The sequence below is a fragment of the Oryx dammah genome, unplaced genomic scaffold (assembly GCF_014754425.2).
Source record: "Oryx dammah isolate SB20612 unplaced genomic scaffold, SCBI_Odam_1.1 HiC_scaffold_13, whole genome shotgun sequence".
Classification (NCBI taxonomy): Eukaryota; Metazoa; Chordata; class Mammalia; order Artiodactyla; family Bovidae; genus Oryx; species Oryx dammah.
The window spans coordinates 22,312,994-22,385,082 of record NW_024070197.1 but is presented as its reverse complement, the minus strand read 5'-3'; the positions used below and the strand labels follow the sequence as shown (position 1 = coordinate 22,385,082).

Sequence of the window (72,089 nt, the reverse complement as noted above, 5' to 3'; positions counted from 1 at the left end):
TTCAGGGTTGATTTCCTTTAGAATTGACTGGTTTGAGCTCTTTGAGGTCCAAGGGACTCTCAAGAGTCTTCTCCAACACACAGTTCCAAAGCATCAATTCTTTGGTGCTCAGCTTTCTTTATGGTCCGACTCTCACATCCATACATGACCGCTGGAAAAACCGTAACTTTGATTATACAGATCTTTGTCAGCAAAGTGATGTCTCTGCTTTTTAATACACTGCCTAGGTTTGTCATAGCTTTTCTTCCAAGGAGCAAGTGTCCTTTAATTTCATGGCTGCAGAATCATGGCTGCAAATTACTTCAAAGCAAAACATTAAACACACACAGGCCAAACTGCATACCTCAAGCAGCCATTGGTTTGAGGCTGCCATTGGTTTAGCTCCCTTAAGTGTGTTGACATCCCTTGACCAAGTCCAGACAGAATTAGGGGCAGCCATGACTCCCAGTCCAGGGGGGACGAGGACCCACAGATTGACGAGACCCACATATAGCCAACTCAGCCAAGACTTCCCGACCCCAAATCTGTTCCCTGGAGGTGACACCTGCTATAGATTTAACTCACTGAACTCCTGCCCATGAAACCCTATCCAGACTTTTTAAATCAAATCACCATGGCACCACACAACACCTACTAATTCATATGCATTTTGCACAAATAATTCTTACTTGATGAATAGAGCGTCAGACTTACAATTCAGCCACAGTGTGGTAAATTACACTGGCCAGATTAACTGTATAAAGAACATGTCTCAAAACAATGATTTCAGTTCAAGCTAAGGAGGAACAAGTGCCCTTTCTTTCATTTCTAAATTACATTTTCAATCATAAATATTGAAAATTATGTTTCTGATCACTGCTGTCGCCTTGTGAGTAGTGGCACATGAGCCCCACAGACACACGGATTGTTACAAAAGGAAAGCAAGGGCCATTAGAACACCCAAACCACTTTGAGTTTTAAAGGATTTGTTCCCCCAGCCCACAAGATTATAAAAACATGGCACCCTTTGGAGTTTCAGGAGGCAGAGAATGACAGTTCTTTTTGCACACTGGTTGTTAAATATATGAAATTATTACTCTGGGTGTATTTTACCACCTTTTATGTATGAGCTAGTTCAAGTGTTTCACAGGTAACTAGGGTAAAGCCATTACCCAACTCAAAGGACATGAATTTGAGCAAACTCTGGGAGATAGTGAAGGACAGGGGAGCCTGGTGTGCTGCAGCCCATGAGGTCACAAACAGTCAGACATGACTTAATGATTGAACAACAACAGCCAGAGATGTAGGCAGGCAAATAGCCTCCCTTCTGCATTGTAGACCCTTAAAACATCTGAGCTATAAGCAAAGGAGCATTTGAATATAAAATATGGTCTAGAAAGCTCATCTTCCCCTCAAATAAGAGCAACAGGCAAAGCTCTAAGGATGGAGAAAATCTTCAAAAGGAAAAAGAATGAGATGTTATGGCTGCATGGCTAGGAGAGTGGTAGGGAAGAATCAGAGCTGGCCACTTGATTCTAGCTTGGTGAAACGAAGGCTACAAAAGCCTCTGCTAGAAACACATGATTAGGGAATAGTCAGCTTGAAATATTATAGCTGGTTTAGTTCACCAGGTATTTAGAAATTAACAGGAAAATAAAGAGTTTGCTTGCAAAGAAGAAATTACCCACCTCAACCAATGACGTCTATCCTCCAAGACATATACGCTGGTGCCATCAGGTATAGCCAGAACTAGGTTTAACTCTTCTCTAGGTCCACATACATGTCAGTATGTAGAGGAGCCCTCAATAGAATCTATCAGTCTCTCCACCCAGCTCTGTTGCATCAAGGAGTTACTGGCCACCCTACTTGTGCTGGATCATGCCAAACCAAGGCAAACTGGGACACCACTAAGTTGCACATGGAATGTCTCCTATTGTAAAGTTATAGCCTGTAATATATTCTTTGCAATCCTGCATTGCAGAAACTTCATCACATTAAATGTATATTCCTATCATTTTTGAAGGATAAAGTTTTTTGAAGCATAAAGCTTTATAGACCCCGACATAGTGGTCTTTGTATGGAGCAATCTGTGCCCTGCCATACTCCCTTGGCACTTATATTCTAGTACATGCACCAAGGGTGTTCTGCTGCAAGCATGTGCCAGGGAGTTAATGACAATGGCAGGCAGCAATTGGGGAATTAACACCCTAACCATCTCTCCGCTCACCTGGAACATCTCGGAGGCTTGTTTTAACACTCTCTCAGAGTTCCCAACTGATAGAGCCTCAACTGCCCAGGACAGAAACCTGTTTTGACACACCCTGAATTGTCTTCCCTCACTTCTTCCCCAGGCCAGATGGGATCAGGACCTCGAGATTTCCTCCATGCGTCAGGAGGAGGAGAAATAGAAGCAATAGTGTTCCAGAACAATGTTTGACCAAACTATCTGGGCACTATGGCCCACCCAAGTGGATACACAAAATTAACCATCGTACCTCCCTCAGGGAATGGCAACCCACTCCAGTATTCTTCTCGGGAAACCCCGTGGGCAGAGGGGCCTGGCGGGTGACCGTCTACGTGGTCACAAGAGCCGGACATGACAGAGCAGCTAAGCCACCACTTCCATCTCCCTCGCTCACCCCTTCTTTCCAGTGTGTCCTAAGATCGCCACTCAGATAAACGGCTTGCACTCCGGTTCTTGAAACGGGATCTGTTTCTGGGGAAACCCAACTTAAAGACATTGTGCCTGCGGCAAACTACAGCTCAGAAAATAAATGCAAGTTTATACATTTCCACTCCTCTTTCAAAACCCCAGTGGCCCATGAAAGAGCTCAGCCCACAGTTTGGGAACCACTGTATCACAGATGCTAGAGGGTTTTTTTGTTTGGTTGGTTGGTTTGGGGGAGTTTTTTTTATTGAAGTACAGCTGACTTACAATGTTGTATTGTTTCTGAAGTACAGCAAAGTGATCCAGTTATATATAAAATGTTGCAGAAAATCCCAAACGAACTTTTTGGCCAATCTTATATTCTCAGATACACACACACACACACACATACACACACACACACATTCTTTTCCATTGTCAGTTATTACTAGACACTGAATATAGTTCCCTATACTATACAGGAGAAATTTGTTGTTCGTTTAATTTATGTATACTAGTGTGTGTCTCTTAATTTGAAACTCCTAATATATCCCTACCCTCCCCTTCCTTTCTGTAATCATAAGTTCCTTTTCTATGGTTGTTTCTGCTTTATAAATAAGTTCATCTGTACCATTTTTTTGAGAGCCCACATATGAGTGGTATCATATGAAAATTGTCTGACTTACTTACTATGATCATCTCTAGGTCCATCCAGGTTGTGCAGGTGGCAATATTTCATTCTTTTCTATGGTTGAGTTAATATATACCACATCTTCTTGGCCTATTCATCTGTTGATGAACACTTGGGTAGCTTCCATGTCTTGTGCTGTGCTGAGTGCTGTGCTTAGTCACTCAGTCGTGACCAACTCTTTGCGACCCTATGGATGGTAGCCCTCTCTTCTGTCCATGGGGATTCTCTAGGCAAGAATACTAGAGTGGGTTGCCATGCCCTCCTCCAGGAGATCTTCGCAAACCAGGGGTTGAACCCAGGTCTCCCACATTGCAGGCGGATTCTTTACCATCTGAGCCACCAGGGAAACCCCTGTATTAGCTATTGTAAATAATGTGCTATGAACATTGGGCTGCATGTATCTCTTTGAACTAGTTTTCACCTTTTCCAGATACATGCCCACAGTGCTGGAGTTTAATGCCTAAAAAAGGTCCCCATGATCTCTGAGGCCATGTAAACACAGATGTTTCCATAGACATTGATCATGATTTTAGAAAGACTGCAACATCCGTAAAAATGACTCCCACGTTAGGACTGACTGGGCTATCCAAGAAGTCCCTCTCCAGTCCTGTGCATGCCCACCTCCAGGGAGCTAGCCACTTCCTGAAAGGGTAGAAACCCATCTCAGAAATGCATCACAGTGTGGAAGGCAGCAGCGTTTCCATTTCAAAACAAATCCCTTCCTCCGAGGGCTTAGAATATATTCACAAAAGAAAATACATTTTTTGACATTCCTAAAAATGCACGATCATATCCTATGTGGCAAGACAAGACCAAGTGACTCATTGAAGTCATAATCACTGCAAACTGATTGTATTGTTGTCTTTGAATGAGAATCACCAGAGGACTCAAGCTCCGTTGTCTCAAGAACCCTAGGCAGTCATTTGCCGCATCACGAGACCCAAATCATGTGAAGCTGAAGATCATCTCCTCCTCTTTGTATTTCATTAGCAGAGATCAGGTTAATAAAAAGTTTAAAAGTTGACTGCCTTCCCCCAGAGATTTATTTAGACCTCCTCCACAGCGATGAACCGGGAATGGCAGCAGACACTCATTTCTCCAGAGCTCGCTCTGTCATCTCCCTCTGTGGTCCCTGAAGTCTGCCAATTAAAGACCTCCTGGATGACATTCCGCTGCCGAAGTTATGCACACATAAATCACGGTAATAAGAGAAGATTGTTATGTTAACCTTCGTCATGCAACCCTTTTCCTTTTGTGAGAAATACGGAAAACATTCATCCGTCTGGCACAAAGGAAGCGATTTCCCAGCAAATGCCTGGGAGACTCGCCTGATGCTGCCCCTTCCTTGTGGTTACGGAGGCGGTGCCTGGGGCACCAGCAGGCATTACTCAACTCAAAACGCCAAGCAACGAGGCCATAAACCAGGCGGCATTACGTCACAGACAGGATGCTCTGAAATAAATGGGGAGCTGGTTCTATCCAGAGGAACATTTTTCCATGTTTAACCAAGCAAAGCTGGCGACACTACTGAGCACACAGTCTCAAAGGTCAATTCTTAAGGAGCCTGGTTCTGGGGAGAGTTGTCGATTGCTTTCTGCAGCTGTGGGTGTAGCCCCCCCAGGTGACTGGAGTTTCGCTCTCAGTATGAGGGGCTGGTGTGCAGCAACTGTGAATTCCACTTTGATGGGAACAATTACATCCTCGGCTGAGCCCCCGGGAGCAGGCAACGGTGGCACCTGTGGACCTAAGAATCGAGGTGCCCACCCTGGTAAGATCCCTTACCTGCATTGCAAATCTTCATGGGCTGGTCTCGGGATTCCCCAGTCAGCTCTGAAAACAACAACAACAACAAAAGAGAATTCTTTATTAACAACAGAGTAGATATTAATGATGTGTTAATGACTATACCTACATGTTCACTTTAGAAGCTGATATTATTTGAATGATTTGAAAAATAAACATCTAGGCATGAACTGGGTTGCTTCTGTCTATAATATGGCTTCATTTTATTAGCTAACCCCCTAGTGGCACTAATGGTAAAGACCTCACCTCCCAATGCAGAAGACATAAGAGATGTGGGTTTGATCCCTGGGTCAGAAAGATCCCCTGGAGGAGGGCACGGCAACCCACTCCAGTATTCTTGCCTGGAGAATCCCATGGACAGAGGAGCCTGGCTGGCTACAATCCATAGGGTCTCAAAGAGTTGGACCTGACTATAGCAACTTGGCACACATGCATGTAAGGCTAGGTTTGTCTCTAGCTCGTGACTGGGGTACCTGCTACCCAGATGTAGCCCCTCCTCAGAAGCTGCCTCACTTGGGATGTACCAGTCGGGGCTCCAGCCTGGGTCAAAAGCCCCCTCTTTTCATTTCTCTGATTCTCAGAGCTGCTACCCAAGCACCTCCCGCCTGTGTGGAGCAAGTTCACAGCTGAAAAAGGTCCTGATTCTTTCCTCTCAAGTGATGTTTTTCCAAAGCAATTAAATTTTTCTAAAAGTGAAATAAAATGGTGTGTGTTAAAGGGGTTGGTGGGGAAGGGATGGAACAGAATTTCCGCTACCACAATTTCACAATCAGAAAGAAACTTCCCTCTGATTCTCTCCAGAGCAACCCACATGCTCTGTAAATTGTCCCAAAATAACCCATTGCATCTGATGCTATTGAATTCTTGGCACCTGGCGATGTTGTTATCTCATTCTCTTATCTTCTGCTATTCTTTTCTTTGGAAATGTAGAATGAGATGCTTTTTTTATTTAATCTGGGGTGGCCAGCCTTCCTGGTTTACCTGAGATGAAGGGTTTCCAGAGTGTGGGACTTTCAGGGCTATAACCAGGGAAAAGTCCCAGGCCTACAGTTGAGTCGCTTGCCTCTATTACGCAAAGCATTCTGCTCTCGTGTAAGCCTCCCAATACACGACAAATTAAACACAGCTGCACCGCTTTGTGGTGGCAGATATAGCAGACCGTCCACCAGGCTGTGGAATATGGGTCCTGCTTGGGAATCCGAGGAAAGTCAGTCGCTATTGAGAAGTAAGCCACCCTATACTGGAAGGAGAAAATTGAGGTTTTTGATGCTGCTGCTGACTCTTAGAAGCTTCCCAGGTAGCACTAGCGGTAAAGAACTCACCTACCAATGCAAGAGACTTAAGAGACGTGGGTTTGATCGTTGGGTCAGAAAGATCCCCTGGAAGAGGGCATGGCAACCCACTCCAGTATTCTTGCCTGGAGAATCCCAGGGACAGGGGAGCCTGGTGGGCTCAGTCCACGGGGTCACAAAGAGTCGGACACGACTGAAGTGACTGAGCACCATGCACTAACTCTAAAGCAGGACACGATGAGGGCCTGAGGGAGAAGAATCAAAAACAACGAACAGCGGAGCACATAGTCCCCCACAGAGCTCGTGCGAATGGCTCCAAACCAGCAGTTCACACAATTTTCACCAGTTAGCACAGCCCCCAACAGAAACAGTTCCCCTGAGTTTCCCACATGAAATAACATCCTCTCCCCAGCATATGTTGCCCAAGGACTGTCCCGTCACAGACCTGCTATTTTTAATCAAAATATATAGGAACAACTAACAGTATAGGAAGACAAATATCATACAATATCACTTATATGTGGAATCTTTAAAAAAATGATGTAAATAAACTTACAAAGCACGAAACAGACTCACAGACTTAGAGAATGAATTTATCGTTATGGGGAAGAGGGGAGGGCTAGATTGGGAGTTCAGGATGGACATGTACACACTGCTATATTTAAAATAGATAACCAACAAGGACCTACTGTAGAGCACAGGGAATTCTGCTCCAGATTCTGTAATAACCTAAATGGGAAAAGAATTTGGAAAAGAATGCCAGTGGGATTGGCTTAGTCACTAAGTCACGTCTGACTCTTGTGACCTCATGGGCTGTAGCCTGCCAGGCGCCTCTGTCCGTGGGGTTCTCCAGGCAAGAATACTGGAGTGGGTTACCATTCCCTTCTCCAGGGGATCTTCCCAACCCAGGGATCAAACCCAGGTGTCCTGCATCGGCAGGCAGTCTCCCGCACTGCAGGCGGACTCTTTACCAATTGAGCAACCGAGCCACCAGGGAAGCCTGAACACATGAATGTGTACAGATGAATCGCTTTGCCGTTCACCTGAAACTAACACAACATTGTTAATCTACACTTTAATATAAAGTAAAAAAAAAAAAATTTAAGTATAGAACCAGTATACCTGGTCAATTACAGGCAAAAAAAAGGAAATTCAATTAGGATTTTGTCATCTAAATAGACTCTGACACTTTTCAGTGTTTTAAACCCCCGAGTATCAAAAGCACCATCACACTGACCAGTGGGTTGCAGCATGGAAACTGGCCATAAGATTGAAACACATTCCCACCTGCTCACCTGGGCTGTTGAGGGGGAACCTGGGACTCCTCCAGGGGGCATTATGTGTGTGAGCTGGTCTCTGAAGTCCTTGGCTAAAACCACGGTTGGATTTTTTTTCTTTATGCGTTATATTATATTAGCTGGACACCTGAATTCTTCCACAAATCCCAGATCCAAGTTAGACGTGTCACATCTTAAAGGGTGAGGCTGGCAGACAGAGGATAATGTTAGTGATAGGGAGGCAGAGGAGACACGTGTGAGTGCTTCCGTGTCACTGAGTGCTTCTCATGTCACAGCCGTAGGAAGCTGCCAGTTTTGTGGGTCCAGCTTTTGTGTCATTCATCCTAATACATTGTCTCCTAGAAGCCTCACAATAGGTGCACTGATTTTACCCTCTTTTCGTATGAGATCACTGAGGTGCGAGGATGCAATTCCAGTCCGTGGGCGATCCCAGCTTGTCCCAGGTCTAATTTCAGACACTGTACTCTCACCCATGACCCTTAAGGGCCCATCTTTGACCCGATTCCCCAACCCTTTGATCCTCTCCCTGGCTCTCCCCAATCTGCGAACTTCTGATGATGAAGGGTGAGCAAACATGACTGACCAGGTGTAGACTGACCAGGTGTTGCCCAGTAAATGGTCACATGCAGGCGGCCACATGGATGGGGGCAGAGTGGACTGACCGCCCTGCCTTGGACAGCTGTGCCTTCACCCGACTCTGGCGGGAAGCTCGAGTTCATGGACCCTCCCAGTGGACTCTCCCGGAAGAAACAGGCAGGGCCCCTCGGGGAGCCACTTGTCCCATGAGGCGATGCCTGGGAAGGACACAATGTGATCTCCACGCCTCTCCCTGCCTCAGGCCACCAGGGCTGATGACCCAAACATCAACGTCCCTGCCCAATGCTTCACTGAGGAAAGCCCGGTGCCCACCACAAATCTCGCCCCTACTGGGAGGTCAACACATAAGCTGTCTTCTCCTTACGCCCTAAGTTTATTTCACAGTTTGGACCTTGCCTGTTCAGTCTTGGAAATATCTCAAATATGTATATACTGTGTTCTGAAGAGCTTCCACAGACACTGTTTATTAGTCACTTTGATCTAATTCATCACACAGAAAAATCTCAAACAAGTACCGAGAGTCCTTTCAAGGGGCGGGGGCGAATACATGTTGAGACAATAAAAGTCTGCCTAAGCCCTCAATTCCCAGAGCTCAGCCGTTGGTGCCATGAGTTCAAAAATGTAATTAAAAGGAGACCGTCGATTTCACTCACCATTGTCAAAAGGCCGCGTCACCCCCTGGAGGAGAGGCGCGCTTTAGTCAATTTCCCCGTCCATGCCAAAGTTTGCGGAGAGATCCTTCACTTTATAAATCAACTCACAGCTTAGAACATCCTGGCAGCCCCTTCAAGGAACCGAAGGGAATGACAGGCAAAGAGAGGATAACCATCATAGCTTGACTGGATACAGGTGTTTGCGTTTACAGACGAACCGCAAACGCCTGGATCTCTGACAGGCGTTGACGCTATCAGCGCATCGCAGCTATTATTGGCTCCGGTCGCCAAGGGCTGGGGGGCCTCTCCCTTAGCAACATCTCTGAGGCTGATAACATTTGGCTGAACTTTTCAGATCTTAACCTCCCTTCTGACTTTCTGCAGTCAAACCCGCCTAAACTGATCAGAAGAAGAGACACGCAGTGGGAAGACAAGTAAAATATTATTGACTGGACTGTTTCATGTCTATTAGGAAGAAAGAGCAGAGAGCGGAGGGAGAACCTTACAGCTTGACAGGCTTCAAGATAATCAGGGGAGGAATCAGGGCTGCACAGTAACCCTCGGTGAGGTTGGAAAGCACGGGCTCACCAGAGGTCATTGTTCTGTGTGGGAAACAAACAGGGTGCTGGGCAAACAAGCGCAAGATTGCATTCCTCCGCCGGACCCTGCTCCTCTCCAGAGGCACCCCAACTCCTACGCCAGAGCACAGGCTTGATATCAGGGAAGAGGTCTCACCCTGAAGGCTTTTTTTTTTTTTTTTTCCCGGCCTCAGGCACATCCCAGCACCTTTGTTCAAGGCTGAGGCAGGACCTGCAAACACAGGCTATGCTGCCCTTGAAGAACTTGGCCCTGACAATTGGTATTCTCAATTTGTTTCACTTCCCTGCTCCTTGCCCAGGGGGGCCAGGACTGACCTCTTGACCTCTCCAAGTTCCAGTCTTCAGCAGTCTGTGTGTGTGTGTGTGTGTGTGTGTGTGTGTGTGTGTGTGTGTTGGAGGGCTGGTGGCTGGAAGGGCCCGGCTTGCTCTGAATGATCCTGAGGTCAGTCACCACAGCCTTCCACAACCCCACAAAGGGGTCATTTGATGCAAAACATGCTCCCTAGTGCCCCCCAACCCACTGGGAAGGACAATACCCCACTTGATAACCACACGTAAGGTCAAGTTTGCTGTCCAAAGCAGAAGCCAGGGTCTCAGACACCTCAGACAGAGTTGGCCCTCTGTCAATCTCCAGCCCCACACCCCCTGTTACTCACCCCTTTTTTATGCAGGTGAGAACACCAGCAGACAGACACAGAGACCTCAGACACCCTTCTAGCGCTCCCCACTGTCCTGTGGGTCTGCTCATCATGGAGCCATCTCTCCTCCAGAGACAGGGCCTGTTTTCCCCTGCCACGTTTCTACTTTGCATCTTGGCAGCCTTGATCTGTACAAATAGTTGGCTACTGGTTGGCCACATACACTGTCCTCCCAATCCAGGGAACCATCTGCTGCTCTGGAACCACGTGACTTTGTCACTGGGAGTTTCTGGCCCTGCAGAAAGAGTGGGTGGGTGACATTTCAGCAAAACCCCAGGACAGGGTGACAGAGTTAGAATGACAGTACTAGAAGGAACTAAAAAGTCCACTTCTCCAATTCTTTAATCCCAAATACAGGGAAACTGAGGCACTAGGCAAGGCAAGGAAAAAACACTTGGGTTCATAAAAACCTGTCCCCACACACTTGCCTCAAGACATGCTCGGATATCTGTCCATCCAGGCTCAGCAGCTCCTGCTGCCACTCCCTTACTGCTCTGTATATCCACGTTGGTCTTTGATTTCCCTCCTAGGACCTGCCACAAAGCTTTCTAGAAGCCTGTTTCCATGACATGATGGTGATAATGATGATGACGATGACAGCAGCCATCAGGTATCAAGCATTGCACTACGCCAGGCCCTGACCTAAGGCCATCACATAGATCATTTCACTCAGTCCCCAACATGGTTCTACTTTGCATTATGGAGGCTCCAACTCCATCGTGGAAGAAGCACCATGATCGCAGGGGAAACCCAGAGAGGATGCGTATCTTGCTCAAGCTCACACAGGAGAGCCAGGAGCCAAGCCTGTTTCTCGACACAGCCACCCACCAGGGTTGTCCCAGGGTAGGTGGGTCTGTCCCCAGGATTCTCAGCATCCCCACGTCCGTGTCTCTGAACACAGCTACCTCACCTCTCAGTCTCCAGACACTCCAGGGGTTTGACTTCCTGAAGACCTCTGGGAAGTGGACCACAACTTTCCCCTCCTGTATCAGCCGCTTCCTGGCTGCTCCTCTTTCCCCTCAGCCCAGAACCCACATAGGTTCATCGAACTGACTGCTCTCAGCTGCAGACTCAGTGTCCTCACCTGACCCATCTTTTCCCCACCACCAACCAAGTTCAAACCCTGCTCCATCCTTTTCCATATTCACCATGCAGTGTGAGGTCTGCCACCTACAGACTTAGAAACTTTTGTGGCCATACCTCCTTCCCATCTGTCTCAGCAAACCATCCTTCTGCTGAAGCCAAAACCTTCTCTCTCCTCTCCTCCAGTCTTTCCATCATCACTGGCTCAAGGCTCCTCCAGCCTAAACAAAAGACCCTAGGTCCTCACTTGCTCCCCTTCTGCTCAAGTCATCCATGACTTTCCTGCAGCCAGATCTAATGGGCACTTCTCAAACCTTATACTGGCGGACACTCCGCTGCATGTACCACTGGTGACCACTTCTGCCATCTTGAAACTCTCTCCCACCTTGACCACTGCTTTTCCTTCTATCTCCCTGACCACTCAGGCTCAGTTCCATCCGTGGCTTCTGCATTCCCAACCTGCTCCTTGATGTCGGTGTTCCTCAGGCTTCCACTAACGATCCTTATACCTTTAATTCCCACCCCAGGCTCCATTCAACCTGTTCCCTATAGACTTCAGACTTAGGTTATATCTGGCTGGACCGTTGCCTTCAACAAAAAAAAGATGTGTTCATGCTAAGCACCCAGTGTCGATTTTTTTCATGGTTATTAGGTAAGCTGGGATTACAGGTGGCTTCCTGGGGTGATTGACCACGGGGATAAAGTGTGCTGATGACAACCAGAGGTGAATTTCCAGCTCAAGGTCATTCTATTCCTCATGTTGAATTAACAGTTAGTTCCCCCAGCATGTGAAAGAGGTGAGAGTTGGTCTCAGCTCTGATAACCAGACTCTACCAAGGGTGAGACCTTGGGCTTTTGAAGAGGAATCAAGAGTCAGCCACCTTCTTCTCTCACCATACTGCACAGCCATGTCCATCTGTCCTTGTTCTAAGCTGATCTCCACTTGCACCCTTTCTGAACCCGAGTCTATGCTTCAGAGAGGAGTCACGTGTTGATGATGGATAGAGCCAGCCTCCAGCTCTTCTGGGCCCAGTGCTTCCAGGGCACAGGTAAGCCATGGTGTGGCTCTACCCTTGGTGCATAGGGCAGGCCCCATTCAAGTGCACTCCGCCCGGGAATAGGGTGGCCCCCTGTAGCTGTGTGATACCATGACTCTAGGAGAGGGTTGGGAGGTGGTCACAGGAAGAAGCACCCTCTTTAAACAGATCTGACATTGCTCTGACCTCAAAATTGCTGCCTCTGATGTACAAGGACCTGAAGGTGAAGCAGGTGATGGATAGCCATTTCTTCTTTCTGTCCCAAATCTTAGAACCTCCATGCCTGTGTACTAAGTCATGTCTGACTCTTGGGGACCCTGTGGACTGTAGCCCTCCAGGCTCCTCTGTCCATGAGATGCTCCAGGCAAGAATACTGGAGTAGGTTGCCATGCCCTCCTCCAGGGGATCTTCCCTACCCAGAGATTAAACGCACATCTCTTATGTCTCCTGCATTGGCAGGTGGGTTCTTCCTCTACCACGACCTGGGAAGCCTCTTAGAAGCTCCATCCAAGTCTGAAAACACAGGGTTTGGGGGAGGAAGTTTGAGGCAGGAGGCCTGCATTCAGCTTCCCCCTGTGTCATCCACATGCTGATGATTTTGGGAAACTGAGTTGATTCAAGCCTAAGGCCTCTGCCCTAAACCAAGGGCAGCGGTTATAGCCAGGGGTAGGGGTGGTATCTTCTCGGTCCCTTCCTGGGCCCTCCTCCTGTGTGTCCCTCTGCTGGCTCCCTGTCCCCAGCTGGCTCCTTCTCACCTTCCAGGTTCAGCAGTCACCTCCCCAGAGAGGACCTCCTGCCACCCATGATGGCATAGCACCAAATCTTGTCACTTTCTAACTGAAGGCTCTGTTTTATTTTCTGAAGAAGACATGAAGGGGCAATTTTTAAATTTTATTTATTTGTTGTATTTCTTAATTCCCTGGTGGTCTAGAAGTTCTCGATCTTAGTCTGAGGTAGAATGTGCCTGGCTCATAGTAGGTCCTCAGTAAAGAGTCACTGATTAGCAAATGAAGGGATGAAAAACTGGTGATTTGACCTGGCGTGCTGCAGTTCATGGGGTCGAAAAGAGTCGGACACGACTGAGCGACTGAACTGAACTGAACCCTAGGGTGGGGTGGCCTCAGGGCTTTCAAAGTCCCAGTTCTTATATCTCAGTGGTTCTGCTTCTCGTCCAAAGACTTCCTCAATGATATAATAGCTGGGAGTCCTCGGAGGTATGTATCCCCACTTTGGATTCAGGGTCCCTAAGACAGGGACGGGTCCCACAGTCACCCTGCACCCTTTCAGAAGAGCCCGTTCCTGGATCCAACCCCCCAGGCACTCCTGTGCACTATGTACCCTAGAGAAAATGAGAACTATTCCACATTAGATAGGATCCGACCTTCCCCATGCAAGAAGTGTCTGTTGACACCTTCTGAGAACAGAGTGCTCATGGGCAGTGGAGCGGGGACTTTTATCCTCCCAAAGCCACTCCAGAGGAGACCCAGGCACCCCTCCCCTCTCAAAATCCTTCTTCCCTTTGATCTCATGTGATTCTCCCCAAAATTGAGGGGCTTCCCTTGTGGCTCAGCTGGTGAAGAATCTGCCTGCAATGCAGGAGACCTGGGTTCGATCCCTGGGTTGGGAAGATCCTCTGGAGAAGGGAAAGGCTCCCCACTCTAGTACTCCGGCCTGGAGAACTCCATGGACTGTATTGTCCATGGGGTCACCAAGAGTTGGACAAGAGTGAGTAACTTTCACTTCACTTCACTTCACTTCAAACTTGTGAGTAAGCGAGATCTAACACGTTAATTTGTGTGTGCAACAAATCCTACTAGTGTCCAGGGTCATCAGCATTGTGTCTGGTGGTTCCGCAGCAATTACACCCAAACCTTGACTGTCTGTCCTCAGGGGCCCTGTTCATCCTTTCTCTCCACCTGGACTACAGCCCCCTGAGGGCTAAGTTGGGACATCTCCCCCAACTTATGTAAATAAGAGTTCACTAAAGAGCACCATAAATAGAGCTCACTCATACAGAGTGCTGGTAGACCAACAAACCATCCTGTTTGGCTGATATATAGATACAGCCAGGAAGAAAGAAATGACATAGGGGAAAAAATGAAAAAGTAGTTTGGGAGAGGGGAAGAGTCATATGTAGAAACAAAGAAAGATTAAGGGCAAAAATTCATTGAGATCTTTCAAAAATACAAAAACTATTCATGCTATGTGCAGGAGTGAGGGGCTATGAGTTGAAGGTTAAGCAGAGCTGTCCTCTTGGCCTGAACAGTCTAGTCTTATCATCCCTCTCTGCTATCTCTCCATGCTGTAAACCATAAGCAGCTCCATTCCAACAATTTCCAGGAACAAAAAGCAGTCCAACCCTAGAAAAATCACCCTCAGATGCAACGATGGTCATCAGAGCAGTGTCACCCCAAGTCCTGAGGAAATCCAGGCTGGAGGCAGCTCTGGTCCCTCAATGGAGGTTTACCAAATGCCCTTGGCAGACTTCCCTGTGCCAGGCAGATGGAAGGAAACTGCCTTACAATCCTTCTGCTGTCCTTATTGCTTCTTAGTCAAGCTCCACCTTGGCCTCTTGGAAAGCCAACTGTCTGAAGTCACAATAAAGAGCCCGTGTGCACGTATGCATGCCTTACCCCTGGGGCTTCCCAGGTGGCGCTAGTGGTAATGAAACCTGCCTGCCAATGGAGGAGACACAAGAGAGGTGGGTTTGATCCCTGGGTGCGGAAGATCACCTACAGTAGGAAATGGCAACCCACTCCAGTATTCTTTTTGTAATTATTATCTATTTATTTACTTTAATTGGAGGCTAATTACTTTACAATATTGTGGGGGTTTTGCCATACATTTTCACTCCAGTATTCTTGCCTGGAAAATCCCATGGACAGAGGAGCCTGGCGGGCTACAGTTATGGGGCTGCAAAGAGTCAGTTCAGACATGACTGAGCAACTGAGCACGAGCCTTACCCCTAATGGGTGGGCACAGGAGATGTCTGAGGTCCCCACTTGATATCACTCAGAAAGCTGAGGTAGGGACTTCCCTGGTGGTCCAGTGGTTAAGACTCTGTGCTCCCAATGCAGGGGTCCCAGGTTCAATCCCTGGTCAGGAAACTAGATCCCACAGGCCACACCTCAAAGTCCTGCATGCTGCAACTAAGACCCAGAGCAGCCAAATAATTTTTTTCAAAAAAGAAAGCTGAGGTAGGCTGTGTGATAATTGGACAGGGCTCCAAAGGTCCCCTGCCATTTCTGTGGACCACCCCAGAATTCAAGTCCAGAACAAGAGCCTAGAGGTCTCTGAAAGCCCCCCTGGGTACCCCCTTGGTCACTGAGAGCCTGCCCTTTTCTGCATGTTTCGAAGGGCTTTTCATTTACACAGACTCCTCCTTCATCAGCAAGTCTGAATTTATAAACAGTTACTCTTATTCAGGAAAGCAGAGATGAGCAGTTTTATGTAAAAGTTACATCTCCATTTAAGAAAAAATATATAATTCCACATTCTACTGTCCCTCCAACTTTATTCCCGTTTATGTAGATCTTAATACAGTTATATAGTCGCAGGGCTAACGTCCCCTTTGGATGGTAATGAGGTCCTCTCGAACCCTTTAGCTGCTATAAAGTATGCGGAAGTTAAATGCACAGATGGAAAAAAATTTGTCTCAATTTTATACTTCTGCAAAATGGTAATTTTGTACTTAAAATGTACAAGATGGATGTTCAGAAATATAGGCTGATAGCCTAAATTATATTTGGTCATAATTTATGTAGTACAGTCCCAAAGAGATACAAAAAGGCAGAGCATAATTTATCTGCTGGAATCAGTGATAGCTTTGCTAAAACTACCATTTAGTCCATCCCCCACAGTTTTGAGCGGCCTCCGTCCTCAGGGCTCACTCTATTTAAGTTCCCCATACTGCTGTTTGATCACATATTGTAGTCTATAATTTGCCTATCATCTGAAGCAAATTTAGGTCCCAGAAGTTATGATCTCTATGTAGCAACCACTTTATTTGGTAAATGCAAAATATTTATAGCAATATAAAAACCAGATGAAAATAAAATTCCTATAATCATTGGAACATACACACTTTATCATTGGGGCTCATAATGACCGTCAGAGAAGAACTAGCATGTTGCCTAATAAAATTACCTTTGGATGTGTACTTGAACTTGCTGATGCTCAAGAACCAGAGAATCATCTTCTCCAGCATACTTTTCATCCTGCCAATAGCAGGAAATGCCAAGCATGGGCTCTAGATAGGGTTACCCAAAAGGAAATTAGATGAAAGGCAATGGGCAGGTAAGTTGTTATGGCACCCTGCCTATGGAAAGGAATTTCCAAGTAGAAATAAATCAGTTGGTGAGGGCATTGATCTGGACAGGTTCACCCCCTTTAAACCAGGGACACTGACCAAATAATGAATGTTGACCATAACCCCATCTTTGAGCCAAGATCAGTGAACTTCTACATTGGGCTGTCTTTCAATGCCAGCCTTCTCACACCTCCAAATGTTTCTCTTTGTGTTTCCAAAATGTTCACGTGGGAGATGTTCAGGCTGGACCCTACAAAAGACCTGAGACACAGTCTATCAATAGCTCCTTTAAAAAGCAGCTAGCTCTTCAAAAGAGTGTGGAGAGAAGCAGAGAGAAGACAGACCTTGACTAGAATGGACATCTGGAAACCAGAGTGATGGCATCTGTGCAGTTAATAACAAAACACTTGTTGAGTGCCTGTGCTATAGATTCTATTCCTTATAACAACTCTGAAAGGTAGAGTTTGTCTTTCTTATGTGATCTATATGCAAATTAAGACCCAGAGAGGTTGGTCGGTCAATTAAGGGGCCTAGGTGGAAGTAACACCCAGGTCTGACACCATTCAAGATGGTGGTCTCACCTGCTGAATTTTTCCATGAGCCAACACAGGACACCAAGCTTTCCAAGACACCTCTGCAAGAATATTGCTTCTCTAGCCTCAGAATTGTCTCCACCCATCTCCCCCTCCTTCCATGCAGCCCTCAAGGTTGCCTTCAGCTGAGTGAAGATGAAATAGAGCCCCAGATACATCTCTCAGATAAAAACTTCAACTGAAGCCTCATATATTTCATAGATACTTAAGAGCTCATGGCTCTTTGAAGACGAGTGTTAGTATTAATCATTGTAGTTATTCAGATCATTTCCTCATTTTTAACATCACCCAAGCCCTCTCACCAAAAAGGCACCATTTCTGGGTCCTAGGGAGCCAGACCTTAAAGGATGCACTGGAATTCTCCGGATACTTACTTCCTTTTTCTTGCAACTTATTTCCAGTTCCAGCTACTTAAGTCTAAGAGAATATCCCGTTTTCAATTCTTTTTTACCCCCAAAATGCTTAAGCACACATTTCATAGAATTCTGCTTAAATCCAAGTGTAATTTTACAAGGTCTCTTTTAAACACTTTTTCCATACATCACACTGAAAAGAGGGAAAGAAAAAGACCCAAAAATGAATGCACAACCAAAATTAAAGAGGACGTAAGAAGGGCAAAGGAAATACCTTAGGCTAATTTATCCCCCGGTTCTATAATTGCTTCAAGATCAAATATAGGCTCTGAAAGCATTTGAGTGGGAAGAAACTCTTAACACACGAGAACTGTTCTGCAGTGGGAGAAACTGAGGTTCAGAAAAGAGACATAATAAACCAATAAGGAGAACAGTTATGTTGTGATTTGGGTCTTCCCAGGTAGCATGTGAACAATGAGTGTGTCCTTCAGTTCAGTTCAGTTCAGTTCAGTCGCTCAGTCATGCCCGACTCTTTGTGACCCCACGAATCACAGCACGCCAGGCCTCCCTGTCCATTACCAACTCCCGGAGTTCACTCAAACTCATGTCCATCGAGTTGATGATGCCATCCAGCCATCTCATCCTCTGTCATCCCCTTCTCCTCCTGCCCCCAATTCCTCCCAGCATCAGTCTTTTTCCAATGAGTCAACTCTTCGCATGAGGTGGCCAAAGTATTGGAGTTTCAGCTTTAGCATTAGTCCTTCCAAGGAACACCCAGGACTGATCTCCTTTAGAATGGACTGGTTGGATCTCCTTGCAAATCCACACACATTTGCAAGGAGTGTGTCCTTACCCTGCTATATTTAAAATGGATAACCAACAAGGCCCTACTGTATAGCACAGGGAACTCTGCTCAACGTTACATGGCAGCCTAGATGGGAGGGGAGTCTGGGGGAGAATGGATACATGTATGTGTATGGCTGAGTCCCTTCACTGTTCACCTGAAACTATCACAACATTGTTAATCAACTATATTCCAATACAAAATAAAAAGGATTTTTTTTAAAATTGAGTGTGTTCTCAAAAGTCAATAACTATTGCACTTAGAGGTGATGTCAAGAATATGTGACTTACAGAATCATCCATGAATCACCAAGCCCTCCTCCAGCCTGGGAGAGAAAGACTTGAAAGCAAATCTGTGAGAGACTGATGGATTTCATTCATCTGTGGTCTGCCAATCCACCCTCCTCCCCACGCAGAAGCAGAAAGAGTAAGGGAGCAACACTGACTTTTGTCAGAAGCCTGCCTTGTGGGCATTTGGTTTGTGTTCTCTCTTTTGATCATAAATAATCTTGTGAGTGATTCCATTGCACAGGTACAGTACAGGCGCTCTACTATAAAGGCCAACTACTTTCACAAGGACACACACAAACAGATCACAATTCATATAGAAATGCTACTATAGAGGTTATTCCAGAGGGATAAACTACTAATGATACCTGGGTAGGGGTTTGGGAGACCACATTCAAGTTGAATCTTGTAGGATGGGATGGTATTTGTGATCATAGTTCAAAGAAGGGACAGAAGTACACAAGACCAGAGAAGAGGTGCTTTAGAACCCCACAGGAAGTGCTTCTCCAAGTGCTGAGCCAAAGAGCTGTGTTGTTCATCACCTTCTCAGAAGTCATTCAAACCAGCACCGCCTCCCCACCACTCTACAGTCAGGAGCTCTTGATATGCAATATTAGAGAGTGCCAGGATGGGAAAGGCACCGCATAAAATCAAATTCTCTTCTATTTTAAGTTGAGTGGTGCACCGGTTCAGCTTTAAAACCTAATTTCTTAAAAGTTTCAAAGGGGAAAAAAATGTCCCTTTGCAATTGGAATCGAGTCCACATAAATTAACAGGCCGGCTCTCCGTATCCATCTTTCAGAACTTGCCCTGATTGTTCATTTTAATCAAGCGGCCCACATTCTTTGACTTTTCATCCTTCACTGCCCAGAATGATGCACTGCAGCTACTGATGACACGCAAATGTTAATTTTGCTCAAGTTCAAACATCGTCCAAAAAGGGCCTATTTTAAAGACTGCTTGGCAAACACCAGCTGAAAATGAGGATGAACAGAATCAAACACCACCAAGAAACTCAGAGGAGAGAAAGCTCTGGTCCTCTGGAAACTCACAAGTTTTCATCTCTAAATCCTCCATCTCTCCCAGGTCGAGTAGAATCACTGATCTCTTGAGTCAGAAGGGAACTCAGACATCATCCCAGCCCTTCCAGAGGTCATTCAGAGTGGTCGTGGGGGAGCTAACAAACCCTTGGTAAAGGAGGCTTTAGTAAATTGTGAAACCCAAGCCTTTCAAGTCTTGCTGTCATTTACCAGGCTTCAGGAAGAGGAAGGCATGTCGCACACACAGACACACACACGTTTAACTAACAGGCTTATGTAGACCTCAGCCTCCCCTTCACCAATCACCTGCTACCTCGACCCTGTCTCTTCAGCATGGGAGGCCACCATTGCCTACGGAAGGACACAGAGTAACAGTTGCTCAGAGAGGCTGCAAAAGGAACTGCATGCTTGAGTGAGGAGCACCATCCCAGCTCTTCTCTAGAGCTTATCAAAATCCCAACCAAGTCCACAGGCGTCTGATCAAGCAAGATTCAGATTCACATTCAGAAGTCATTTAGTGAGCACCTACTTTGCCAGGAGGTCCCACAGTAGTTATCTATGGGTGTATTGTGTCATTTAATACAGCCACACATAAAGAAATTAACATGTATTACAATCAAAGCAGTTTCACATTAAAATAGATTGGAAAGAAATTGAAGGAACTGGGACCCACTTAAAAACTCTGAAAACTTGTATAGACTTTGTCCCTCTTCACTCCCCTAGGTCACTTTCCATTGGATTGTTGTGTTTTATTTTCTTCATATTTCCTCATCACTAAAATTAACTAAAACATCATCTGTTTGTCTCTGCCCTACACCAAGCACCATCAGAAAATAACCTTATCTGTATCAATCACTACTGTGTCCCCAGAATACTCAAAGGATATCTTTGAATGAATGAATGAGATAATTACAATCTTTTTTTCACCAGGATTTTCCAAAGCCAGATCATGACATACAAACCGCCCCCCCCACAGGAGAAAAGCCAGGGGTCTGAGGGTCCCCAAGACTTGGAGAGCCATGTCCCAGCAACATGGCCCTAGAGAATAAACTTAGCTGAATACTGTGGTCCAGGCATCTCGGTGCCCTTGCCCCTAGAACGCCAGCATCATGTAAACAAAGCATTGGCAGTGACGAGTCCCAGTTTCCGCAGCCCATCAGATGAAACTGCTCACCGTGGCCGCCCATCTTCTGCCAAGAAGAGGCGAGACACTTCCACTGCGACGTCAAAAAAAATGACTGCAGCTATTCCCTGAGCGATAACAGCCCATCTTGAAATGCGGGACATGTTTCCTTTGCCTTATAATAATTGCGTTCTGTCTTTTAACCCTCAAAGTGTTAAGTGTCGTCATTTCCTCTGGGGATGCAAAGATCTGGGGTTAACAACTTTCTCTTTTAAAAATTCATAAAGGTGCAAACAAACAGCAGCGCAGCCGATGGCTACACACGGGAAGAAGCCACGGGAGAAAGAGGGAGAAAAAACAACCACCACCACCTTCTCCCCCACAGGACACTTGGCAATTAACTCCAGCTATGTCAGCAATTTTTTTGAAAAATTTCCTAAACATGGAGAAGGCTTATCCTCACCCTATGAAAGACAAAACCACTGCAGTGACTCTCCCATGCATTACAATGTGTGTGTCTTACTTCTTAACCAAGCCGCTAATCACGCAAATTATTGCAACTAATTACATCTGAAGGTCTAATTAATTCTTTCAGTACCACATCATTTAGTACGCATTCACAACACAGCACCTGTTTTGAAAATCCTTGCAGTTAATTTGTTTATAAACAAACACTATTTGCATAAAATGTTTAATGAATGGTTTAACAGTTAGTACAATACTCCAGTTTTGTCTTAGTAGATTTGAGGTCATCAAAGGCCACGATAAATTAATTTTAAACTATACAAATTAATTTAAATAGAATGTGTGAATTTCTCATTAATAAAGAAAACATTTCCAACATGTTAATTAATATCTCTGTAACAGGCTAATTACTGCCTGCACAACAAGTACATCTTGTGAGCAAACCTTAAAGATTTGGGGGGCAAAGGGGGTGGGGACTATTTTAAAGCTGCAAGAAAAAGTGCAATTCCAAGAAAAACACCAGACCCAATTATTCTGAGGAATTTAGTGTTTAGAGCAGGCCAACCAGCCAAAGAAGTGATCCCCTCCCCTTGCTTTCTGGATAGAGCACATTTCAGTCATCAAGAAAGAGACAGTTAAAAAATGTTTCTATCATGACTCTGCAAAGATGGGTAGAAGATGCCTGCCTTCTGGTAGAAACATGCAATTAAGGAAAATATTAGTTCTTCTGAAAGGAAAAGATCTCTCTTGTGAATTTAGGGCATACTGGCTGTATGTGTACCCTAGTGGTAAATATGGATTTTATTAAATAAATCTGCATCTTAACACCAGAATCTGAGGCTCAGCCACCATCATTTCCCCTGTGGTAAACCATGGAAAGACATTTCATGTAGCAACTAAAGAGCAACAACATTATCGCTTGGCGTGGAACACAGCCCTTACCAGAGCCATCACTGAAATATGTTCACAACCCTAAAGTTTGTTTCTGATTTGCAAGCATTTTCACATTTGATAAGCACCTGTTGTAAATTTACATCCACTCAGGAAGTATTCTTACGATAGGAAGCTGAGCATTGTAAAGCATATTTATATTCTTACCCTTGTGCAGCGTTGCCGCTTCATGCTCAGGCTGATGAAATCACTGGCTATACAGGACCCAACGGGAAGTGCGGCACCACCTAATTCCCCTGGCATCATCCCTGAGGAACTGCAGGTCCCTTCCCTCCATTTTACTGGCACTGATCAACAAGCACTTGGGTTTTAAGTCCATTAATTTGAAGTGTGTGTGTGTGTGTGTGTGTGTGCACGTGCGCACATGTGTGTGTTTGTGGAGGCTATGGGGGTGGAATGACAAGCAAAGAGAAGCACAAATAGACTTCACACTTCCTTGAGACCTGCCATTACACTACAGAATCAAGAAACCGTCCCCAAATAAGTAGGAGCCTCAGGCCCTGAGCACCAGGGGAATGCAGGCACTCGCCAAGCCTCTGATGGAACCCAGATTTCCAACCTGGTGCCGCTGCCCACAGAAGGGAACCCACTGGCCACATTGGCCCTCGGTCCTGATGTTTCTTTAGAGGCCCATGAAGAGTGAAAACATCCCAGGCAACCCACTGCCAGGCTGCCCCGGGGAGGCCTGCGGGCTGTGAGAATCCCCTGGCTTGGCTCTTTTGGCAGATCGGTGGCAGCCAACATCCATGTCCCCAGGAGGGCCCCAGCTCTCCTGGCCCCATGGTTCCACCCAAAGCCACGTATTTCCCAGAGACCCCGGGCACTGATGGCTGACACAGCAGAAGAAAGATAGATTTCAGAAAAAGCAAGCAAGCCTGTGCTACTCTTTTAAAACTCTTCATTCTTTCCAAGTTTCCCACCAACAGCCCCACAATAAAAATTCAGTGCTTGAGAGACAAACATTTCAAGAGGACAGGCAGGGATGAGGAGAAACAAGCTCTTCGCCCTCAGGACACAGATGTAAGCTGCTTTACCTCTAAAATGCAATCAAACAAACCCCAAAGAGTCAGGGCAGTTACCACCTGGCACTCTGTGAGGGGGAGAGCTGGCACGGAGGTGGCGGGGGGTGCAGGGAGGAGAGACTATCACAGAACATCTTCCCATTCCAGAAAGAGCAGGAATGGGCACCTGGCTTTGCTGGAAAAGGTCAGAGAGCCTCGCAGCATGGATGGGACCAGGGAACCCTGACGGCCACGTGGTTCCTAACTTCTCTCCAAAGTCGGCGGCAGAAGGCGTCCAGACGACCCTCTCGCACAAGATCCTTCCCAGATCTGGAGCCTGGCCTTTTCCTCTCCCCATTAAAAATCACCAGCATTTCGCAAATAAAGGCGATCACCATGTGAAAAATTATCTTTTAAAATGGAGTTTAATTTGCATATAAGGAACGAGAGATTTATGACGAGCAGCATCGTCCAGTACTGCATCTGCCTAGCATCAGTCGTAATTTAGATTGTTTGTGACTGATCTTAAATTCTAAAGCTTGGAGAAGATGAAGTACTCTGTTGCTGTATTATTGTCAGGAGTCTAAGACTTACCAGAGATTTATTAGTAATCTTATCACAAACATGTCTCAAGTTTTTGCTTTTAATATGTGCCAAGCTCCTCTGAGGAATTTTCCTCGCTGCAATTATATTCCTCAATGCATGCATTCTGAAGCTGAGTTGATTTCCTTCCCAAAATAAAGCGACCTATCATTACACCACAGCAGCTCTTGTACATTTTTCCTCTGCTACTTAATAATCAATGTATTCATCATTAAAATCTGAGCCCTGAAGCAATGGTTTTTAGCATATTCTAATGACTAGCGACTTGCAAATTACAATGACCTTTCATGTACATTCTGTAAGCACCTTGTTCTAATGTGTACTGTATTTATAGTTTGCCAATACAAACTAGCCAAAGATTGGATAATTACTGTAATCTATTAGCTCGATTGCTTTCCCTGCTCATTTATAGCATGTGCCACGCAGGCCATTTTCAAAAGCTGGCCTATCTTTCATCTCCCGCAAGCTCAGAAAGTAAGGGATACTTCATCTTCACGATATACACACTTACTAACGTCTGAAGAGCGGCCCATCTCAACTCAAGGAGGTTTCAAAAATAAAGAATCTTCCTTCCTATTAGTGTCATAATGCTATTTGTGACTGACAAAAAACACCGCTCCGAGAGTGTAAACTTCCGTTGAAGAATGTCAAGGCCAGTTCCATTTTCTGCCCATTACTCTGACCTCCAAATAGCATTTAATAAGATCTGCTTGTTTTCCTCGCTTTGAAAGAAAAAGATAAAGGCACTTCCCCTAAACAAGAAACAATTTTTTCGCTATAAGTAAATGTTGTGAAGGAAGCATTAAACTTTTTTTTTTTTTAAGCACAGTGCTGTGACCGGGGAGCCGATAACAGCCATGTGTTGGAAGTTCCAGCTCAGGTCGCCCGCTGACCCTCGGTGACGGTCTATTTCAGGCAGTTATGGATAGATAACATTACAGACACTGGTAATTAAAACAACACTAATTTTGTCTCGGTGGCCACGCTTTGTTGTTAGAAGCCATCTATCATGGCCTTCACGCATCACACAATGAGAAGACATTTGTCTACGTATATTGTGCTTGGTCAACGGTTTTACGGATCTCCCCGTGTACCTGGACGCCCAGGCACTTTTAAAGACATAGTGCTTTCATTTCTCCTCTGGTGCTCTGATTAATAAAACATTTTGCATGCTTAGTCAAAACACACTGCATTTTTTTCCACCACATATATTCATGGGGGAAAAAACCATGTTAGTTCCCTTCCTTTTAGCAAGAAAATAACAACAACAACAAAGAAATTCTCATTTGGATTGGAAGAGAAAGAAAAAAATCAAAAATGGAAATATTTGCCTTCTCTGTAAAACAGAGAACAGCCTAATGGAGAGTACGATATTAAAATGCACGGGCAACACAAAGCATCTCCTTTAAGACGATACATATTTTTGACTATATATGCTGTTGATTCTTTCCCCCGCATCCATTTGTTTGATTTATGGACACTCTATTTCAACTTCCCCTTTTATTCCAACATCTACAGTTACATGAAGAGTGATGGCAAGTCAAATGTTTTCATATTTTGGTAATAAAAGCAAAAGAAAAGATCTAGTCCATAGGCATTCCTAGGAAATTAGGGGAGGCCGAAATGCACACTGACTGGTCTAGTTCTGTTGAAATAAACTAAAGGGAAACTGTAATGGTGTATTTCAAGGGATCTTGAACAAGTGGCACAAACAGGAGGAGCAACAGACAGGACCATTTAACTTCAAACTCCACAGAAGCGAACCAAAATGTAGATTTCCTCCAGCAAGCCTGGCTGGCTATTAGGTGGCCATCTTCATTCCTCAGCAGAAAAGCCACCCTCTCAAGACTCTTTAGGCTCCCCCAACTGCATGTCTCATCGAGTGTCTAGAAGGTGGGCGCTGTTAGAATGCTTCTCTCTAGGTACAGATGATCACAGACCCTTTTTCCCTTTTGGCTGCAGACACACATGCAGTTTCAAATATTAGCTGGAACTCCGGTGCCTAATTGCTCTCTGAGGGAAGGGATCGCAAACGCAAGTATGGATGACAAAGATGCAGGCAGGAATCCTGCATCAAAGCTGTTTGCAAAGTGACACAACTAGTTATGAAAAAGTACATTTTTATTCTAGTCTTACAATTTGCATTCCTCAGAAACCCCGTGGATTTTGAAATGTGACCACAGAAACGTTGGGGTAACTGACCGTTCCTAATACCTACAAGGGAAAGACACCTCAGTATTTTTCCAGCCAGTTTAATACATTCAAGCACTTCTGTCAATAAAAGTAACCCACTCATTTAAATGAGTTAATATTAGCACATCTTTCTTACCGTCTGCTATAAGCAGTCTAGCTGCTGCAGGTAAGCAAAAAAGGCCAAGACAATGTGAGTTTATCTGGTCCCACCTGCATTTCTACTCCTGATTCTGCTGAAACAAATGGGAAAGAAAAACTTACTGACTTTTGGCAAACTACAAAGGTTAACTCTATTCATCATGGAGGAAGGATGCTAAGTGCTTTCTGTCTGTCCATATATTTTCAAGATTTAGAAGGCACCTGGTCGTGTTCTCAGGATAAAGACAGCCGTGTTCATCTTTGGCATATGCAGAGTTTTTCTCGCAGCTTTCTCTTTGTATTGCTGGAATTATTGAAATCCTTTTTGGACTATAGAGTTCTGGAAACAAGGTTATTTTTCAGTGATATAAAAAGCCAAAGCTTTTCCTTCTTCGGATCTTTTGTGAAGTCTTTTAAGGTAAGTGAGAGGATGTGAAGGTGCCTTTACCGCTTGGAGGAGAAGCAGCTCACTCGCTGCAAAGGTAAGAATATAATCCTCATCACCCATATAGTGATAATACGTGCCTCTCCTGATATCGATAAAGCCTTCCTTGGAGAAGATTTCCAGAGACTTGGAAGCAAGTGAACGGTACACTCAGAGGAAATACAAGGTGAAAGAAACCAGGTGGCCTGGTTTTTCGATCTTAACTCTTAAAGCAACAGCTTCCAAAGTTCAGAGCCCAAACTGCCATCTGCTATGTGGCCTCATAGGGGAAGAGACAAGGAAGTTTGGAACCTGACGACCTCCCTGGTGGCCATCAGAGCCTTTCTCTGCAGCATCCATGTCCCACCTTTGCAACTCACCCACCAACCAATCTTATCACTTTCTCCAACTCATTTACATGAATTTACTTTTTTGCCTTAAGAGGTTGTTGTATGTTAAAACACACAGTGCAATTTTATCTCCATAATATCACAAAAGAAATATTATGTTAGTATAAAGTTTAAAAAAAATGCTTTCAGAATCTGCTGCTCGTCTAGCAGCAAAGCGCTGCTCAAAAGCACCACCCACAGGCGGGAGGGGTGTCAAGCCATTCTGGGAGTGATCGTTTTTGTTAATTTCAGCAATCCGAGTGTAAAAAATGACAGCGCCACGCAAGTTGACGGAGGCTTTTGATTGAAGTGACTGATTGCCTCAGCTGCACCTGCGGAAAATTGATGACAATGCTGTCTAAACCATTCATTAGGATTGGGAACTTCACGCCGATGAATGCTGGATTCATAAATTTGCTAGACATGTGTTGTAGATAATATGACAAAGCACTGTTTTCAAATGAACATTTCTTTGACCTAATTTTATCGAAATCATGCAAAGGAAAGAAAGAATACTTGTTCCCAAACTCTTTGGGAACAGCTGCAACTAAAACTGAGTCTCTCTCATTCTCTTTCTCTCTCTCTCTCTTTGTCTTTCAAATAAATTTCAGTGAAACATATTTGGAATATATTTTCTGGTTTGCTTTAAAATATTTGTTAGAATGACAAGGCATCTATTTTTACCTCTTACGGACAATGTTACTCTCTTGTTTCTCAGATGAAGAAAAATTATTTTAAGGTTTTTTTTCAAGATCCCAAATTTGCTAAATTGAGCACTCGCAGAAAATAGATGGTACTACTAATAATAACACCTTCACAGGCATCTTGGGAGGAACCATTTCAGTACCAATTGGACCTGCATTCTGTGAGAACTACACGGACTACAGGTTTCAAAGGAGGAGAAATCCCTTTGAAAATGGACTCTTCTGGTCAAAAAAGGTGAAACCAGGAAAAAATATGCCATCTGTACACATTTTATATAAGATCCTTGAAATGCTGTTGATTTTAACGTATTGAAACACTATCAATATTGAATGAAGCTTTTTCTGTGTGTCCAAAAAAAAAAGGTTACTAAGAGGGGAGAGAGCACGGAAAGCATGGTGCTCAGACCTGGCTTTGCTTAGCTGCACGCAGGAAGGAAAGGTGGTGGCTGAATCCATCTCCTAGAGCATTTCCCACTGGAGGTTTGACTTGTTAGGAAAGAGTTACATTTTTAGAAAAGAATACCTGATACTGAAGAATCTGAAATTCTTGCTGTAGAAATAGATCTGACTCCTACAACAAGGACCCTCTGTCTTGTACTTGGAATCCCCCCCAAAAAAACAAAATGAATATTTATTAACCTAAGAAGAACCTGGCGCAGGTCGGTCCCATGCATCCCAATCTGCCAAACTGCTTCTAAATCTCTTCTTCGGCATTTAAAAGAAATCTATTTTTATAAATTCTCATGAATTTAGGTTTTACTACGAGTAAGGTAATTTCTGATTAGGCATCTTGATTTTTTTTTTCCTTCTCTTTTTTCCTAACGCGTCCTTGCAAATATCAGGTGCTTATGTTAACCCCGCGCCTGGGTGGAGAAGCACCGCAGGTGTGAACAGCAAAGCTAATGGAGCTGAGTTCTGCCAAGCATTTTCTTACTGCTCTAGCAGTTACTCTGAACTGGGAAACATTATCCAGACAAATCCAAACAGGGCTCTTTAAGGATGCTCTGCCCAAGCTGCTGCAATACAAAATTACCAAATAGATATGCGAAAACCCCTGAATACAGAACATCCGAGTTGTCTTCTAATTGCTATGCTTCATTTTCTAATGGGGAAAATGTGTAAAACAAATAACAGGGGACGGGGAGCTCTGAACAGTAAAAGCAGAATATTCTTGTGTTTCAGTATATCATTTAACTCTCTAATTTAGCCAGATCTGGAAAGCCTAGAGCTCCAGCTGCCTCTTGACTATTCAGACCCCATGTGTCTGCTTCACATTCGGGGCAATATGTTTAAAACAATTTCTAGTTTGTCTTGGGTGACCTTCACAATGAGAATCCCAGGCCTGCAAAACGTCTGAGGTCAAACATGCATTGACCTCAACAGTCCACCAGCAAAGAGAGACACATGAGCCCTGGCTATACTGCCCAGTCCTGGGTACCGAGAAGAATAGTGATAGTTATCCTTGCCCTGGGAGATGTTACAATATGGTCAGGGGTGTGAGGGGGTGCATAGGGAGTGAGAAACGAGGAAGTATGGGTGTAAAATATGCATAAATTCTTGACAGGGCAAGTAAAGAAAACCCTGATGTCGTGACATCCCTGGCGGTCAGTGGTTAAGACTGAGCAGGGGGCACAGGATCCATCCCTGGTTGGGGAACTAAGATCCTGAATACTGCATGGGACAGCCTAAAAAGAAAAAAAAAATCTAATAAACTAGTTTTTGAGCAAGCTCTGGGAGTTGGTGATGGACAGGAAGTCTGACATGCTACAGTCCATGGGATCACAAATAGTCAGACATGACTGAACAACTGAACTGAACTACTTTTAAATGCTGTTAAAAGAAAAGATAAGAAAGAAAGAAAAGGGGAAACCCAGCTGCCCAGATCGCTCCAGTCTACTTTAGGTTGACTCACAGCTCTTGGAAGATGGGGACACGCAAACACAAACAGTAAAATCTTCGGAGGGAGGGGAAGCAGGGGCCTGTATGGCAGAGATATATATACATATAAGTCTCCAAGGACACATACAGACTAACCTGGGCCCGCCCTTTCCTCCTGAAATTAATTCCCCTCCAACCGTTCTGGCATGGTTCAGCCAAGCAAAGACAAGAAGGGTGGTCTGGGGTGGACTCATCCCCCGCCAACCCTGGCTCTGCCCTGGGCAGGCACCTGAACCTGTAATCCTTGATGGAGATAACCACTGCCCCCGCTCCACCTTCCATTCTGGCACTTTTTCAGGAAGCCTTTATTCTCAGCATGAGAAGAAGAGTTCTTTTCCTCCAAGATCTTTAGCTGAGAATCATTTTGTTCATCCTGTGTGTGCTGGTAATTCCCTTTCTCCAGTTCCTTTTGCTCAGAAAGCCTGTGTCATCAGCACAGTTTGGGAGTCCACACTTCTTCCAGCGAAAACTCCTTGGACATGGGGTTTTGTCTCTTTGCCGTGTGTGTCCCCTCAAATTCTACTCCAAATCCTCTTCTTTTGTAGCCTGAAAAGGGATGCTTTTTGAGCATGGTGGGAGACAGCTTCTGTCCTTACTGGGGTCTCAAATGCTGAATTCATCTTCACTTCCCCTTAAACACAAGGAACTAAGACCAAGGTTTTGTTTTGATTTTGTTTTTAAGACCAAAGATTTTAAACAAAGATTCCCAGAAAGGGGAGCCCAGCTTGAGCCAGATGCTCCTCTCAGGTGGCTACCATCTCAGCAAACATCTTTAGCTGTGGACTGGCATAATGAATGGTGCCTTGAAGTCCAATCACCTTGGCCAGGGAGCCAGGCCCTCACAGCAACAATAGCTGTAGTGAGGTGCAGGGAGGATCCTCTTGGAGAAAAGGAAAAGAAGTATAAGTGCCCAATTTCAGGATAGCGAGTTCTCCTTAGTAATGAAGGCTTCTGAAGCACCTACTCCCCCTCTGGCTCAGGTTGGACTAAAATCTTGAAGGTCCATAAGAAAACTGTGTTCCAGGGCTGAGCCTGACAGTTGTAATAGGCAGACAACACAGGGAGTGGGGAGAGGAGAGGGGAATGAAGGGGTTCCACAGGAAAAGTAATCTTAAAAATATCACCCAGCTTTCCTTCTTTAAGAAAGGAAATGGCTGAGAAGAGGCAGAGGCCAGGCTAGGACCTGGGCCCATGGGATCTCTCTGCACGCTTCTCCTCCCACGATTGAGCCTGCTGGACCACAATCACTGAGCTAAGTTAGCAACTTCTCATTCCAGACTTGAGAAGAAGATAGAGCTCCTTTCCCATCCATCTATCCATCCAGGCACCCAGTCAGTTACATGTGCTGGAGATACAAAGATGAGCATGACCCCAGCCCTGTCCTCCAAGAGCTCCTGGTCCAGCAGGAGACACTGACAAGAAGCAAGAGGCAGGATCTCTGAGCTGTGTCCCAGTGGCAGGGATGCCTTGCATGTAAATATCCTCACTCTTGCTGTATCTCCCCTTGTGCCAGGCCAGAACAGAGCTGATGGAGACCCCATCTGGGCATGCGTACACACACATCCTTGAGTGTATCTACACAGATCTCACCACCACCGGAAGGGAAAGAAAAAATTAACCATTGGGAACAACAGTGTTGTGAGACCCCAAACCTTAGCAGGCACCAATTTCAGAGGCAACAGCATCTTTAAATGCGGCAGGAATACACTCCTACCTGAGGCAGGTATGCAGAGCTGGCCTTCCACCCTGGCTTTGCAGATTGCAAGGAGGCTGCGCAGGAAACCTCTAATCAGCCTCTGTGGTCCTTCCCGAGGCTGGGAGGAGCTTGCTCTCAAAAGCGTGGTTGTGTCTGGGCTGAAAGAACATGGTCCCAGTGGAGAGTATGAAAGATCCCACCTCTGAGCCATGCGGCTGACACTCCTTAGCCCGGTTGTCACTTGTAACAAACCCCAGCTGGCCGCACAGCAAGGGGGGCAGGGCTGTCCAAGGCAGTGGCCGATGCGTCCCCAAGCAGACACCAGTGTTGTGTAAATACCTGCAGCAGCAGGAGAGCCAGTCAGATCTCCGGGGTGGGGAAGTCTGCCAGTGCAAGACGCAAGGAACACAGACTATGGGGGCCTGGGAGGGGTCAGCGCCATCTAAAGGGGCAGGGGGCCAGCCCTGATGGCTTGTTCTCTGTAGATGTGAGGACTTGAATTTTCCAGCCCTTTCAAGCATTCAAATGAAGCCAGAAATCCAGATGAATATGTGAAATCTCGGATTATGAAACATTGGCAATAAATTCGTATTTCTTTTTAATAATCTGAGAAGGAAGCAGAACACATCTATGGGTGGCTCATGCCGCCAAGATGCCCAATTTTGTGACCCTCCAAGGCTCCTGGGAGCTCACACAACCCCTTTACTTCCTCTTCTTCCCCTGAATCAGGTGACTAAATGGGTGACTGTCTACGCTGGCCCATTGGGCCCAGGACTCATCAGTGGGACCGGGTCGTTTGGCAGAGTTCAAAGTCTTTGTTCTGAACGTGTGATATCAGGGGCTTGCTTCTGGGAGGAGCCCCAAGACACTGCCTACAGAGTGGCCAGATATTCAACACAACGTTCCATAACCTCTCTGGGGAGCAAGCTTTGCAGGAGGGTTCGTTTAAATGCAACCAATTTCTACTTGCTGCTTCCCCATGGAAGGAGGCAGAGTTACCCCATGGTTGTAAGGGAATCACCTCTTCACAGATAATGTGTGAGCTGGGTGACTTAAATTTTAGCTTTTGTCAGCAGTTGCTTCTATCAGATTATATTCTTTTTATATATTATATATTATGTATATTTACAAATATACATAATTTAGACATGTACTTATTGTATATATATATGTACATATATTTTGTCTCCTTCCTTGCTACAGATTGAGCCCAGTGCAAAAGTGAAAATATCACATTTCAACAAATGGGTTTTTCTGTATTGAAATACGATAGCTGAGGCTCAGTGGGAATCAATTTGCTCTCAAGTTCCCGATTCTGGGTCCTCTGATTTCAACAAGGAAAGCAGGGGGCTCCAGGTGTCCCCACTCAGGGGCTGCCACTGAAGGATTTACCGAATCTTCACAAAAGGGGGACATCGAACAGATCCTTTTTCTCTTCTCTTGTGTGTAACTGTGTGGGTGCATATCCTTGAGTGTTTGCATCTCGTGTATTTAAAAATCCTATTTAAGAATGCAAAGGTCCATACAGTGTCATTAAAACAAATGAGTATAACCCTTTGGTCATCTAGGTGAAAGCATTTTGTTGGGTTTTTTTTTTCAAATTGCTATTGCTATATATAAATGTAACATATAGCAATAACCGTAGAAAGATACTGTGCCCTTGTGTATGGATAATTAAAATAGGAACATCTCCGGACTAAATTAAAATGTGTAAAAACCAAATCCTTATAGCATCCATGAAATTACAGAAGCTACAAGTGAATCACTAGCCCAGAGACGAAGCATTTCTCTCATTACTTCAAGAATCTCTTCCATGATCACAGTTTTACATTTTCACAAATCTACATGGTTCTTTTTATGTCACTAAATATCTCACCTCACTTTTACTGCCCTCTTTCTATATATGCTAGTTGGTAACAGCATGCAAACACTCTCCAATCATTTAAGAGAAACCAACACTTTTAGTGCTTTTGATGACACGATGACTACACATTATGAACTAAAAATTTAAATAGGATAGATGGAGATAAATCATATCTTTATGAACATAAAGAAAAAAACACTGGTGTGTTTTAGTTTCAGAAAATCACACCCCATAGGTCATAGTCTATGAATTAAGAGGGTCTGAATACCTGAGGACCTGTACACAGATTTTTCACCTTAACCTGTGACCTACACAATCTGAGTGATTTCCCCCGACGGAGAGCTCCTGGTATGCCCTTTCCTCCTCTGTACTCTGAGCATAAGAGGTGTTATTACCCATAACTTTTTATTTAAAGGAATTGTGCAGCTGGGAAAATGAATGAATTTAATTATCAATGCAGTGTGAAAAAAATCATTAGAGCAAGAGCCTGGAACGCCACATATTAAAAATAAACAAAGGCTATTAAAAAACAGTTCCCAAAAAGAATGTCAGTTTTTCTTCAATTCTTAAAAGGTAAATACCAAAAAGAAAACCATATGTAAACATCCAGAGTTACAGAAGAAATTACTCTTTAAGAAAATGGTAAATGACTGACTGGATCATTTAACTTTAAATCTATACTTTATGTGGCAGTATGGGAAGGTCATTTGATTGCTATGCATAGAAAAATGAGAATTCTAATATGTTCTCAAAGTTTCACCTTCATAAGACAAAATTTTCATTATAAAATTTTATTTAACGGTGAGCACACGGAACTTCTGGCTCGGCTGTCCATGATGACACTTTCATAACCAGACAGCAAGCTTGCCTTAGCCTTTTCAAAGACAGTAGAATTACATCTTTTAACCAAATTATTAAAAAAAAAAAAAACTCTTTATTAATATTTCCTCACAACTGGAGGGTGAAAGCGTTAAGTGTGGGGGATAAATACTAAGCAAAGTTGCCTCAAAAGGCATCTCTGGTTGGAAAAGGCTACAGAGAAGCACGCTTTGCAGACAAGCAGGGATGCTGAACCACTTGAGGGATGTGCAGGGCTTCTTGCTGGGACCCAACAGGACCTGTAGCTGCACAGACTCCCATGGGATTTTTACAGCAGCGCCACTTACAGCTCTGATGAGGTGAGGTTCAGGCAAGATGCATGGGGGCTCAGCCATTTTAAACCAGGAGAAGCCATCTGATGACAGAGATCGTGGCCCCCAGAGGTCTACCTCCAGAGCCTGGTTAAACAGAAAACAGGAGATGGATTCAGGAATAAGGGAAGGAAGGGCAGATGATTCCACCTAGGAGGGAAGAGCAGGGGGACTTTGCCTCCATCAACCCAAGGAAGCTCACTGACTCACGTGACTCTGAGACCCGGAACACTGAATAGGGTCAGGGGTGCTGAAGAAAACGAGGAAGATGCAGATTGCAACAATGGAGGGTCCAGCCTACGGCAGAGGAGGAATGGTCCCGGGGGAGCTATATGCCCTGAGCTGTGTTCAAGACACCTGGTGGAGCGGAGCTGCCTTCCTGTAGCCAGGAGGAGATGTAAAGGCAGAAACTCACATCAGACAGTGGTCACCAACCACATCGGTCAGGGGTCCACACCTTCCTGATCACTTTGACCCAAAGCTTTGGTTTGTACGTGTTTCACACATGGCTCCTGTTTACACCCCTCCTCTCCACTGGGATTCCCTCTGGAAGTTTCTAGGAGGGAGTCCTGAGGGGCTTAGCTGGTTCCTCCCAGCACCAGTCCACTTGGAACCCTGCCAGCATCAGTCTCCAGCGGTCCCCACCAGAACCGTGCCCAGCCCCCCGGCCAGTCCCCTCCCCCAGCCTCCGTGGTGCCATCTGTAAAGCCAGGGCACTGAGCAAATGCAGGGGAAGCTGGCTGGGGTCCTGAGTGCCTGCAGATGTTTGAGATCTCAGTCCCCGCTAGAGAAGAGTTCTTTGAAAACCCAGTGGGAGCAATGGACTTTCTCCCCCAGGGGGAAAAAAAAAAAAAAAAGCTGGAATATTGCATACAATTAATTTCAAGAGATCCATGGACCATCCCAAAGCTCATGCACGGACCCCAGGCTAAGAGCCCCTGAACTGGCTCAAAGGCAACTCTCTCATCAACATCAGTTTTCATATCAAGGAAACTGAGGCTCCAGAGAAGAGGACCAAGTGTCCCAAAGTCCCCCGAAAGTTGGTGTCCACACTGGGGTGAGAATGGTTTCCTCTGTACCCTCTCCCCTCTCAGGCAGTCTCCTGAGCCCCCAGTTTGCTATCTGGACACCACCATCCTTCCCACGCCAGAGCACATTTCCCAGCAAGGGCAGAAATGTGGGTGGGTGTGGGGGGGGGCAGTGGAAGAGGTGGAACATGGAGCCAGAAAAAAGCGCCACAGTTTCCCAAATGCCATTGTCATCCAGCGAGCCCCAGGTTGTCACTGCAGGGAAGGGAGGGCATGAAGGGATCACCTGTGCCTCCTTAGCAGAACAGGGGGCCCTAAGTTGTCTCCAAAAGCACATTTGCTATCTTTAAAAAAAAAATGTGGAGGAGGAGGAGGAGGAAAGGATGCTCAGTCTAGATAAATTCAGAATGATTTGAATACATTATTGTAGTTAAGTTTAGTACATAAAGTACTGGGGATGGCTCTGCAGCGCATTTCAATGAAGCCCAAAATAATGAGGCTCTGGCGGGCCATTGCCGCTTCGTCAGAGCGATTCTCCCCTAATAAGCGGGAAGGAGGTGTCCACGGCCCCCTGCCCCTGAATGGTCCTCATGAGATTGGACCCAGCCTCAGAGGGATGGCAAACTTCTAATGGGTGTGAGAGGTGAGACTGAACACCTGGAGTGAAGGGCGAGCCATGGAGGTCATTTTCAGACCTGAGGCAGCAGCCAGTCTGTACCCTAAACCTTCCGGGGATCCTGGGTGGCCGGCATGCCAGAAGGGGAAGGCGGTCACCAATGCTTCTGCCAGCTCTTCCTTCTCGCCCTTTGCCCCATCCCAGCCTATGGCACCCACAGAAAATTGAAGAGTGGCATCAACTAAGGGGCTAAGAAGTTCCTTCCAGGACTTTTCAGAGGGAGGGGCTTAGGAGAGAAGGAAGGATTGGGGAAGAGGGGGAAGAAGCCAAAAACAGACAGTCTCCCAGCTGAGCCTCCTCCTTCCTTGAGTCAAGAGACACGAGGTGGGGTTTTCTCCAGCACTGCTGGGCTCAAACAGCTGAACCTGCCAGAGTTAAAGGAGAAAAGACTGACTCCACCGCCACCCAATGAGCCACATGCTCCAGGAAACATCCCAAGAGTCAACATCCGGGGACAGGAAGGCAGGGAAGGGTAGAGAAAGAATGCTTGAAAGACTGGTGACCATCTGTGAGGACTCTTCCCAGATTCTGTTTGTGACCATTCCATACTCAGAAAGCTAGAGCAGAAAGAGCCCATGAAGGCACCAGGACCACCCCACCCCTCCACCTAGGGCAGAACAAGCTTTCCTGTCCAATTTGACCTCCACCAGGGAAGCTCCGAGCCTCCCTTAGGTGAGCCTAGCAGATGCTACAAGCTTGCAAATAAGGGGTGAAAGTTACTAGCCTCTGTATAAATGGAAACCCACAGACTGTGAGCCAACCACTCACTGAGAAAATATAAATAGTTAAATGGGTAGAATCAGCCTCCTTTTCTGTTCTCTGGATATAACTTGCTCCTGGACTTCTGTGAATAGTTAACTGAAAAGCTGTTGGGGTGGACATCTGTTGTTTTTGCCTGCCCAGCCTCTTTCCTCCTTTTACTGGAAATAGCATCCTGATTTTCCTTGAGGAATCACTCCTCCCCCATGCTCGATCCATGTGGTCTTGGGTGGAGCTGAACCCACCCGCAGCTCTAGGGATAGACAGGTGACCCAGACTGAGACAATGAGGACATCACAACCCACTAGCCACCGTGACTGGCTCAGAGGTGAGTGTAGGACATAATCAGGACCAGACTGACTCAGTGACAGGGGTTTGTGCAAAGAGAGAATCTTTTCCCTACAATTCCTGAGAGGATAGATTGCTGGAAGCCATTCTCACCACTACAAAGAGAGTCCAAACTGCCTGAAAATGGAACCAAGGCAGAAGAAATCAAAGCTGAACCCTGCCAACAGTGTTCTTGCCCCTGGATCCAACCACACCTGAAGCTTGCCTTTTCAGTCACATGAGCTAAAATAATCTATGGTTTGACAAGCTCATGTGATTTAGGCTCTTCTGAAAGAGTCCCAACTAAGGTTGTTATTCATGGATCGACTAATGGATATATAACATTTCCTATGAAATCACAGGAATGCTGAGAGGCTGAAGGCTCTCCACTCCCAGGGAACAAAATGCCTACCAGGTTCCCAGGGACTTCAAAAAAAGCACCTGCTGGCCCAGTTGCATTTTGGGAGACACTGAGACTGAACGACTCCTTCCCTGGGAATCTATCACGCTGTGAAGTATTCACAGTTTTAAAATTACTCATCAAGAGCTAGGTTTTTTTTTTTTTCCACTCTGCTACCTTAGTTACTGATTATTTCCAGATCCATCAGATATACAAACTCTTGTTTTTAAAATGCAATCAGCACACCCACGCACCCATCTATAGATAGTAAGGAACAGGTAGCCGAAGGTCCTAGAACATAATGTCATCACACAGGATGAAATGGATAGCATTACAAATGTATACTCAGCAGGAAAATACTATTTAGCTGGTAATTCAAGCTGGGGATGAATAATCAGTTCATTTTGAATAATGAACTAAGAAAGCACTGCCATTTAGAAAACTTGGGGTCCATGCTTCTCCTGGAAAGCCTGGTATGGCTGTGTCACTCTGGTGCAGAAGGTCACCATGCCTTCCAGAGGCCCCAGGCCATGGTCCTCAGGCAGCAGGGTGGCTGGTTGAAGACCACTCAGGCCGATTTCTCGGACTCTGCGTTTTCATCCGACTCCAGGTCTCAGGGAGGCCATACGAGGTTTCTCATTTCAGCAGCTCTGCAGGACAAATGGTGCATGGCTCTGTGGCCTCAGGACACATTTAAAAGCCCCATTTACTGGTTTCTTCCCTGTGCATCAGGTTCCCTCACCGACCTGCTCATGGCCAGGATCTGCAAGGTTCTTATGGGGAGGGGTCCTTCCAATTTTTCCTGACATGGCTCCAGAAACTGCTTGGGTAATGATGCTTTTAAGACAGGACTAGCTACTTGAAGCATATACCAGAGGCGCATCAGCACAGGAAAATATCTTAGAAAAAGGAACTCACATAACACCGCTTTACAGCTGACTTGGACCCATTTTGGAGAAAGTTGCTCCCTTTGTTAGTGCGACCACCATATGACGTGTGTAGCCTACACTTTGATTTCCTTTTCAGATGTGGAAATAAACAGACACTCCTGCCTGCCTGGCTGAGTCAGCAGCTTTGTCAGGCAAGGGGCCTGCAGCCTCGCTTGTGATTGTCCAATCTCTTGAGCCAGTAGCCAGAGATCTCATCCCAGACCCAGGACCTTAGCCTGCCAGGCCAGGGGTCTGAAAAATCCACACATTCTGGACTTTGCTTTGGGCTGAAGCCATGCCCCCTCCAAAGGATTCTCAGCCTCCGTAAGAAGCTTCAGAACTTTATTCTCATGAAACACTGACCTAATCTTTGCATGGAGACTGTTATTTACATTAAAATTGGTCACATAATGAAAAAAAAAAAGTAGTTCATTAATATGCTAAGAAGTGCTAATTTGAACATTGCCGAAAAGCAATTGCAAATTCCATTTTGCAACTTGCAAATGTGATGCAGTGCAAATTAAGGCTGATGGACTCATCTCCCGACATTCAAACTTCATCTGGATACTTCCTTAGCATCCAGGTCTCAGCTGCATCCACCGGCTTCAAGACCCAAAGGGGTGACTTCTCCTTCATTTGGGAAGAAAGAGCGTGCCTCCAGTAATGGGAGGGTTCCACTATAAGCCATTTCTACAACGACATCTGGTGAGTCCAAGTAAGGGCATCATGAGGGGTGCTGCTGAAATGACCCGTAACGAAAGAATAGAATAACTCCCAATCTTCACCAACACAAATCCTCTGTAAAATGGAGCCATACCAGATTCGCAACTTCCAGCTGGATCCCAGCCTCCAGCTCTCTTCCGACAGGTGATCTGTGATGCCCTGTTGACCCAAACTGGCTTGAGAAGTAGCCTGAGATGCTCTTTCTCTGCCAAGGAAACCTATGGGGGTCAGAGCCAGATTATTGGCAAGTGTCAGCCACTGTTCTCCCAGGGGAGAACCAGGGGCAACTCTGTGGATGGGAAATAAATCTCTGAGGACTATGTCACACAGTTCCTTCCATCATCCTGCCACCCTCCCTGCTGTCTACACAGGCAGTGGAATCAGAACTTACATGGAGTGAGGTTCCCAAGTCAGCACATACAGGGACATCTGTGTGGGCCTCAGAAGACCCTTAAGATAGGATAGCATTGGACACCAACATCCTTCTCCTGGTAAGTGCAGCATATTCACTTTCCTCCATCTTTGGTCAGTTACTCCTTCTTCTGTCGAATACCAGATGAGGTGGTCGGCTGGCTTTGGGGGCCGTACTATATTTTTGGAGTGTGTTATCTACAAATATATAAAAACTCATCAAACACAGCAAGATATTCCAGCTCTGAGAGGCACCAGTCAGGGACCCCAATACTCATTGCCAAGGCTTGCCACCTTGGCAGGGTCAGCACAGGCAGAAGCCCCTTGTCACTGCCCCACTCCAGGTGGTTTCCCTAGAGGACGAGCGAGCCACCCGCTGTTACTTCAAGTCAGGAGCATTTAATCCTGACCGCATCTTCAGCTAGGCCTCAACTAGACTTTGTGCCCTTGACTCCCTCCCAAGGGCTTCTCAAAAGGATGCCCATCAAACAGAAGGATGAAGTAAAGAGATGAAGGGACCTAGGTAAGGCAAGAGCAGAAACGTTAGTACAGAGCCAGAAATAAGCTTAATACGGAGTCACGTCAACATGCATTGCCAAGAGGGACATGAAAAACAGCTTCCCCGGAGGCAGAGCAAACAGGAAACAAGAGGCATGAAGAACTCTGTCCAGAAAACTGAAAAGGTTCTTCTGCACCTGAGGGCTAAGAGAAGTTTCTCTGGTGGGTCCCCTCCAAGGGAATGGACATTGAAGTGGAACCCAGAAACCAAGCATTTGGCAGGTCAGCTCCTGAAATGTTGCTCAGTAAACGCCCACAGCAATCTGAAAAGGCCGTTTTCCCGGGTTGTTCCCTATCCCTGAGACACAGTCAGACCTGTATGTGTGGATAGGTCTGACTGCGTCACTCAGTCGTGTCCGACTCTTTGTGACCCCATGGACTGTAGCCCTCCAGGCTCCTCTGTCCATGGAATACTCCCAGCAAGAATACTGGAATAGCCATTCCCTTCTCCAGATCATCCTGATCCAGGGACTGAACCTGGGTTTCTTGCACTGCAGGCAGATTCTTTACCATCTGAGCCACCAAGGAAGCTCTAGTGAGACCTGTGCTTATCTCCAAAGTGTCTGTTTGCAGAGGATGTTTCTACTCTAAGATGGACACGAAAGGGAGATGACAGAGATCCGTCCCACACCCACCTCACTATGGCTTCTGGGCCCCCCATGCTTGTCCAGCCTGTTGGTGCCATGACACCTGCTTGCCCCTCACACCAGCCACCCAGGAAGGTTCGGGGGGAGCTTAGGCAAACTGATGCTTTCTCATCACCCAGGTTTCCTCTCAAATGCGCCCTGCTCTGTGACAAGTCTACTCAAGCTAATGGTGCCTTCCTAGCGCCTACCACCATCTGGAACGCCTTCCCAACTACTAGAATGTAAACTCCATGCAGGCAAGAACTTATCTTGCTCAAGCTAAATCTCAAGCACAAGGAATTTTGCCTGGTGCATGACAGATATTTAATAAATACTTGTGAAATAAATGAACTGTCTAACACACCCTTCTATATAGCATGTTCTATGGGCCAGGCACCGCTAAGCCCTTTTAAAAAATAATAACTCTTTCTCCCTCAGAGTAGCTCTCATACATAAGTTTTATCACTAACCCATTTCACAGATGAGGAAACTGAGGCACAGAGAGGTTTAAGTCATTTATCTAGGGTCATACCACTAGTTGGGGATAGGACCTAGGGATCCAGCTCCAGAGTCAGAGCCCCTGATCCCACAGCTGATATGTGATGGGGCCAGGATGCCTGGCTCACAGCCAGCAGTTTTCATCCTCTTCCCTGAATTCAGAAACCTTCTTACACTCCTGCCCCTCATCCAGAGTTGCTGGGCACACTGATTCCAGAGATAAGTAGTCTAATCCATTTAAAATCTTCTTTTTTAACGTTGTTGATTTTAGCTGAAATGCAAAGTGCAGCACAGAGGAGCTCAGATGGCATCCACTGGAGAGTCTGGGATTAGTTCATTAATAGGTTCGGCTGCTGCCCATGAGGCAGCATAACATTAGGAGCTAACTGCTTCCGACCACGCGCCACTTAGAACTGCACATTTGCAAATCAGCTCGAGTTGCAGATCACCATGAGAGACGGCAGTGTGAAAGAAAGGCATTTTTCATTTGTTCTCCTAGTAATAGCTATTATGGAATGCGATTGGTATAGACAATGCAAAAAAGTAGTTTTCCCCATTTGTTTGCTAAACCAGCCAACATACCCCATTCATACAGCACAGCTCTGTGGGCAGCTATGGGCATCTCAAACAGAATTCCTCCAGGAAGCAGTCTGGACCTGGGCAAACCAGACAAGCCTGGCCTGGCCTGGTCCCCACATGCCTAGGTCCAGTGCTGAAAACACTGACCGTTTCTGCAGAACCCAGAGAGGAGAATACACGCTCTGGGGAAGCAGCACCCTCTCTGTAAGGGAAGACCCCACCTGAAGCCTGCAAAGTGGCCTGGCCCCCTTGTCCCAGAGACGCATGCTCTGGTGTGACCGTGTCATGTCCGCCATTGAACAAACTCCACCCGCCACTCTGTGCATCATCTCCATCCTCACAAGATGCCCTCTCTCTTCTTCATTGCTCTGAGTATCCCTGTGCTTTCTTTGCCTCCTAGTTTCTGCTGCTTCTGAGCTCCAGCTTGCTTGTGACTCCACCCTCCATGACCTCCCAAGGCCCCATTCACCTTGCAGCTTCCTTGCTGCCTTCAGCTTCAAGTGTGGTCTCCCACACTGAGAGCAAGCACTGCCTGGAAAAATAGCCAGAGAAACCAAGAAACTATCCTCTTCTCACTTCACCTTCCCAACTCTTTCCTCGGCAAAGAAGTATCCATGGGGTGTCAGGTCTCCTAGCATCCAGGAAGGCCAAGGAAACCAGTACCACTGGTTCTCCTCGAGCAAAGTTTAGTTTATCAGGCTTGTAGGAAATCGGAGCCAAACAGTAAAAATTAAGTGATTTAGGAGAGACCCTGCTTGAATGGATCTATCATTTGAGAAAAGTGGGCTGGCCCATTGCACTTACTAATGGAACTACCTGCCTATTGGGAAAGGTGGAAAACACTGTTGCAAAGAAATATCTTGGCTCCAAGAAAGGCCAGCTTATGTTAATGCAGGAAGCCCAATTTTCAGACTATTATCTTTCTCACTGTTAAGTAACACATTGAACTTCTGGGTTTATGCATCAGTCTCACAACTTTGACTAATGTGAGTCTATACCTAAGACAGAGCCACTATCAGAATCTGAATAAACTCTAATTCCTGGATTGTGAAGATGAGAATCAAACTCAAGCTGTGATAGATTGCTAGCTAACAAAGGCCACTCTGCAGCGGCTATCTCTGGTTAACGGTCTCCCTCCCTGCTCCATACCAGGCCCTAGAAAAACTCATCCTGGAAAGGAGAAAGCACGCAAGCTAAAGCAAGTGATTCTTAACCTTGGCCACTGAGTGGAGTCAGCTAGACCTTATCCCAGATACTCTAACCTAATTGACCAGGCCTGCCCCGTGGGCACTGCCCACCTCGTGGTTCAGTTGTACAGTGAAAACCACTGACTAGAGCTTGGAAGCCCTCAGGTCCATCTTATCTACCAGGGAAGTGTAAAAGGAGGGACAACCCACTGCAGTTCTGAGCAGAAGTCTCTAGAGATGGAGGAAAACTTCCACCAAGGGCATAACTCACCTTGTCCTCCTCCACCGCTTCCTCACCGAGTCCTGCCATGATGGCATTCCCCAAGAGTCAGGTGTCTGCACTGGCTGATAAGAGGAACTGTGAGCTCCGGCTAAAGTCTGGAACTGCCTTTGGATGCAAGTTAAACCTATAATTAGAATTCACTGCCACTCCAATAGTAGAGGACTGACCCACAGCCCAGGACTCCAGTGGCACCGGCTTCAGGCCAGTGATTGAAAACCTCAGTGGACAGATCTGCCACACCTTACAGCCGCCTCCTGGTGGGCTGTCCCCTCTGATGTCCAATGAGGAGGAATTGAATTACAGCCTCGGATGCCAGAGGAGTCACGGGCAGGGGTATGGGTTGCGGTGGAAATGGCAATTATGCGTGGACCTGGGTGGGCCACTGGGGACAAGGCAACATGGGAAGATAGCCGATCTCCCCTTAGTCCTTCAAGTCTCGTTCCAGAAACCCATCCCAGTGCCCTCGCCGGTAGAGAAGCAGCTGCCATGCTGGAAACAGCACAGCAGTGTGAGCTTCACCGAGAACCGCCACTGCAACGGCAGGGTCAAGACAGCACCGTCAGCCTTCACATTCCCAAGGAATACATATGCTCAAATTAAAAATGCACTTGTCCCACTCATTGTACCTCTGTTATGTATCATAACATGTAAATACACATTCCACTTGTCTTTCGCTTATTATTTACTTTCTGTTCTCCTGTTGGTCAGCAGAGGAAATAATAACCATCTTCCTATGTATGTATCTCAATATCACTAATATTCTTTAAATTTTATAGATTCTCCTTTAAGATTGAATGAAGGCTATCGCCGTTGGCAGAGGACACAATTGAAAATTTTGTGAATTATATGTCTAGTTTGCTCCTATTTTCCAAGATAAATATCTAAGATAGACTATTTAAGAATATTTTGTGACCACTCGAAAGTTCTTAACAATATGGTGAGAAGCGTGGAGCCGATACCATACTTGGAATCAGGAGACTCTGGTTTGAGTCCCAGCTCGCGCACGAAGCTGTTCTACGACTCTGGCTATTAGCATCTCCCTGGTTTTCCGTGTCCTCAATGAACTGGGAACACCCTTACCTGGCCTGCCCACCTCGTGGTGGTATTAGGAGCATCAACAGGTGCCCTACGAGGTGAGAGGCTGCAGGAAGCAGAGAGCGAGCAAGCAGCAGGAAACCCGTCACCACAGATGGGGCCACAGAGAAGAGTGTGGGCTCAGTGAAGAGAGGTCAACTAGGAGCAGTGGGCTCCCCAGAGGGACCAGGGTGTCCCCAGAGCCCAGTATGCACTGGAACTTTAGAGGAAGGACTCCCTAACAAGAGCTTAAATTGGAGGTTCCCCAAAGCCAGGCGACTGAGACAGCTTGCCCACCTCATTCTCCCCCTGCCTATGGTTTCCTCTGTGGCTCACAATGGCCAAGTCCAGTTGGAACCAGCCGGCATGGACCACCCACATGACCAAACTCCAGGGGCAGAGGGAAGGGTAGAGAAGGCTGGAAATGGATGGGGTGGGGGTCATAACCAGCAAAGAGGCTTACACACAGTCCAAATCTCCATTCAAACCCAGGTATAAAAGCCATGGCACTTCGCTGCAAAGGATTTTTAAAATGCCTCAGAATTCAGCTCCTCTCAACTAACAAAGACCCTCCTTGATGCTGAGTCGAAAGGGACGGGTAGCTCTAATCGGGGTACCGATGAATCAAAGTTCAATACCCAAGAAGGCAAAATTTAGCATAGAATCAAGAAAGGTTCTTCACCTTCAAAGCGCTCTCCTAGTGCAAGGATCCCTCCCAGGGCTCATTAAGCAGCAGGCCCCATCCCCTTCACTCACACATACACACACACACACACACACACACACACACACACACACACGCACGCACGCACACACTGTCAGAGGCTGGCAGGGGCTGCAGGAGGGGAAGCCAGGAGAACTGCAGGCGAGGGAGGGAGCTTGCCCAAGGGTCAGTCACCAGCCGCAGCCAGCACCCTGTACCTGCTTAGTCTCTGACACTGCAGTATCAATGGAGAAATAGGACATCTGGCACCGTTTTGCAGTGTGCGTACCTGTCTGGTCTCTGACATTTCACTGTCAGAGGAGAAATATGACATCTGGAGCAGGTTTTACAGCACCATAAGCAACGAGGGTGCACCCGAATGCTTGTTTTTGTCCTGGAAGTCCTCAGTAAACGCCCCGGTCATATCTTGGAATTTCACCATAGGAGAATATCATGATGTAGTAACTGGGTGGATCTCAGAGGGTCAATCCAATCCCAGCTTCCGTTTGGCAGATAAGGAAATTGAGAGGCAAAGAGCAGATGTGACTTGCTCAAGACCACAGACACAGAGCAAGTCAGGGATGAAAGAATTCAGGCTTCCCTGGCACCTAGTCCTGCATTCCTTATCCCCCTATCTCCACCCCTCAATGAGTGAAGTCCATGTGAAAATACCCGAGGATGGGGTCTCTGTTAGGATACAAAGGGACAAGAATACAGGGTCTCAAATTTAACCGCTTGAGTTCAAGCTCCATTTGGCTGAGTGAGTTTGAGAAAGATATTTCATCTCTTTTTAGGCCTCACTTGTTTCCTCTGTAAAATGGGTATAAAAAACATATACCCACTTTAGCAAATCATTAAAAGGATGAGATGGGTCATATAAAGTGCCTAGTACATAATGAGCAATAAGAAAAAATGCCCAGTTTTGCCTGTTCATCGGAATACCAACATGAATGATGAGCATTTCCTCAGCCAAACCGAACATCCCAAGCATGGGACCCAACACGATTCAAGAACTCAGTGAATCAGCGGAAAGCAAAGCTCTTTCCATCCTCTCATGAAAAGTGAAAGTGCATTCTGGTACCGCCCTGGGGATGTGGAACCCAGGCCTGCAGGGGCAGGATGGAGAGAGGAGTATGACAGGCTGCTCCAGCCACTGACCTGCCTGGGAAACTGGTCTGTCCATGTATCACTAGCATCTAAGAGGCTGAAAAGGTGTAACATTGACTTTTTTGTCATTTTATTTTATTTTTGTACTGGAGTATAGTTGATTAAAAACACTGTGTTAGTCTCAGATGCAGCAAAGTGATTCAGTTATACATATACATATATCCATATCTATTCTTTTTCAAATCCTTTTCCCAGTTAGGTTATTACAGAATATTGAGCAGAAGTTCCCTGTGCTATACAATAGGTTGTTGTTAGTTATCTATCTTAAATATAACAGACTCACAGACTTAGAGAACAAACTTATGGTTACCATGGTGGGGGGTGGGAAGGGATAGATTGAGACTTTGGGATTAACATGTATATACACATTGGCCGTAAATACCAAAACTACGAGACTTGTAGTCCTCACTGCCTTGACTCTGGATCCTGGCCCTCTCCTTTTGCCCTCTGCCAACCACCTCCTTTATTCCTGGGAGTCTTCAAAGGGAGCTTTTGAAACACAGATTGCTTCATCCACCTACTGTGGACACCATCCCGCACTGCCATGCTCTACCCTCTTCAACGCCCCTGCCCCACTGTTTCCATAGTAAATGCCTGGTGCTACCTCTCCAGACCTCCCGGGGGTGCTAGACCAGTACTCGTGAGAGTGCTGAGGGAGAGAGGAGACTAGGTCTCAGCCTTTCCCTCTCACCCAGGTCCTTGGGTGTCTCCCTGTCATTCCTCATCTTCAGTAACTCTCAAGGTCATCCCCCACCCCTCCTGTCCTTTGGTTCCTCCCCCTACCCCGACCTCAAAGGGCTCCCCTCTAGGTCCTCCACTATCAGTACACTTTGGGATCTATGCCCAGCTACCTGGAATTGATGAATCATAGAGTAAGGCATCCCAACATCTACTGACGCCATGGTTAGGGGCCCCCCTGGCCACAGGACATGAAATTTAAAAATTAAAGAAAAATAAAATAAAATTGCTATTGTTTCTAGATGAAATATCCGGATAATCACAGGAAAGGAGATCTTAAAGCCATAATCATAATCATCTGTGGTCTTTGTTTGTGTAGACCTGGCTTAAGGCTTAAATTTAAACCCACAGTGATGCTAAAAACTCCACGAATAGCTCATTTCCCAACAAAACTGCCATACAGGGAGGCAAATAATTTAAGTCGGGACAATGCTTCACCAGTATGCACATATTAAAAGTTGAAAATCACAACCCAGGGAAAGCCAACGCAAGCATGAAGGAAAAACAAACTTTTGTTTCATTGCTTCCAGCTGGAAAGATCACCCCTTTCTGAAACTGTCCTCAGTCTCCTGGCCAGAGCCCTTTTTCCCCTCTGAGCTGGGGTTCCAAGGGGGTGACTGTCACAGATGAAGTGTTGAGGTGGAAACCCCTCCTTGGAGGTGCAGAGGGAGGAATTTAGAGGGAGAGAGACCCAGCCGTCAATTCACAACTGGAAATTTACAGTGAATGTGTCTCCCTCATATCAGACTGATGGATGGAAGTGAGGTCTCATTTCTAACCCTAGGAGCACTTTAGCACTTTCATACAACACTGTGTTTTCTGAGTGCTCCCCTTCCCCCCAGAATCAATGTATGGGTTATAGATTATTGATCACTAAGGACCCAGACCACAGCCTCTCGTTCAATGTCAGAATGAGAGCTACTGTTCTCCTTCCCAGGCTTCTAACCGTGAGTCATCGTACATTTTCAGACACACAGCAATTATTCATAGTCAAGTTATCCTACCCAAGCTTATCAAGAATTTAAACGGAAAAATATGTACATGTGCCTTCCTGTGGCAGCACTCTATAGATACATGGGGAAAGTCAGGAAAAAACGTTATTGGTCCAAGAGGAAACTTGAAACCATTGGCTTTTAATACGCAGCAGTTTCCACGAGACTAATATCGCCATCCTGTGAACCTGCCAGCAGATAGAAGTTACCATGTTACTGTGGTCTGTTCCTGAGGACAAATAAAGTATGCCACTCTTTAGTGTTGTGTAGAGCACGCCACGCTCTAGACAGAAGTGTTTCAAGTCAACACAATATGAAAAAATTCAAAATAAAATGAAAAGTGTCTGAAAACAAACCAACATAAATATACAGCAGTCCTGTTAATTATGATTATTTATGATCCTAAGAACTGGCATCATTACTGTGGTTTCCTTTCCAAAATCTCACAAACTTGTTACTATACAGCAGTTTCGGAGTTCTATAGGCTTAAAAAGGTGGCGTGCTGGAGGCGGAAGTCATTTGGGGCCAGGACCACGTGTGTCCCGGCTGCGGGGACCGGCTTGTACACGTCCATACATGTGTGTGATGCTGACACACAGTAAAATCCTCTTGGACCTTGCAACGTCCCCTGCCCCCAACATTAAACTGCTGGTAACGCGTTACAGGCGTCTCTGATGAGCACCACCAATCTATTAAGCAAAGTGCTCCAATCGACGGCAAGGGGCCTGAAGAATGATCCAGAAATCCGCCCCCTTGGGGGAAAACAGCCTAAGGAACATCACCGACAGCACTGAATATTTCATCGGGGATGACGGGACTTTTCTCTTCCTGGTCCCCCACCCCCACCCCCTCCATCACCCTGCCTGCCACTCCCCCCCCCATTTCCCAATTTTTTCTGCACTCACTTGACAACTAGTCACGGCCACATCACCGCCGTCCCGCTGTCCTTGCAAGCTGACCTCTGTAGTGTGCGGTGCCCAGCGGTCATGCTGTCCTCATCTCTCTCCAACCACATCTGACAGGAGACGAGGCGATCACCGCAGCGGCTCCTGGCACCTGAGACGCCCTGGGACTACACAGGTAAACCAGGGAGTCCGTGTTGTCTCTGGACCAGCAACAGAGGGGATGACATGACACCTCCAGCCAGGAGCCCATGTCTGAATATTCAAAAGTTTCATCATGCGGGTGATGAAGGCAGCCCTCCCCGCCTTCCACGATGAGGTGTGCGGGAGGCAAGGCCGGGGGGAGGGGGTCAGGAAGGAGCACCAGCCCTGTCCTCCATCCAGGGTGAAGAAAGGCTCAGATGTAACAGGGCAGTGATGGCAAGTCCGGTGGGGGATGTAGTGGAGGAAGGTGACTGACCCCACCCACTCTTGGAGCCCCTCCCGGGCACGCTCCAGCCCCCAGACATGCCTGCAGCCACGTGGGAGCTCAAGGCCACACCTGCCAACTGCCTAGACCCAAGGACACAAAGCAGGGAAATCATTCCTTTAAAAATGAGATGATGGTTTTTTGAGTTGCTATATTCTCTCGCAACTCCTTTTTGGCGAAGTGTCAGAGTGCAGAAAAACATGAAGTATTTTGACTGAAATAAACGCTTGCATGGAAAACAGAGAGCCCTGGGGAGTATTCTGAGACTTGAAGAACGTCATACTATTTTAAGCAGGTGACAGTAATGTCATCGTCTGAGAGGTTAGGGTGTTTTCTCTAGACTTGCAAGAGAAGAGAGTAAGTTTGCAGCAAATAAAGTCAAGAAACACACTTCCCAGTTGCACGGATCACTCACAGGCTGCCAGGACAGGCGTCCCCCGCCCCCACCCCACTCTCTGCCTTGGAGGGAGCTAACCAGTCCTGTCAGGGCGAGAGCATTCACTGGCTCCAAGCAGAAAACCAAATAAAATACAAACACGCTTTCAAATCACTCTGGTTTTTCCAACTTTCATTACACCACCCGTATCAACACGACTGCAAGCTGTTTGTTGAAAAAAAAAAAAAAAAAACTGTCTCAGCATCCACTGTGGTTATTGTGGACCGGGATCTGGGGCAAATCTGGACAGCATATTCCATGTAACCCTGAGCTTAATTCCACGTAACCCTGAGCTTAACTCTTACTCCAAGCCATCCTCTCCTCCTTTTCCATTCATGCCTTGGTAATACTTAATAGTATCTGGTTGCTACCTACTGGAACCGCAGGCGCTGATGGAAGTCTTTCCTTACACAGCATTAAAATATACACAAAGGAGTCTTGTGGGAATTTTTCTGGAAGGCCTCGCTAGAACTTTGTCTGCTTTACCCTGTTACGGATCAGGGTTCTTGGCCTTCCGCAATCAATAGAAATTGCTTAGAGGCCAGATAAGAAATTCAGGCAAGGCTTTATTGGGGCCCCTGCTGCAGCAGCAGGAGAACAAACAACTCCTGAGGAGGGGTAAACTGGTTCCTTACACAGGGTGAGGGTAGGGGTGTGTCCAGGGGTCAAGTCGGAGGGGTGGCTTTAGGTGTTATGTTCAGAGGGTATGGGCAATACTCTGTTTTTGCTCCCAGCTCTTCAAAAGTGGCAGTTGGGGTTTTTTGGTCTCTTTGTATCTGGGGATCTAGAATTTGCCCCAGCCACACATGCACACAGTTATTTTTAGCCCCATACAGTTTCTTTGCATTTTGCAGCTGGAGGAGAGCTATGTCCAGGTGCAAGCGTCGCAGCACTGTATGCAGCAAAGGGGCCCAGGGCCCAGGCCTGCCTCCACCCCATGCTTCTTGACGTCATTCTGTAGGTGAGAACGGCTCCAGGGAGAGGGAGACGAGACGGGTGGCAGTCCCGTTCTCTGTTCTCTTGGGTTCCGTGCTGAGGTCAGACACCCCTCCTGCTCCAGAAGCTGGGGAGGGCGAGGATGCTCACATGTCTCCACCCCCGACCTTCCATGCACAGGTGTAACTTGTCTCACAGGGAGACAGAACATCCACTCCAGCAGCCCTACAGCAGCGCCTAGGGACACCAGGAACAGAGGAGAAGCAAAGGGAGGTGACTGAGTTGGGTCCTGTGCCTCTGAGCTCAGGAACACCCTGAAGATGCTGGGGGACAGGTGTGCAGGAGTCTGGGAGCACTCGTCGACCAGCAAAACGGCTGCTACTGCTGATGCATGAGAACCTGAAATCCTTGAGGCAGGACCAAGCTTGCATGCCCTTGAGGACAACGCAGTCCTCCCCAGGTGAGCACCAGCCATCTCCCTCTTGGGCCACACCCAAGTCCCTGGGCCCCATTCCTACCCAAGCCTTCCCAGGCCCGCCCCCCCCTTGGCTGGTGGACCAGTCCCTTAAATGGGTTCAAGTGGATGGGCTGCAACGCTGAAGTCCCTGATGGGGTCATTGTTGAACTGGAAGCCCCTGGGGATTCGCTGGGATGCAGAGCAGCCCCCACCTCTCGATCAAAACCCCCCAGGTGGGTGTCCCTCCAGTCTTGGGATGAATCTCTTTCTCTTTTCTGAAGTACCCAGTGACGCAGTTGATATGACTACAGGAACCATATTATGTGAACTATGAATGCTTCTAACCACTAGGACCTCACTACGTGTGCCCAGGGCTGGCTCCAGGAGGGATGGCGGTGGGGAGTGCGCGGGGGGGTGGGGGGGGGGGGGGGGGGGGGGGAACCCAAGACCCAGCCAGGGCACTGCACATTCAGACCTCCGCCTCCTGAGGCAGGAAAGACGGGGCGGGGCCCAAGATAACCTCCTCAGGCGTAGGCATTAGGCAGAAGGCAAAGCTGCCTCCTTGTCTTGCACTTAATGAGGCCCTGAGGAATGGAAGAACGGTATCGAAAACAGAACTGTGGTCGCAGCTGAACAAGAAACTGACCATGAGACACAAAGAGAACAGACTTATGGACAAAGCAGAGGGGGGAGGCAAGGAGCATGGGACGGATAGAGAGAGTAATATGGAAACTTACATTACCATACGTAAAACAGCCAGCCAGCGGGAATTTGCTGTAGGACTCAGGGAACTCACACCCAGGCTCTGAGACAACCTAGAGGCGGGGGATGGGGAGGGAGGTGGGAGGGAGGTTCAAGAGGGAGGGGACTTATTTATGTGTCATGGGGATGATGTGTGATTCTGCCTGATTCATGTTGATGTTTGACACAATATTATAAAGCAATCATCCTTCGATTAAAAATAAATTAAAAAAAAAAAAGAAAAGAAACTCTGACCGTGAAAACCATGGAGAAGGCACAGGTTGCTGATGATCCTGTACCACCTTCCATGTGTGGGGCTCCACTAGTAAAGGAGACTTTGAGGGAAAACAGCTCTTAGAGCAGTGCCTGCGCAGCAACTTCAGGAGAAGGGAGCAGAGGACCAGGAGACGAAGCCACCTGGCTCCATCCAGGCCACACCTCTCCTCTCCTTTCAGTGCACGCCACACCTCTCCCCTCCTCTCAATGAATATTCCACCCCTGATCAAAAAGGCCACCCGTTCAAAGGGCTAAAAATAAGATAAAAATAGATGAAAAAACACTTGCTCATGAGGACCTCACCCTCACTTTTGCCTCAATAAGCTGCTTCGTTTTTCTCTTTGTGCCTCAGCCTCAGTGGGTTTTCTTCTTCTTCTTCTTCTTTGCGTTCCTCATCCAAATTCTTCCTGGACGAGTTGAACAAGACCCTGGACTTTTGATAAAGCTTTTCCTCTATCACCCCCAGGAAGCTCATTCTGGGATGACTCTCACCAAGCTGGTGCAGAGTGGAACCATTAGACCCTTCCTGTATTTGATTTCTTATTTTTCTTTCTTTTTGCTTTGTTTTGAGGGGGTTTGTTGTGTTCTTTAAAACTGTAGAGGCTGCAGATGCTATCTCTTTTTAAAATATTTATTTATTTGGTTGCACCAGGTCTTAGCTACAGCCTCTTTAGGTGTGGCATGTGGGATTTGGTTCCCTGACCCAGGACTGAACCTGTGCCCCCTGTATTAGGAGCCCTGAGTCTTAGCCACTGAACCACCAGGAAAGTCCCAGTTGGTTGGTTTTAAAAGCAGTGTTTCTGTGGTCTGTATATTTAGAGTCAGACGTAAGTTGTGCAAAAGTTGTAGCTATGTGCATGTCACAAGCTCATGAAGAAAATGCGCCTGCGAAAGTTTAAAGCAGGTTTTGTCGACCCTGGTCCCATGGACTCTTTGGCTCAGGTAATTCTTTACTGTGTGGAGCTGCTCTGTGCATTGTAGCTACTTAGGCTTCATCCTCAGCCTCTGCCCTCCCAACGCCGGAGGCATTCATCTCCTAGTTGTGACAATCAAAAACATCTCCAGACAATGTCAAATGTCCCTTGGGGGTGAGGTTCCAGTGGGGGCTGCCAAATGACACCATTTGAGAACCACTGCTCTAAACTTGCTAGTATTCACATGTGCAGTCAAGACTAGAACCCAGATGGTCTAGAAGCCCTGGTCCTTCCCCTGATGCCCTGGGGGAAGGGCGAGGGCAGGGCTCAGCCTCCAGGCACTCACCCCCAACCCCACTCCCCGGCTATCATCATCCCAGCCTCCACCACCCTGATGCCACTCAGAGCCCATAACCCCGCCCCCACCACAGAAACAGGGTTTTCCTCTGAAGGAAGCTAGCCTTCCAAGGAGCAGTGAAGGAATGAGACAAAGGCGTTGATAACCCATCTGCTGTCTTTAAAGCTGGGTCGCACAGTTTCATGCAGCATGCCAGGATGGCAGGGCTTAGGTGGTAACGACTTCAGGATGCAATGCCATTCTATTGCTGCTGTGGACTCCCGCTCCCGACCCACGAGCTAGTGAAGGCACCTTCTGCCACACAGCCCAGTCATCAGGCCAGGAGGGGGAACTCGTCAGAGCAGAGTCCATAGGACCCTCTTTGTGCTGCGTGGCCTGGGTCCCAGAGGGGCACCAGGAACGGTGGACCTGAGACTCACAGTATTCAATCTAGAGCAGAGGGGAATTTCAGACTCATCTGTGAAAAAAAAAATCCAAACCCTGGCCAAGACTTCAGCCCCAAATCTCTCACAAGGTTGTGGGCACCAGCCAGGTGCCCAGGGTGGGCCAACTGCCCTGGTTCCCCCAGAGAACACTCTGCTCCCAGCCCAGAATGCCACTCATGGCTTTTCTCCCCATGCGGGGCTGTGAGATGGATTTTTATCCCAGTTACTCAGAGCATCCTCCTGGACTGTCTGCCAGTCTGAGCTCATGGCTTTGATCAGAAGGGTGAGCTCAGAACCAAATGTGCTGGTGGAGGGAGCAGCCCACCCAGGCCTCTCGGGGGGACACAGTTGGACAGAGACACCAAAGAAAAGGACAAGGCAGCCAGCCACCTCCAGGCAGGGACATGAACAGGCACAAGGGCCCTGGGGCAGGGCCGAGAGTTGTGCATTCAAAGTGCAGAAGGACGGTCCTGTAGCTGGAATAGAGACAGTTGTCCATCACACAAGAACTTGCAGGGCATGGTCAAGGGGAGATGTTTTCTTTCAAATGAATCAAAAGTCACTGTAAGGGTTTGAGCAGGTAGGAAGGATGCTCTGTTGTCAAAAAGACCACCTAGGCCCCAGTAAGCAAAAAGACTCTGAGTGGGAAAGAGCAGATGCAGGGTGACTGGTGCTCAGGTACCAGGGGAGGCGGAGAGACATGGGCATGATAGGGATGAGCTTGGAAAGTAGGGGCAGGCGGTGAGGGCTTTGCAGAGGAGAGAAGAGTCAAGCATGGCACTGCAGTCTGCCATGGTGATGCTGTATGAAAACCCCTAAACTCAGGGGCTTCAGACAGTAAGCATTTAATTAGTTGACAAATCAGAACTGAGCGATTTAGGCTGAGCTTGGCGGGATGGTTCTTCTGGTCTTAACAATGCTCACTCTGACATCTGGAGGTTGGTTAGCTATTGGCTGGGCAAGCAGGCCAGCTGGCTCTCCTCGTCCAGCAGCCTAGCCCAGGCATGGCCTAATGAGGAAGGCCAAGGCAGAATTGTGGACGAGTCCTGTCGAAAAACATCTTCATGCCTCTGCTTATTTGTTAATACCTTTTGGCAGGAGCAGATAGAAACAGCAGCACCCTGAAGATAGACAGCAAAGGATGAGGACTAAGGCCACTTCTGCAATTGATCTACCAGGGGTGGCCGTAGGCTGGCCTAACTGAGCTGCTGGAGCTACCGAGAGAAGAATGCACTGAGAGTTTCAGGAATTCTGCTTTGGCTTAGGAGTATGTATGGCAGCTGGTGGCTCAGATGATAAAGAATCTGTCTGCGGTGCAGGAGGCCCGGGTTCGATCCCTGGGTCAGGAAGATCCTCTGGAAAAGGGAATGGCAACCCACTCTGGTATTCTTGCCTGGAGAATTCCACAGACAGAGGAGCTTGGCGGGCTACAGTTCATGAAGTCGCAAAGAGTCGGACACAACTGAGCAACTAGATTAACACAAAGGGCAGCTGTAAGTTCCCTAAAGCACTCAGTAAGGGCTCATGGGAGCTGCCCAATACTGATGGGCAATTCTCGCATTTTTAAACAAAAGCCACCAAGCTGGAATTCCAAAACTTCAAGACCACAAAACCTACTGATGAGCCAGCTTGGGAGAGACAGGCCTCCTCCGTCAACTATGTCCACCATTGTGTCTCCTCTGCGGAATGATGGAAAGTCTACCCTGAGAGACTCTGATTTTATGCTGATCGTTAACTAAGAATATTTCTCTCCAGAGATTTATTACATTAATGAGCTCTGAAATTACTCAGAGCAATTAAGTATATTGTTTTGAAACTCTTTAGAAATCATCAAAACACACTGGGTGTTTTTCAGGGAAACACAAATAAGGGTTGCAGTTGGTACCCAGACAAACCCAGCCAGCTTGCCTCCCACTGGCTTTGGGAGTCCCTAGCTCCCGGCTCCTAAGATAGACACATGCCTACCCCGCTGAGAGAGACTCTGCTTCCCAAACATAGTGGTAATTTCCTTCTGAAGAAAGGACTGGACTCTGAGTCCAAGTGGCCAGACTTGGATGGCTCTGCTCCCTGGGGCCAGTGTGAGAGCCGGGGCTTGTCCTGCAAACTGCTCCGCTCTCACACATAAGAAGCAGAAAGAGCTGAAAGCCACTCACGTTCCCAATAGCTGAGTGGTTTCTACATCCCTTGCTCACCTAACACAGACCTATAGGAGCCACTGCCCCTCAACTGCCCGTGACACAAACAGGTCTTCAGATGGGGCCCCTGAATTGCACACATGACTCACTCCTCCGTAACAAGTCACCATCATCACAATCACCTTCACAGCCGCTTCCCAGCGCAGATGGAGAAGAGCAGCAGCCAAGAGAAGTCTTCAGGTTTCAAGCTGCCTGACTCAAACTCGCCCCTCACTAGCTGACTCACATAACGCAAGGACTCTATTAACGCAGCATACGGCACAGAACTTGGTCCTCCTAAACACCTTGTAACAATAGTTTAGCAATTTGCCAACATTCTCTCATTTACTTTGTTGTTGCTGTTGGAGTATAATTGCTTTACAACAATTAGTTTCTGCTGTACCACGAAGTGAATCAACTACATGTGTACACACATAAGCTCCCTCTTGCACCTCCCTCTCAGCGCCCCCATCCCAGCCCTCTAGGTCATCACAGAGCACTGAGCTGAGCTCCCTGTGCTTTACAGCAGCTTCCCACTAGCTCTGCATTTTACACATGGTAGTGTATATATGCCAATCCCAATCTCCCGTTTCATCCCACCCTCTCCTTACCCCACCCCACTCCTTGTCTGAATGTCAGTTCTACACCTCTGCATCCCTATCCCCATCCTGAAAACAGGTTCATCTGTGGAATCTAAAAAAATGTTACAGATGAATCTCTCATATACTTTTCACAACTATGAGATGGGAGCCACTATTTTCCCCTGTTTTACAAATAAGGAAACTAAGTCAGCTGTAGGCTTGGAGTTTCTATAAATAAACTTGAGGGTCCTCTCCCCACACAGGGAGGCTGTCCTTATATTGATCAAGTCATGGGCTTCTGGTCAGTTCAGCCAATGGAAGCCCCCCGAAGAGAGCAGGAGGGATAGGAAAAGTGGGGCCGCTCATTCTCCCAGCTCTCTCCTGGCAGGGATGCTCCTTACTAGTGACCTCCTCTCTGCTCCTCTCTGTTTGCAGGCTCCAGGATGCTCTGTCCCCCAACACACAGGTCTGGACTTCCCCACTCCCACACCCACAGACTCCTAAGTCCCACCTGCTCCTTTACAAATTGTCCTCTCGTTAAACTCCTCTAATTTGCACCCTGTGAGTGTGCCATCTGTCTCCTGCTGGGCCCCAAACTCCCAAGTCTGTACTCTAGGGACTCCGGAGAATTGTGTAGGTTCTGGGCCCTAAAAAACAAGAGTGTTGACAGGAGCAAAACAAAGTCATCTGTATGTTTTTCACTTTTGAGGCTAAAATGAAGACCAGGAAGGTCCCAGCTCTCTAAGCCCTTTGACTGGGCTTCCAGCTTCCTGCTGGATGATAGGAGCCAGAGGAGCCCTGTCACGACCACCAGCACAGACCCCAGGAGCCCACAGACACAGCCAGAGTCCTGGCTACTTAGATAACAGCCCAGGACAGTCCCAGCACCTCCTCTCAGCTCTGCTGTAAGCTCTGTGGTCCAGGAAGAAGGCCAATACTATGTGGAGAGGATAAGGGGAGACCCAAAACCCCAGATCTGGGGAGCAATTCGCCAGCAAGCTCTTCCTAGAAGCCCACCTGCCAGGAAACTAGCGGACATTTCAAAACCTCCAAGTCCCAAGTTCAACTGAGTGTGGCCTGCTCACTCTGGGCCCAGGATGGCCAGAGGGCATTGCGTTTAGAAGGGAAGAGGCCTCTCTCTCTTACTCCCCTGCAGACAGACCCCTCCCCACAACACCAAGGGGAAGGCTCTGCCCTGGAGCTTACAAAGATAGCAATGTCCTGAGAGACTGGGGTCCCAGGACAGGGGCAGGAATGGGCTGTTTTCTTTGTATCTTTGCTTCCCTCCCCATCACCCTCTGGTGCCAATCACATCCATCTTCAGGTAAACATAAAATACACGTCCATTAGTTTCTAGCACCATGAAGGGCCCAGATCGAATCCCTTTGCCTACATGGAGCTGGGCAAGGGAGTCCTCACTGAGTCCACTCAGACTTGCTAAGATGCCTCACGCCGCCGTGTCCACCCCGCGGAAACGTCATCAAGAGAACAAAACCTTCATAGTCTCACATATACCCACCTGCCTCCTAATGCTTGCAGGCCTGGACACAGCTCACTTTCCAGACATTCCAAATAACAGTCAAAACAAAGAAACTCGCCGGCTTCCCTGGTGGCTCAGTGGTCAAGAGTCCATCTGCCAGTGCAGGAGACACAGGTTCGATCCCTGATCTGGGAAGATCCCATATACCACAGAGCAACTAAGCTCATGCACCACAACTATTGAGCCTGTGTCCTAGAGCCCATGAGCCTCAGCTACGGAAGCCGAAGTGCCCAGAGCCCGTGCTCTGCAGCAAGAGAAGCCAGCGCAACGAGAAGCCAGTGCACCACTGCTAGAGAGTAGCCCCCGCTCACCGCAGCTAGAGACAAGCACGAACAGCAATGAGGACACAGCACAATCAAAAATAAAAGAAAATAATAAAATTATATATTAAAACTTTTTTAAAAAAATTACAGACTAGTGGGACAATAACAGCCATCAGAGACCATGTGCACCATTATACAGATGGTACAGACTTTTTCCCAATGTTTTATGCGAACGGTATATTTAACCACTGTTAACCAAGAACATTAACTTCATCCCACCCACCCCACCCCCATATGCAGCATGACATAGCAGTGATTTCAAATATCCTTAATCATGATAACCAACAAAAAAATTTCAAAGTCAAGTTTGCAACTAAGAACTAGACCTTGAAGAAATTCTGCATTAGAAGAAACATCACAAAGCTCTCGAGCAGAATTCTTTTCTCTGCCTGAGAATTAATGCGGTATGCCACCCACCTGATGTTACTCCTGGTCTGCTGCTTCTCCTCTATGCATAGAATAGTGTCTCATTTATAAGTACCCACTTCATAAATAAATCGGCATTTTCACCTCATTTAATGTTCCTTTTCAGCTTCACAAAGAAACCAGTAAATAAAACTGTCAACGACAGTCACGACATAGGCTCTCACAGTAAGATAAAAAAACTTGGAAAAGTGCAGAGATGCATCGACGCTCTTTTACATAAAAAGATTTTCAAAAGTGCAAGGGAAAATCTGCAGGTTTTTTAGGGGAGTTTTTAGGCACATCCATTTCTTAAAGCAAGCTTCAATATGAAGTCCAGTTTTTTCTTCATAACACCTATTTTAGTTAGTCTTTCTTTAAAAAAAAAAAAAAAAAGAATTCCTGGCAAGTGTGAAAGAGGGCATCTACGGTCCGGAAAGGTGAGGTTTTCAGTTATGGCTTGCCTGTCCTGTTGCCTTGCTGGCTTTGGTTTGGGGATGTACTGGTTATTTGAATGGTATTCAAGTTCTGGAAGTAGAAGATGGCTTTGTTTAACCCTTCCTCCAGCGGGACCACTGGCTCCCACTCCAGCATCAGCTTCGCTTTCTTGATGTCTGGTTTCCTTCTCTGGGGGTCGTCCTGGGTTTCAGAAAGAAACTGAATTTTACTCCCACTGCCAACAGGGTTGTGATGAGCTGAGCAAACTCTAGGATGGTGTGTTCTTCCGGGTTCCCCAGGTTGACGGGGCTGCTGACGTTGCTGTTCAGGAGCGCCATGAGGCCATGCACCAGCTCACTGACGTACTGGAAGGCCTCATCTGTGATCTGGATCTGTACCCTGTGAGTGGGTCCCCCTGCAGCGCCTGCAGGATGAAGTTGCTGACCGCCCAGCCATCGTTCATGAGCATTCGGGGCCCAAAGGTGTTGAAGACCCTGACTGCGCGCACCTCCACGCCCTCCTGCTTCATGGAAGCATAGTGCACGATCTCCGCGACTCGCTACCTTCGTTGTATAGGCTCAGGGTCCTATGGGATTCACGAGGCCCCAGTAATCCTCGGTTTGTGGGTGGACTTCAGGGTCTCCGTACATCTCTGTGGTGGAGGCCAGGAGTAGACGAGCCTCAACTCGCTTTGCCAGCCTCAGCATGTTCAGTGTCCCGATGGTGTTGGTCTTTAGTGTCTTGATGGGGTTGTACATGTAATTGGGAGGGGAGGCAGGAGAGGCCAGGGGGTAGACCTGATCCACTTCAATGTACAGCTGCTCCAACATGTCATGGTTGATCAGCTCAAAGTTCGCGTGGCCGATCCAGGGCTCCATGTTCCTCTTCCTGCCCATGAAGAAGTTGTCCACCACGGTCACTTTGTGACTGTCCATCACGAGCTTGTCCATGAGGTGGGAACCCACAAAGCCCATGCCCCCAGTTACCAAAATTCTTTTACAGTTCTTTTCTGATAAAAATTTTACTGGTGAGTATTTCTGGGTAAAGCTCTTTTCCAAATCTCTGATTTTCTCCCTTAGTGGTTCAAAGATCTCGTCAAGCCTACTCTCGATTCTGAGCTCCCCATTTTCCTGAATGGACCTCATGTTAACCAAGTTGTCCCAAACAGAGGCCACGTAGGTGAGCAGCGCGATGCACAGCAGCAGTTGCATCCTCCTGCAGCTGACGGGGACGCGAGGCGAAGCAGCGGCTGGCTCAGCATCCCAGGCCGTGCGCTGTGGCCCCAGATGGTACAGATTTTACAGATGGAAAAAACCGGCATAGCTGGGGGAAAGGGCTCAGACAAAAAGTCTGGATACAAAGACAAAAGGTCCAACCCCCATCCCAGGGCTCCCTGGGCTGTTACTCACTGCAGTCTGGCTATATCCATTTCCATCTCTAAATTGCCCCCAGAACCGTGCTTGGACCCAACCCAAGGAGGAACAATGCCATCTGGCCTCTGAGAGTTTGGGGAAAGCTCTCTTTAGTACTAGATACCTAGTGGCACTGGGCTTTCTTTGAGTTGAGTAATAATCGATGTTTGCTGCCACGGTTGCCTCAAGGGTTATAAGCCAGGGCCAGATGCAGGCCCAGGGCTGCACACCATTTGATTGCATCGGAAGGGGGGTAAATGTAAATGGTGCTGTGCTTAGTCACTCAGTCGTGTCTGACTCTTTGCAACCCTATGGACTGTAGCCCACCAAGCTCCTCTGTCCATGGGATTCTCCAGGAAAGAATATTGGAGAGGGTCGTCATGTCCTTCTCCAAGGGATCTTCCTGACCCAGGGATCGAACCCAGGTCTCCTGCATTGCAGGCGGATTTTTTACCGTCTGAGCCACAAGGGAAGCCCAATGTAAATGGTGGTTCTCTTTAAAAAGTGTCCATTGAAACTTAAAACAGGGACTTCCCTAGCAGTCCAGTGGTTAAGAATTCACCTTGAAATGTAGGGGACACAGGTTTGACCCCTGGACAGGCAACTAAGATCCCACCTGCTGAGAGGCAACTAAACCAGTGCCCCAGAACTGCTGAACCTGTGTGCCACAACTAGAAAGAAGCCCAGGCAACCCCACAGAGAGCCTGTGAGCTGCAATGAAGACTCAGTGCAGCCATAAATAAATAAATATGCCTATTCTTAAAATTAAAAAAAATGTTAAAACATCCTAAGAAGTTTAGAGCCTAACGTATAGATTTCAGCTTCTCCCACTTTCTACAAGCTCTGTACCAATTAATCGTAATGGTCTTAGTATCCTTACAGATTAACATAGAATAAAGCAATCCCTGTGAAGTCTCTTTCAACCACCACAAAAGAAACCGACCAAAGGGGATGATCGGGGCTTGGCCAAGTGAATCCTGAGGGTAGGACCTCTGGTTATTACAGAGCGTTCCTGAGTCCCAGGCTCTGGAAGCACTATTTGGGAGGGAGCTGTTTTTCAGTTTTCAAAATGAGACTTTCATCTGTCAGGGGAATTACAAAATACCAACTCCACCAAGGAGGTTTTCTAAATTCAGAGAGCTCCCATTGGAAGCACAGCACCAGTTATCACATCCCAAACTCTGAAGAGCTATGAACTTCATCCATGAACAACAATCAATGCAGCCAGGCCAGGAGGTGGCGCTACTGAGCAAAATAGGATCTTGACCATCCTCCCCACTCACTCCAGTCCTATGCCCAGTTCCCTCCCGGCCACAAAACCTAAGATTTTCAGCAGCATCCATCCCCCTCTCTCCTATCACCTTCCCTCCCCCACCCCAGCCACACCTCCTACTTCTAGAAGGTATAACTTTATTGGGAAGGTCCTTTGATGGAGCCAAAGAGCTCAAACCAAACAGGGCCAAGGATCCAAGTGGGGGATGACTCAGACACACACGACCAGTATTGGCTCAAATGACGTGTCCAGTGGAGCCTTTTACTAAAAGGAGCTCACCATGGCGCCACAGGCAGACCCTCAGCTGTGGCCAGGCTCGTGGGCACCATGATATGACAGAAATAAAAGTAAATTATATCACTTGTCATCATTAAGAAAAATTTTCATCTCCGTTCTTCATTCAAAAAGCACTATATTTAATGAATGAGTACTGAGTCATGACATGTAAATGACTGAAATATTGGAATTATACTAAGGTCAACTAACGTATTTTTAAACCATGAAATTAAGGGATCTATTCATGCCTGTCGACAGTGCCACTCTCAGTGATTATGATCTCTGCAAGGCTGCCCCTGGACACTGGGGAATGGTGGACAGTTCTACAAGACGTGGACCAGCTTCCGTGGAAACTCTCCTGTGATCAAATTAAAGAAATCTCGCTGACCTGTTTGCCCAGGTTCTGCAAGCCTCGGAACACTAGACATATCTAATGAAGGCATGGCTGGTCTTGTGCAAAGCAAGCCACATTCCAAAGAGCATCTTGTAAATTTTTATCACTTGTTGGAGAGGGAACACTGGCTCCTGTGGTTTTTCCAAAACGGTGGCCCCCACAAGCTGTGCATCAGGACAGCAGCTCTTTGTCAGCCGCATTAATCTCCTCTAATTTTCTCTAAGAAAATTAAGATGCCTCAACATCCAAACTCTGCAAAAATTTTGGTAAAAGATGGCAGAGAAAAGATAAAAGATGCTAAGGTCCACCAGGAAACCTGAGATGAGAAAAGTTATGGTGAGGAACTATCTTTCCAGGACCAGATACTTTCAAGCTAAAGTGGGTATGTTTTCATTTTTGCACCCTGCAGCCATCTTCAATTATTTGGTAAAATAATACTCCAGACTTCTTTTGATGAAGGACTCCTTTCCATTCTCGGTCACGAAGCTTGGGTGGGATTTACCCTAGATGCAGCACCAAATTTGGACACTAAGTGCCCTAAGTCCATCAACATATGACTCTACCCTGACCACAGGAATTAATGACCTAGTTCTGGCTATGTAGCTGATGATTATGCATAGATACAAAGCTTTTGATGTCAGAAACATTTGCATTCATGAAAGGAAGTGTTTAGAGCTATTGGGAGGGAGAGATATTATTGTACTGATGAGGAAGCCCATGCCAAGAGACCCCTTGGTGTTATCCTATAATCTGCTGGATCAAACCTTACCTGAAGCAGAACTGACTTGGAATTTTTTTGTTTACAAAAACCAAAACATTTTCCTTTTTGTTTAATTTAGCATAAAGTGGGTGATTTTCTTGACAAGCCATATTCCCATAATGTGAAAGTTTCTTTCTAGAATCCTGTGTCCTAGAGTGCAGAGAGACTTTCGGACCCCTCACTTTAACACCTAAACATGATTGGACACCAAGCAAGCATTCCACAAGAGCTGATAACAACACCAAAGAAAGGCAGCTGTGCTAGTACCAAGGACAAGGAGCCCATGGTTTTCCCAAGAGCTGATGGCAAGGACCGATAGCCATTCAGGACTAACCATTCACCCCTAACTGTTTGTGGTTGACCTCTATTCTTGTTCATCAAATCTCAGGCCATCCCAGGCTATAACATTTGGAAATGCTATTGCCTTGAACTGTCCAAATCCACTGCTGATTAAAGCTTCTACCAACCAAGTGTCTTAGCTTCTCTGAAATTCTGCTGGAAGCATATGAGGAAGAAACATGTTTAAATGCCCCCACTCAAGTTTTTCATTAAGGGATTGCATAGCTTTCTCTGAATGTGGTCACAGGCTATGAGGCCACCACAGTCTTGTGTGAAGCTAGACTTGCAAAAAGAGGGAGGAGAAAGATGTGTTCAAGAAGCCCATGTCTTCAGCTGAGACTGTAGCCTGGAGGCAGAAAAGAGAGGCAGAGGCAGACTGCACTGTTGTTCTCTGATTCCAGCACTCAGATCAGGATACAAACAGGGAATTTCAAGTTCTGCCTGCATAGAAAGGACCTTAAATGGCATTTACTCTGACTCCTCCACAAGCTTTCCTCCAAGTAGTCACATAGCCTGTGCTGAACATCTCTGATGATGAGAACTCACTCCCCAAGTCCTCTGGATGCAATACCATTTGGGGTTGATGCACCCTGTTCTGGGTACATTGCCACCTGTCTGAAGTTCTCAGTCCTCTGAGCTGCTCAGCACTCGTGGCCTCCTCTTCCCCTGGAAGCTCTTCAAACACAGAAAGCCAGAACTTATGGCTCCCAGTGTGTATATATTCTGAGCTGAATATTTCCTATTCCCTCCTCATATAACCCTGGTCCTATGTATCTAAGCCTGTCCCAATCTTTACTGACCACAGTAATTTTCAGTGTGATCTGATCAGCACAGTAGGACAGAGCTCCTTCTCATCACCTCCAATGTTCTTTATACTATACTCCTGTTAATACAACCACAAATGCAGTGTGGTTGGAGAGACATACAGCAAGGTCAGACCAACAGAATTCCCTTCCTCATTTTTCAACGAAGGTAACATGCATCCTGCTATTATATTTCGAAGTGTTGCCAGTGACTATAAAACCCCGTTCCTTGCTCTATTTTACTTTTATACCATCCACCGTCCCCAGCATCTTGGGCTGGTGAGGGAGTGGGTAGCAAGGTAACGGCACACCAGCATCCAGGCGGCGGGGGCAGGGGAGTCTTTTCTCAGCTTCTGAGATGAATGTGTAAGTAAAAGTGAAGGCTACCAAATTGAACCTGATCTATGTAGGCCACCCATTGTTAATTGTCACCCAGCTATTTTGCTGCCACTAGTCACATGGTGGGTGACAGCCACGGACATTGATGGATTCTGACCCGGACTAGAAATCTGGTTTCTAAAGAAGAGAGAGAGGAAAGGCAAAGGAGACAACGAAGTTAGTGCCCAGCGTGAGGGGAAGGGAATGGGAACAGGGGGTGGCTCTGACAGCTCAAGCTGAGGAGGAAAATTAGAAAAGAAAGCCAGCTTCACCACCATATGTGGCCGGGACAGCTGGAAGAAATATCGCCCGACCCGAGTCCCTGGCCAGGATTGTGATACATGTCTGCGTACGGCTATCAATAACCCGGCATGATTAATGCTAATGATTTATGTTAATTTTGCCATAAGCTTTTTTTGTGCCAGTGTTGAACTTAAGGATGTCAAATCATTCCTTAGGAGGTTGTTAGAGATTTTTAAAAACAAAGTCTAAAATCTAACGCCTGACATTCCATAGATCACGGCCCCAACCGCCTCAACATACCCTGGGAGACGAGGGTCACCATCCCCTGTGTAATTGCCTTTCGTTCAGCAATAAGTCCTTGGGAAAGGATTCCGCATCCTAAGAAGGATGGCTCCTCAGGGCCCCCAGCTTGCCCCTTTTTTGAGAGGGAAGTATGGATTTCAGGGGCTTCCCATGTGGTGCTAGGTATAAAGAACCTGCCTGCCAGTGCAGGAGACGTAAGCGTCACAGGTTCAGCCCCTGTGTGGGGAAGGTCCCCTGGAGGAGGACATGGCAATGCACTCCAGTATTCTTGCCTGGAGGATCCCACGGACAGAGGAGCCTGGGGGGCTACAGTCCACAGTGTAGCAGAGTTGGACACCACTGAAGCAACTGAGTACATGCGCATGGATTTCAGAGCTAAGAAGGCAAAGTCCATCCCTGCTTCCCCAGCTGCTATCCATGCGCCACCATTCACCTGGGAGGCCGAGCAGGCAGACAGGCCCAGGGGACCTCTTTGCAGGTGGCAGCCACTGAGCAGTCAGCGTCAGCGGGGCAGGGGGTGTGCCCAGCCCATGTTGCAGGAATGCTGGGAGTGCAAACATGGAAACACCGTGGAAGTACTCTGTTCTCTGTGACCTGCCCCCCCCACCCCCGCCACCAGTATACCATGTCCTGCTGTCTCCAAGGATGCTCTGAGTTCCATTTGCTTCCCTGGGACCCAGGAGTTGGGGCTGGAGGTGCGGGCAGATGTGGCCCTGCAGGTGTCACCTGCCTGCCTCCCTCTGTCTATCCATCAGTCATTGATCCAGGTCCCTTTGGTACCTCCGCTTTTCACTCCCAGACACTGGGAACACTCTGGGAGTGTGGCCGGCCCTGGACAAAATGAACAAGAAAGGTGGGGGCAACTCGAACCTCTCAGGCCTGGAAACTTAGCCCTTGAGACTGAACTGCAGAGCATAATGCCCAGGAGTGAGAAAGCCGCCAAAGGAATCGACAAGAGAGTGCCAGCGCTAGGCTGGTGCAGAGCCACTGGACAGACAACCGTCCAGCAGCACAGTTTCCTCAGTCCAGGGGCTCTGACCTTACACAGTGCCCTGTCTGCCCAAACTTGTCTGCGAAACCTTAGCCCCCGGCCCAGCCCCTCCCCAGCCCCTGCCCCACCAAGACTGGCACCACTTACTCTCTGTAGCCCCACCTCCAGCCATCAGTGTTCCCCCAGGGCCCATCCACAGCTCAGGGGACAGTAGCTTCTTCCACTGGAAACCAGTTACTCCATCAGTGGCTGCCCTGCCTTCAAAATAAAACCCTTCACATTCTCCCCTATTAGAGCCACAATCCAAGCCAGGGCCCAGCCAAACCCCATGCTGCGGGGGAAAATAATTCTTTGGTGTGGGGGAGAGTAAAGTCCAGATCCTTTCTGTACCCCCTCCCACCCTCTCTTGCTATAAATTCATTATCTATAGCTTAAAAGCAACAATTTCTATGTGGATTTGTACCAAAAAAGGAAATACTCTCTCTGCTTTCCTGGCTTCCCGTGAAGGGGCTCCGCTAAACCAGCTTGGTCTGGGCTGTACGGCGAACACCTGTCACAATGTATGGACCACGCCATTTATCAAATAATCTGCTCCAAGAACAGATAGGCACTATCAGCAATCTGGTATTGATCTGAACAGGCCCCTGCTATTGTTCATCCCTGCATCCCGAATGGCAGCAGGAATTAATGAAAGAAACAAAACAATGCATACCAATCACTCAGCCCCACAACTTTGTTTGCTGAGCTCATTAAGTTGGGCCAAGTTTCCCGAAAGCTTGCTTGGGGAACGGTGGTCCCAGGAGGCCAACCCTTTGATCTGCCCATGGACTCCCCAGCTGACTTCTCCTTCTTTCCATCAGCCATGGAGCTGTTGGGTGTTGATGCTCCTGACTCTTTGAAATCTATGGAAGTGCTCATGCTAATGGCATGAGAATCCCACGTGAGTGCAGAAGCAGCTCTCCAGGGTCTGGGCAGAGATGGCCTTTCTCTGACTGTCCTGTGTGGTTGTGTTCAAGCTGCCCTTGTCCAACATGAGAATGTTTGCCTTTCAGGAGCAAAGACTCAAACTGGGGACAACACCCACAGGGCAGGCTGGGCACCAAGGTGGGAAAAGAGGTCAAAATTCAGCCCCTCCGCTAAGGGAAGACCCTTAAGAGAGATGCCCATCAAGCCTCATCTCTTTCCCCTCAATACACAGAGGCTCTCCTGCCTCACCATCACTGCATCCACACTGGAGCAGCCTTCAAGGCTCAGCTTAAATGGCACCTCCTGAAGCCTTTCCCAATCCCTCCAATCAGACCTGATCTCTCCCTCTGCTCAGCATTCATCATGCTTTCCTTGAGCTGTAACAAATTGTAAACTTTGTGTCTCATCCATCCAACAAATTCAGAAGGAGTAGGGAGCCAGGCAAAACAAGCACATCATTGTGAGTCCTGCCTTCCGAAGGCTGGGGACAGATGCAGTCATCTTTGCAGCCCTGTGTAGTACCTAACATTATCAACAATTGGATGGAAAGATAGATGGATGGATGAATGGACTGATGGGCGGAGTGACTGATGGATGGATGAATGGGGGGACAGACTGATGGTCAAGTTGATGGGTGGATGGATGGACAGACAGGTGGGTGGATGGATGAGGTGAGGCTTCAGGATGATGGGTAGAAGGAGGGATGCATCTGAGCCAAGTAAGACAAGAACCCCAGTGTACCAGTCCCTTGGCAAGAGCCCAGAGTGATGGCATCCTGGTGATGACCAGCACTGTGGATTTCACTATTTTTCTCAAAGTATCTGCTCACACTCTACCCATAGAGCCTGGGAGCTTTCTTTCCTTGATGGAGCAAAGAGACTGAGGCTCAGAGAGGATGAGTAATTTGCCTTGGATCACACAGAGTCAGGCTTCAGACAGCAGATCTCCTGAAAGGAAAGAAACTTGCTCACTGGTCAATAGCATACTCATCCTCTCTGACTCCCCAGTCAGGAAGTCTCCAAGGCCAAGGTGGGACCCAACCACCACCCCAGACCAGCTAAGCCAGCAACTGCTACACCTCAGCACACCACATTCCTGTTCCCCTCGAAGGGCTCCTACAGGGCTGGTTTGACTTCCAGGGTGGCGGGGTTTGGGGAGCTGTCTGTGTGTCCCTCAGGCGGCAAACACAACAGCCTTCCCTCTTCAGAGGCCTCATGCTGTTAAAGAAGCCTCACAAGAAAAACCACCAAGAAGCGAGGTTTCTGCGCAGCTCCAGGCTTATCAGGAACAGCGGTTCACCCCGGATTCAGAAGATGAAGCTAAAACACTACGTGCTGCTGACCAAGGCCTCGCTCAGCTGAACAGAGCCTCTGGGGGTGGCGAGAGACAGCTTCAGTCTGGAAAAGCTCCAACCAAGGGGTCTGGCCAGGCCAGCCAGGCATGCGACATGCAAGTCTCCGAGGACAGACAGCAAGGCTCCACCCAGGCAGGGCACGGGAAGGTCGATCCAGGTGTGGGGGCCCTTCCCCCTTCACCCCTGTCCTGAGACTCCCTACGGCATCACCTGGACATGGGACCCTCCTCAAGGGCCATGTCACATGTCTGCAGAGCAGGGAGGGAAGGGCGGCGACAGCTCCTGCTTCCAGCTAAGGAAGACAAGTGTGGATGATGAGGCTGGCCGAGCACTTGGAGGGGAAGAGATCAGAAAGGGGAAGGAATCAGAGAGTGACAGGAAAACAAAGCAAGCCCTGTTTCCTGTCCTTAGGGACCCCAGAATAGAGCAGGAAAGGAGAGCCATGAGATGGCACAGTCAAGCAAAGCCAGAAGCCAAACCGCAGGTCCACGCTCAGAAGCATCTTTTCTTCTGGAATTCCAGGGATGTCAGAATGCCAGCTAAGATTCCCCAAACCCCTCCTTCCTAAACTTCCAAATATCTCGTGAAGGAGGATCAGAAGGCAGAGCAGGGGCCCCGCAAGAAAGGATGCCACACACGCACAGGAACAGAGAATGGTGTTTGGGGAAAAGATGATGACCGTTTCCAAGGAGTCCCACAACACTCCAAGGATGCATGCGTGGGAAGGGCCGTGGCACGAGGTCCAGACTTGGGGGACATATCCCATGTCTCAGGGCATCGGGGCTCTCGCCACCAGGACCCTCTCTGAGTCCACCTCTAAGGCAGTGGGAGCTGGCAAGGGGAAAGCCTGCAGCCAGAGTACTGCTCAGTGTTCCGGAGAAAGATAGTGGGCCAGGCCCCATGCTGTCATCAGCCATTGAGGGCCGCTACCATCAGCATATCCTGGCCATGCAGCCACTTAAGTCAGCTGCGGAAGCAGAGGCCATGGAGACGGGACAGGCCACCGTGCTCTGGGACTCCACCCAGACGCTTCGGGCTCATCATCGGACTCTCCTATCCATCGGCCCAGCTGACAGCTCTGCCGCTCCCACTGCCCGCACGCACAGGGCCAGCCCCTCCGGCATCCACATGGGCCCCTAGGACAGGAGCCGCTGTCCCTGCAGCCTGCCACCCGGACACCCTGGGCCTCGGTCCAGCCGCCCTCTCGCTCCAGGTCAATTGCAAAAAAGCTGACAGAGCAGCAGAGTCAGACTTGGCGGCACCCGAGAGGCGGCGTTGGTGGCCCCAAGGCTGGCTGGGTGAGCCTGGAGCCACTGTGCCCGCACATTACAGCTGTCTCTCTCTGTAACAGGATATTGTTTTTCAGATGGGTTCTGTTCGCTGCCTGCAGCCTGGTGAACCAAGCAGGATACTGCTCGGTGGGATCTTCTCAGGACCTTGAATGCCACCCGCTCGCCTCTCTACAGGCAGACATCACCTCTCACCTTGGAAATGAGCTGCCCCTTGTTCCACGCACCCACCCTGGAAGGGCCAATCTCTCTCACCCTCCCCTCTCTTTCCTCGCTTTCTAAAGCCAGCAGCGCATCAGCACGTACTTTTCCAGGAAAGTAGCTGCTTCTACTGACGTACAGCCTAAGGTGAGACACTGAACAGGCAAGAAAAATTTTCAAAGCTCTGGCTCCTGCCCTTAAGGACCTAGGATATAGTTGGAGGAGAGAGCCACAGGCTCACATGGTCAGACAAGGACAAGAACCCACGCCACAGACCCAGTCCCAGCAGCATCCCGAGATTCCAGGGATACACAGAATGTCAGGTGAGATGCCCCCAAATCTCCCCTCTCTGAATTTCCAAATATCTCTCACCCCAGGCTCACCCAGGCTCTGATCATTCCCCACCCCCACCGCCAAGCCTGGGTCTGGGAAGCCACTGCTTGGCAGGATGTTGACACAGAACTAGACTCTGCAGCTGGAGGCCAGGGAGGTGCCCAGGTGGACCTGCTCATCTCTCCTCGTGGCCCTGCTGTCATGGGAATCCCCCCAACCTTGGCAACTCGGACATTTCCTACTGCTCAACCCCAGACTGCTCCAAAGCTACAGGAACCCATTCAAGGCAGGTTAGATGAGATGCTGTCCAGACAATATTATCCCCATACCCTGCTGTGAGACCAAGACTGGGGTAGCACAGCAAGTACCAGATGTGGGAGACGTCAGACAGTGGAAAGCCACAAGTCCATGGTCCAGCATGGTTTGACACCAATTATTTTTTTCACTTTACCCAACACTTTAAATTCAAAAGGTTGTAACTTTTGTAACATCTGGGCCATCACTTCTATGTAAACTATGGAACACCTGAGGATCCTGGGTCACATTCCCACCTGGCAACATGGACTGGAGTAACGCTGGCCCTTCCAGCCCATTCCACGGGTGTCAGCCTCCCGCCTGGCCCTGGCAAGTGTCTGGTTTGCAGTCCTGGGGCAGGTGTTGGCCATAGATCTCAGCACAGTGAGGAGGACGAAGTTGGCCAGTGATCCCACTGTTGCATCACCCTAAAAAATGTGACCTTGGAGAGACAGTTCTCTTTCCAATGAGGTCCTTCTGGGCCTGGCCAGATCATCCTGGACCCAAACTTTGCTGGTTGGGGGAGTAAATTTTTTTCAGAGAGGCAAGGCCAGGACTTTATGAGTCCTTCTGAAATGAGGCTGGCATCCTGGTTCCCGGGATATTAACGGCAAGTGGGTCCTCAGCTGGTAGCTCTTTCTGGAGGCAGGCAGGCCTGCTTTAAATGCAGGGAGAGCTTGTGATTGACTGCCGAGATCCAGTAAACAAAGAAGGTTAAAAAAATAAAGCTGGGCTTCCTGTCTGCCCTTTGCACACTAACAGCCACTGTTTGCCCAGGTTCCACGTGAGTAACACGGGTGCACTGATTTCTATTACACAAAACATTAATAAGAGAAGGCACTGACCCTCGATTTCCGAGAACCAGGTAAATGATGGGGAGGGAAAGGGGCAGAGAAATGGTAGGCAGTTTACACTCCACGAATTGAAGGGGAATGTGTTGCCTATAAAGATGACGGGTGTTGTAGCAC

At 47.4% G+C, this 72,089-nt stretch overlaps 1 non-coding gene and 1 pseudogene across 1 annotated transcript; one reads left to right on the top strand and one right to left on the bottom strand.

The window, feature by feature from the left end:
* The first annotated feature begins 15,411 nt into the window (after window positions 1-15,411).
* Window positions 15,412-15,484, top strand: TRNAG-CCC. The gene has a single exon. It is a non-coding gene; the product is annotated as a tRNA-Gly (tRNA).
* A 28,411-nt stretch (window positions 15,485-43,895) lies between these two features.
* On the bottom strand, window positions 43,896-60,773 carry LOC120873308 (annotated as a pseudogene).
* Between the last annotated feature and the right edge of the window lie 11,316 nt (window positions 60,774-72,089).